Here is a 72,089-nt window from a genome sequence, read left to right as displayed (position 1 = left end):
GGTGGGAAAAGCATATGCTATATCCTTTTAAAGTGCTGTGGAAGGAGGCACACTTAGTCCATATGTTCCCGTGGATAGAGTGTCTGCCAGACGCAGTCAATAAGCTCTCTAGTCAATGCCCCCAGTAAGCCACAATTTATCTGAATGTGAAAGGATTATTTTTGTATTAAATATTAGATACATCTTCGGATGCTCTAAGTTGCAGATGTTGTAACAAAAGGAGTATTTTAAAATGTTTTTTATTTTTTAAAACAGGGAAAAGGAATTTATTTCACTTTAGAGAGCAAAATGTTCTCCACATGGCTTGTGCATTTGGCAATTTGGTGTTTGGTACAAGCAGTAACAGGTGAGTGTTTGATTTCTAAACAGAAACTTCGCTTAGAAAATCTTGAACAGTTTAATTTGTTTCTCCTTCAGTCTTTGAGTGCTTTGTTGGAAAATACCTTCCTTATATCTTAGTTCCAGAGGGTCACACTACTATAACTTCGATGCCTGGCTGGGTTGTTTTCTTGTAAAAAAATTCATTTTCAGGTAATTGGATAACGCTGTTAAGAGTAGTGGATGTGATTCTCTGCTGCCTTCCGCCTTGTCACTTACACCTGGTCATAGAGGATGTATGACACTACTATTCTGATTTGGCAGCATTTTACACCCACGGTGCACAACTATAAACAACCCTACAAAGTGCAAGGCGTTGGAGGATCAGGCCTGGTGTTTATTGAATGTACTTTTCAGAACCAAATGGTGCACAAGATAAGAACCAATACATGCAATCATTGGCGACTCACTTTCATTTGTTTATACTGCATATAATCAAAGTTTCACTTCTGTTTGATGTGTGAATTCAAGGCTACTACAGGAAATAACTGCTTGTAAGTTATTTATTTAAAGTTAGAGGTTTGCTGTTGGTTACCTGAGAGGCACATCTTGCATACAATCCATTTCCAAATAGGCCGAGCTGACTACGTTAACAAATAAATAGCAATTCTGCTCCATCATTTTCCACTGCCCATATCAGTTTTTTATAAAATATTTAGTTTCCTTTCTCTTTTAGATTTGTATTGATTCAAAGGGTAGCCTGAAGGGCCACTGAGCAACATCAAATGTATATGCACATCTGTTTGAATTGGGTGTTACACCTTCCTATCCTTACATCTACACAGGAATTATGAAAAGGAAAATAAGGGATATCTCCCATGGAATTCAGAGGGAGGTTTACCATTCACCTCAATAGGGGCATGATTGCTGCTATTTCACCAATATGCATAGTGTTTTTTGTTAAAAGAGAAGATAAATAAAGTTCGGCTATCAGGTGGCTCCTTGGATTGTACTTTTTTCAGTAAGAAAGTAGGTTGGCTTTCATTCATGATGTCCCTTAAATCAATGAAAATTTAGTGCCATGCACAAATCATGAACTGGATTATGGTGGAGGATTCTCCTTCGCTTTGTAAAATACCCTATACTTAAGGCCCTTCTTTTTCAGTTTATAACTGATTTTTTTCCAAAAATTCTGAAGTTTTAGAAAAGCTATTACTTGGGTTGGTTTGTTTGTTTTGAAAAACAACTTTTACACAAATTTTAGACCACTTTACATGAAAATACTGATTATGGTAAAAAAAAAGTCCAATACATTACATTAGATAGATGTGTAAATTATAAATGTATAAATTAGTCTAAGTATAAATGTGATGCTGTCTGTTAAAATAAAGCAATGTAGTGAAGGATGCACGTGCATACAAATGCATCCCAAGTCCTTAAAAAGAAAAGTGACAGAATTCCCTGGACCCAGCTCCCCACTGTGGAAAGAGAGATGGCAGCTCAGTAATCTGTTGCTATTTTTCCCCCTGTCCCCCAGTATTAACCCTGATATTTACCCAAAAAACTGAAGTTAATTTTTTGCACTGATTTTCACCCCTTTTATAAATTTTTGCAATAAATACTGATACATTTCTAGGAAATTTCAAACAAAAGGCTTTTCACACTCTTAAGGGATCATGTGAGTATTTATACTGTTTGTTTTTCCCATTGTATTGTAGAAAATTGCAAAAGAGGAGACATGATCGCTAGCACAGATTCTGTAGTCCTTCCTGGATCAAACATTACCCTCTCATGCCAGCTAAAACAGGGTGAACAATGCAAGGAGCTAATTTTCAATAAGTCTGAAATAGTCCTTGCATATGGAAGACACACATTTAGTTGCAAATGTAAATCGAATGGAAAAATCATCTGTGGAATTGACATCTATGTTGGAAGTAAGGAGAAGCCATTTCCTATTTCTTATTGTAACACTTCTTAGGATATCAGCTGTGATGTACCTCTGAGAAGCACATCACAAAGTGGTAGTGGATAACTACTTTAGTGAGTCCATTGGGTGATGGATAGGTTATTATAGTCAGAGTTAGTTAATTATTTAATCTGGGCCAGATTGTGCCTCGGGGTCCTCCATACACTGATCTCCCCCCATGCATGTGTGGGCATTCACCATTGTAATATAATATGCTTTACTTTGGGAAGGGGTTGGACATATGTATCACCAGCCTACTGTATACACATTGACCCTTCCCCCTTTGTAAAATACTACATGAGGCTTTATTAATGTTTGTGCCTCTCCCACCCTCCTCAGTGGAATGCCCCTTTTAGTGTGATGGGGACAAAAGATTCCAAGGCAGTGGTAGATGGAAAAATCCCCAACAGATTCCTCCATTGGAGGGTGCAGGGTTCCCCAAAATGCAGACATAGGGTCTCGGCATTGATGGATCCAGTGGATCCCCAAGATTTGTGATTCAGGGCACAAACTCCCAGTAGTTCCCTTATGAATCCTGTTGTGAATAAGAAACTGTGAATTGGGAATCCCACAGAGTTTCTAGTAGCCTATGGGAGCTAATACTCCTGAAGTGGGTTGGGGTTGCATCTCTTTTGTCTCATGGGGAAAGAAAGCTTTTGAAGAGCAGTTGTCAGTTGCTGTAGGCAGGCTTTTGGGCCCCAGTCCTATCCAGGCTGTGCAAATTGAGGCCCCTGCGTCTATGTGGAATCCCATCGTCTTCACTGGGGCTCCGCACAGTGGTCAGCCCATGCAAAACAGCTTGTAGAAATCAAGGCTTTAATTTGTTCTTCTAAGTAAGTAAAAAGCCAGTCTCCCATAAAAGAGCGAGGTAAAAAGACAGCCTGAACCCCAAATTCTTTGTTTTTAAAAACAAAGGCAACAAAACAAAACTCAAGACTGTGTAGAAGAGGGTTTCTTATTACCTCTGTTACCAGTGTTTACCTCAAATATTGACAAGAGTGTCTGTTCAGATCCTCCAGACCAGCCAGGAAATGTATCCTGTATTCTGTATGGAAGAGATGGGAACCTTACTTGCACTTGGGATAAAGGAAGACTTACTCACATAGAAACTACCTATGTGGTACAGTAAGTAACTGATGGACAAGGTTCTTTTAAACCTACAGTTGAATAATAGCTTGAAAGCTTACTATTTCTGGCAGGCCTATTTCTTTTTATTAAGGCCCCAAAAAAGTCAGTTGTCTTATGTTTAAACCATTTGGGGAAAAGCACAACGGAGACAGTATATGACTCAAGTTCATGAAAGTGAGTCTAGTTGCATAAGGAGCCTATTCAGCTCACATTTTTCCTGCAGATGCAGCACCACATTACCTCAGCACCTTCTGGGCTAGGCAAGTGCAGGAACTATACCCCATTTCTAGACATGCTTCCCCCTTGAAACTGGATGTTTAATACCGGAACTGGTATTAAACAGCTGCTTAAGCTTGCCCTTTCCTAGGGAACATTCTCAAACTGTCCAGTGTCCTAATATATGTCCAGGGCAGGTTCTTCTCTGCTCGGTTATGGCATGAGCTGAAGTACTTTTACTAAGAGACCTATAGCTTGTATCTCTGCCATGGAACTCTGCTAGGGAAATGGAAAGTGGCCATTGCTCTGAAATATATTCCCCAAACTTGCTGCTCAAACACAGGAACCGGGGAGAACTCTCTCCTCTGATCCTATTGAGGACCCATGACTGACTCCGAGGGAGGGATATAGGTTTCCCTGTATCCTGCTATGGAGACCTAGGGAGCTTGTTCTCGGCCCACACAGGCTACCTTGGTATGTGAAAGGAAGAGAACTAAATCGTTTAGGGAGTCAAAATGCACGGGAGGTGGGAAACTCCTTAACAGAAACTCTCCTCCCACCCAAGTGGCTGTACCAAATCTGCCATGGAGTTGGGATGTATTCTTATCATCCTTTACAGCCCAGCTGGACAGGCTCAGCTGCTGCCCAACCAGGCTTTGGACACCAACAAGGCATTTTGTCCTCCTAGAGCACCTATCATGCTGTGCTCTTTGCCATAATAGCAATGGTGCTTGTATAAGTAATGGAAACCTGCTTTCAAGTCTCTAATCTATAAGAGGGTATACAAGTAGATTATAGACTAGGAGGAAAGCGTGTATCTCACTGTGTAAAGAAATACGATGTAGGTTGCTATCCCCATCGTTACAAGAGTAACCTATCCTGCATTCCTTCTAAGCTGCAAGAAATGTATAGTTTTTGAAATAATTTTGTTTTAAAAGTACACCATGGGCCCTGTGCTATCATCTTGGTATAATTTTGTTTACTTTAAAACCTTCCATTGCTTTGATGATATTTTAGGCATTTTAGAAGCTACAGATAAATGCTACATCATGTACAGATCGTGCCATCTGTTTTCAAGCAGAACTGCCCGACAATTGAACAGTACAACCCCATATTAATAATATTTTGTTGTTCGAAAAAGAACTTTAGGGCCAGATTCTCAGCTGACGTAATCCAGTATGACTCAGTTGAAACAATATACATCATCTGAGGATTTGGCCCATAGAGTGTGTGTTGAAGATTTTAATCACAGGTTTATCTTTTGTTCTAGGCTAACAAATGAGACAGAATGCTTAAGTTTTGCAGAAGAAAGTATGAATCCTAAATACGGCTCACTGAATCTGACCAAGTTGAATTTTGAATCCAATTATACAGCTGTGGTTGCTGCCTCAAATAGACTAGGAAATGCTTCTTCCCTACCCTTTACATTCATGTTGATAGACATAGGTAAGTGTTACTTGTCTCTTAAATGAGCAGATCTAGGGAGCTGGTAAGAAGAGGTTGAATATACCAATATATGCCTTAGTGAATCAATTTCAAAAGGTTGCCAAAGGCACCCAGAGCTTTGGATGGGGGCTCTTATTGTAAAGTAGCAGCAATCTAAATAAATGAATAAGCAAGCAAGCGACCCAGTGTAAATTTACTGGAAATTTATATTCCATCATATCTTACACAACTAATGCAACGTGATTAGAAAATCTAACTGGCTTTTTTCTTTTTTTGGGGGGTCTTTGTTATTAGTGAAACCTCATTCTCCAACAGATATTTTAGTGAAATTTGACAACGTTTCTGAAACAAATTGCACTGTCTTGTGGCAGGATCAACAACAGACACAAAGCTTTCGACTAAGATATCGACCGGTTAACAGTCACTCCTGGAATATGGTAATAATTCTTTCAAGAAAGAAAAAAAAAAAAAGAAGTTGCTGGTCATTGATGTTTGGTTTTGTTTAATTATTTTTACCAGGTTTTATTTCTTCAAATTTGCATCTCTTCATGTTGGCACCATATTTAGGATAATGCAATAATTCATATCAGAAATTATTAACTTTAATTTAAACATCCATCATAAACACCATCTTTGGTCTGAAGTTTTCTGCATGTGAGGCCCTAATCCTGCAAGAGCGTATTCATGTACTTAATTTTATGCATATGAATAGCCCCAGTGAAGTCAAATATTCATTTGTGTCTTTTCAGGATCAGGGCCCTCATGTCTGACATAGCCCTGTGTTCAGACATATATTAAGTAACTTGCTACACCTCAGCAAAAGTCAGAATTTTTTTATTATGCTTTCAGAGTTACAAGAGATAAACTACAACCCTTGTTAAGCTGAAGAAGGGCTTTATCCAACTCCTATTGAAGTCAATAGAAGTTTTTCCTTTTACTTTAACAGGATCCAAGTTGGACCTCAAATAAACATTAGGGTTTTTTAAAAAAGTAGAAATCATATAAAGTATTGAGAACAGAATTTGTGAACAATGGAAGAGTTTGTTATCTTCAGGTTATTAACTATAGAATTTTGTAGGAAAACTGTAAACCAAAATATTCATTACACTTTTCCTTTTTGAAAAGGTTATTCAGGGTTGCACTGAATTAGTTTGCCATTGGTTTTAAGCATTGTATTTTTTTTTATTTTTTTTTTTTGCTACCTGAGGATAGCTGTAACTCCCAAATTCATATTTCAGTGAGTAACCCCAGAACTTGACAGTACTGCAGTAATGAGCAGTTTGCTAAAACTAGAAAATTAGTGAGCCATCAGGAGTTACTATGGTGACACACTAGGAGTCACTATGAGTTATGTGCTTGGTAATATGCCTTGGAGCAGTTCAAGGAAACTTGTCTTCAGGCAAGGAGCTGACACCTAAACTCCCAATCAGACGGAAGAAGGACTCCCGGAAGCCTGACTGGTGATCACTCAGAACCATCTCAGACTTTGGGTAACTGGGCTTGGAGTACTCGGAACAGTATGTATTAAGACCTAATTTAAAAAAAAAAAAAAAAAAAAGGTAGTTTTAGGTAAAAGCACTCTTGTTTGTACCAATTACTTATCAAACGAAGGAGCTGTCCCCATTGATTTATTCCTGACACCACCTAAAAAAGACCATTAAGTTACCACTACTTTGGGTTCTGAAAACCCTGGGTAACAGTACAGGCTTCAGGCAGAATATAAATTATCCATAATTCATAGCATTACTTCATTCAACCTTTATTTCCTCTTAAGTTTTAACATTACATATGCTTTACATTTAATGCCATTAAAGGTTGAAACTTTAAATTCTACAAGATACAATCTACATGATCTGAAGCCACATACAGAGTATGAATTTCAGGTTTGCTGCAAATTTCACCCTAACAGAGGAATATGGAGTGACTGGAGCACATTTCGAATACAGACTCCAGAAGCAGGTAATAAAATATGCAGTTTGCCATGTTAATCCATTGTTTAACATGTATTTAGAAATTGTTTGAAAACAGTTTAATATTAACAAATGCAAAGTGTGGGGCAGATTCTACCGTCTGTTACGGCCATGTAAATTCAAAAGTAGAGCTAGTCGGAAACTGGAATTCCTGTTCATTGGGAAATTCCAAAATGTCAGAAAAAATAATTCATTTGGAAATGGAACAAAAATTACATTTCTGAAGTTTCCTGCAAAACAGGAATTCCCAAAATGTTGTTTATTATCAAAATGAAATAAAACTTCAGCTTTTCTTTTTGAAATGTTTCCAAGGCTCCTGAAGCCCAGGAGCCCGCAGGCAGGGAGCCCAGGAGCCAGGACTCCTAAGAATGCTGAGGAGCTGAGAACCTGGAAGCCCTGGTTCTGGGGCTGTCTGCCTGACATACTGCCCTGAAGCTGGGGACCCTTGGAGCCCGGTCTGCCAATGAGCCACAAGCCTGAGAGCAGAGGTTGCCAAGGAGCTGCACCCCTGAAAGCCAGGACTTTCAAGCTCTCAGCTACCGATCAGCCTACCAGGTGGGCTCCAAGAGGCCAAGAATGGTGGCAGGAAATCCAGACAGGCTTCCATTAGAAACCTGCCTGGTTCCTGTTGTCAGTTTCAACTAACTTGACATATTTCTGTGGAACATTTTGATTGAACCAAATTGGCATTTTCTGTTGGAAAATTTCTCAACAGCTCTATCCAGAAGTCAATGGAGTCGCTTCAGACTTACACTATTGTAAGAGAGCATAATCTTGACTGTGTTCTGACAGTCAAACAAACACACAGTAAAGTATGAGGTGAACAGGAGATGTTGCCGCTATTCCATATTGTAGGAATAGGTGACAGTTTCCAGGAACACATAGTAAGACCATAAAGAGAATTAGTATTAATCAGTTTGTGCCAGCTCTAATATAAGATGTGTGATGCTCACTATCAGGTCATATGTTTGCTTGCTTGACTTCAAATTACCCCCTATGAAATTCACATAGTACAGGATTTTCAGTTCTTCTTAAAGAAGACGACTTCTCAGAAGTTTGTCTCCCAAAGTTGTGTTAATTTGGCACCAACTCCTTTGATATATTTGAAAGTTACTATAAAACCTACTAGATCTTACTGTGACTCATGCAATTTACCACCATTGACAGCATCAGTTTCTATATGAGGCATTGACTGATGCAAGAGAGAAGTGTGAACTTTTCTCCCCACTAACAATTTCCTTCTTGTAACCCTTTGTACGCACATTGGGTTGCTATAGTATTTCAGTTAAATGTTAGGATTTCAGTTAGGGCGGGGAGAAGCATTTTGTCTTTTTCCCAGCTAAATGTGAAATAAGAATCTCAAACTAATCAACAAGTATGCTCTAGCCTCATTACAACTGATCTCAATGGGAGTAGTGAATGAGAAGTCATAGGTACAAAATGGCTACATTACTACCTAAGGTAACTAATGTGCAGAATTCAAAGCTCTGCTTTTAATATAATAATGCATTTTTTAAAAAGCTACTTATTTTCAGGTCTCTACAGGGTCTGGTCCTGCCATGGGACATGTTACATTTAAGCACCATTCTGAAATTTCTGTTCATTCAAGTACCTTGTATAGGATGTATGTGAAAATAGCCTTGAAGGAGGAATATTTGAGTTTGATAAATTCATTTTTGATTCTCTGAAGAAAAAAAAAAAAAAAACAACCTCTCTCACTGTCTAATAATGCTTAGAATTGGGAGAACTAAATCCTACCTTTTTCCCTCCTTTAGCTAAGATTAATAAGGTTGTGGGAGATTTACAGGTGATCACGGGCAACAGTTCTTAGCATTGCTTATATTGAGAATTTATCTCCTCCTTGCATGCAGTCCCAATCACATTCCAGTCAGATTTGTCCAAGAGCTCCTTGCTTTTGTTTTATGGTTATTAGAAACAATTTGTTTTTCTTATTTGAGTTGTGATGTTTTTCTTTAAGCATACATTAGTGAAATCAGTTTTGAAGAACCAATCTGTAGTATCTTTTGTTTTACTAGTTTTCTTCTATCTTGCTACTTTTCTGATTTTGAACTACCTGAGCACATAGGCCAAAAGTTGGTGGACATTCTCCACACTCAGTTTGCTTGATTTTTGCTACTGTGGGCTTGTTAAAAACTTTAGCCAAAGCTTATCAGATATCTTATTTCTGCTAAATCTTAAAAGGTCTTTCATGAACATTTTTCTTCTTTGAGCTAACTGCAACTTTTGATACCACTAATTATTATGAACATTTATTATTTTCAGTAACGTAATAAGAAACAGTGTATTCCCATTAAGCTTAGAACAAGTGCTCTTTCTACCAAGAAAGAAAGTCACAAATAGATATAAATCGTACAAGAAAAACCCTACCAGAATGTTATCTATGGAGCTGTTGATCTGTCTTGAGTGGCCACAGAAAAGTTTGCAGACGTTGCGCCAGTAAGAATGAAAAACCATCCAGTGCTTGAGTGCTGTGGCATAACCACAGGTTTAATTGGTTTATTGCTGAAACGGTATACTCTCTCCAAGTGTTATGCAACTGTTAGCAGCTGATCTTGTTCGCACTTTATTATAAATCGAGTGATGGCAGGATGTAGCCTTAAGAATGTATCTGAGTTTTATGGTTTGGGTGGATGCCCTAGAATCTTGGGTTTTTTGTACTTAATCACACCACTAACATAACCTACCTGTCGTAGTACTTATATTGCCATTCATCTAGAAACATTTCTAAATTGCCTCTCACCCGAGACTCTAAGTACCATACATAGATGAAAAATTCAAAAGGGTCCCTTCAGGGATTCCAGGCTGCATGGTTTTGTGCAATTTAAAAAACATTTCTGTTTCAGTTTAGTTTTGTTTTCTCTCATACCTTGATACAAATCTGCAAAATGTTGAAAAGTGCAGTCAAACTCTACACATTTTTTCTCCCCCAACCAGTGCCAAGTGCGTTGTTAGATGTCTGGTACAGAAGGCAGGATATGGACTCCCAAACACAGAAGATCACGCTCTTTTGGAAGGTAAGATTTTACTAGTCTAAGTGAATTTAAAGGCGTATAGTTAAGTTTGAAGCAGGGACTGTGTCTTACCATGTGTTTGAAGAGAAAGGTCTTAGAGCAAGGAAAAACACAGCTGCTCTTCCCCTGCTAAGAGCAGAGAGAGAGAGCTATCTCCTTGCCTCTCTTAAGGGAACTGACCAAGAAGGAGAGGAAATCCAGCTACCTGTGAGTTTTCTTCTCTTCTTTGATCAGTGCAGCAAAGACTCACCAGGCAGGGGAATGTGAAAAGGGAGGAGGAAGAGGAGCCAGTTCCTGGCTGAAGAGTTTTTGGGGTTCCAGCATTTCCTGCCAGTGGATGGAGTACGAGTAGCAGTACCTGATCAGGGGAGTAAAAGTGTCCCAGCTAGGGTTTCCCACCCCTTTCCTTTAAAAGGAATGCTCTTCATCACTACTTCCCTCTTCCTTCCACGGAGATAGGAGAGACAATACCCATGTTCTCATCCCCCTCCCCAACATTTCAACTCTCATCCCTGCTGTGGGGAGACATACTTTGAAATATCTTTTGTGGTGTTATTTATATCATCTTAGTCTGAGGATCTTCTAAAATGCAGAAAGTTTCATGGGGCATTTCAAAATTTAAGAACATCAGAATGGCCACACTGGGTCAGACCAGTGGTCCATCTAGCCCAGTATGCAGTCTTCCGACAGTAGCCAATGCCAGGTGCTTCAGAGGGAATGAACAGAACAGACAATCATCAAATGTTCCATTCCATCATCCACTCCCAGCTTCTGGCAATCAGAGGCTAGGACACTCAGAGCGTGGGGTTGCAGCCCTGACTATTAGCTATTAGCCAAGATGGACCTGTCCTCCATGAGTTTATCTAGTTCTTTTTTGAATCCTGTTATAGTTTTGGCCTTCACAACTTACCCTAGTAACAAGTTCCACAGGTTGAGTGTGCGCTGTGTGAAGACATACTTCCTTCTGTTTGTTTTTAACCTGCTGCCTATTAATTCCATTGGGTGACTCCCAGGTCCTTGTGTTATATTAAGTAGTAACACTTCCTTTGTATCTGGTAAGTTATTGACACAGTAGCTGCTACTTCTAGTCACAACAAATATGCTTCTGCTAATTAAAAGCAATATATTCAGGCCTTCTCCAACATGAAGTGCCACCGCTGACCAGCTAATTTCTGATAATGAGTTACAGTTAACCAGTCTCAATAAGCTTTCAAATAATGCCTAGGGTGTTACTGTACTTCCTTCCTACCTCTATTCCAGAAACTGGAGGAAGTGAAAATTTGTTACTAAAGGACAGTTGTTGATACGAGTGTCATTTTCTAGCAAAGAGGACTATTACTATAAATAGCTGTCTGAATCAGAAAAACGTTACCTCACCTTGAAATGGGTATTGGAAGGAACAGTGGCTGAGTTACTTAAAATAGGCAGCTTGAGCTTCTGAAGCAAGATGTGGAAGATGTGAAAAGCACTGAACAAACAGATAGTTTGTCATTCAGATTAGTGACAGACCACAGTAGTGACGATTGGTAGGCACAGCAGCTGTTCTTGAAGTCATTCCGATTTCCTGAGTTTGTTTTCCAATTCTTTATTCTCATAAGGAATACACGCACATCAGACTATACCCCTTCCTGGAAAGGAGGAAAGATGTGCTGGTATATTTTTTCCAGGAAATGACAGCTCTCCCAGCTGCCATCAGAGGAGATGCTGAATTAGGGCCTGATTCAAAGCTTGTATGGAAAGACTACATGGAGGACAGTGGGCTTGAAATTGAGCCTTTAATGGACAAGCGAAAGCCCATGCGTAGTATGTTCATATTATAAAAACTTACAACAGGGAGATTGTATATGAGGAGGCACAAGAATCCATTTTCTTTCATTGTATTAGGCAGACAGACAGATCTAGGAATTACTATTTCTGTTGTTCTAATCAGTGCTTCCAGAACTGTCACAGATCCCAAGATGGTGTTCATTAGTAATTTTCCACAGCAGGGGGAGCACAGGTAGAATATCTTTTTGCAGGTATTACATGAGCAGCGATTTTTCTTCTTTATATTTCTCAGTGACAGGACTTCCACCTCCCTCTCTCCTTGTCCCTGGATAGCAGCATCTAACTAATCGTTTTCTAAAAAAAAAAAAAAAAAAAGATCCTTTCAGCACTGAAGTGAAGCTAAGGTAGCAGCCAATGGCACAACTTTGCAATGGGGATTCTCAAAGGAGGAGAAGTTAGGTGACCAATTCCCGGTGAACTGATCTGATTGAATGGGATTTAGGTGCCTAACTACCTTAAACTCCTTTGAAAATCCTAGCCATAAGTGTTACTTTAATTACGTGTAGCTACCTGGTAGAAGATGCATTTGAGCAGAAGCAGAAACACAGTGGGTTATTTTAGATGCACACAAAGCTATCTAGCAAATAATTGCATTGTTTTTCTGGGTTTTTGAATGGAGTCAGGTAACATTGCTGATCTCAGGTTTGTTAGCTTACGGACACAGCTCTGGGAAACAAAGTGCGTTAACCTCCATGGAACCACCATCCAGAACATAAGCCATTGTTTTACCACAGGTCCCACAAATACCAGCTTTCCATCCCTCTCCTCTACAGAGAGGGAAAGCTGGATTAAAGTTTTATATATTTGTTTCCCTTAAGGAAAAGTAATTTAACAATTATTATAACAATTTACCTTTCTGTGTAATTTGAAACCAACCTATAAAATCCTGTAGCAGGGAGAAGACCTATAGTGGTTTGTACAGCCTTACTGAGTTGCCTAGGACGTTTCCTTAAAGGTATAATTACACCTCAAATAGTTCATTTATGAGCTAAAAGTTTTGCAAAGCTGTAGAAATCATAGACAAGTAGAAAGATTGCTCTGTGATTACTATATAATTAAGGTTCTCTGCCATAGAATTAGTATTTATCTTGGCAAAGATTTTAAGGCCAGAAGGAACCATTAGATGATCATTTAGCCTGACCTCCTGTAGAACACAGGCCATAGAACTTCAGCCCACATCTCTTTGCTGTATATTTTGTTGTATAAATTGCAACGGGCTTATGAACAATAATAAAAATGAGGTAACTAGAGAATGTTGTCAGATTGTAATTTGGTATCTAAGCTACAGAGTAGTGTCCCTTTGATCGCTCTAGTGTCTGCATATAAATTAAAAAAAAAAACAAACCCAAGATATGCCTATGCCATCTAAATGGATTCTTTAAAAAACTGAAGATAGCAGGTTCATAACAAAAGTTGAAGTCTCAGTTTTTGATGCAAAGGCAAAAATACAAAAACAAAAATTGTAAGCCTGATGCTACTTTGGGAGGATTCTGTGTCAGTGTAGCACTCTCCATCAGTAGATGGGGCTTTCACCAGCACACTTCCCTTCAACAGTAGGGGTTTTCATAGATATTAAGGTCAGAAGGGACCATTATGATCATCTAGTCTGACCTCCTGCACAATGCAGGCCACAGAATCTCACCCACCTACTCCTGCAATAAACCTCTCACCTATCCTGAGCTATTGAAGTCCTCAGATCATGATTTAAAGACTTCAAGGAGCAGAGAATCCTCCAGCAAGTGACCCGTGTCCCATGCTACAGAGGAAGGCGAAAAACCTCCAGGGCCTCTTCCAATCTGCCCTGGAGGAAAATTCCTTCCCGACCCCAAATATGGCTATCAGCTGAACCCTGAGCATGTGGGCAAGATTCACCAGCCAGATACCCAGGAAAGAATTGTCTGTAGTAACTCAGATCCCACCCCATCTAACATCCCATCGGGCCTACTTACCATGAATATTTAAAAGATCAATTAATTGCCAAAGTCATATTATCCCATCATACCATCTCCTCCATAAACTTATCGAGTTTAATCTTAAAGCCAGATAGGTCTTTTCCCCCCCTGCTTCCCTTGGAAGGCTATTCCAAAACTTCACTCCTCTGATGGTTAGAAACCTTCGTCTAATTTCAAGTCTAAACTTCCTGATGACCAGTTTATATCCATTTGTTCTTGTGTCCACATTGGTACCGAGCTTAAATAATTCCTCTCCCTCCCCGGTATTTATCCCTCTGATATATTTATAGAGAGCAATCATATCTCCCCTCAACCTTCTTTTGGTTAGGCTAAACAAGCCAAGCTCCTTGAGTCTTTCATAAGACAGGTTTTCCATTCATTGGATCATCCTAGTAGCCCTTCTCTGTACCTGTTCCAGTTTGAATTCATCCTTCTTAAACGTGGGAGACCAGAACTGCACACAGTATTCCAGGTGTGGTCTCACCAGTTCCTTGTATAACTAAAACCTCCTTATCTCTACTGGAAATACCTCGCCTAATGCATCCCAAGACCGCATTAGCTTTTTTCACGGCCATATCACATTGGCGGCTCATAGTCATCCTGTGATCAACCAATACTCCGAGGTTCTTCTCCTCCTGTTACTTCTAATTGATGCATCCCCAGCTTGTAACTAAAATTCTTGTTATTAATCCCTAAATGCATGACCTTACACTTCTCACTATTAAATTTCATCCTATTACTATTACTCCAGTTTACAAGGTCATCCAGGGTTGTTGTATCTCATTCTGTTTGTCTCTGCTGGAAGAGTTCATTGCTGTTTTTGATAGAGTGGAAATGGCAGGATCCTCGTAAACTTTCTCCAGTCTTCATAATATCTTTTCTAACATCCAATGCTGATTCTTTAATAGCTGCTGCATTTGTTTCATAATTACAGAATTCTCAGAAACAGAATGTTACTGTGTAGAAGGCTTTGGTACATCTTGAATATGAAAAGCCTTTATGTATATAAAAACAAAAACACACCCCAATTATATTCCAAATATTTGATCTGAATTCATGTATTTTTCTAGACATGATTCCTCATCAGTTATTACAGCCTCTTCTGCTGGCATGTATGTTTATGCTAATTTTTTTAGGCATTGTACCTTTTACTGTTGAGTTAATTATTACTATATTGACCTTTATACTGTACTTGCATTATTCACAGGCTATTGTAAAGGCACCAGACGCTCCTGTGAACTGCTAGCCATAGCTTTTGGTAAGATGTGTAGTTCTCAGACAGCTAACAACATCTTTATCCAAGAGCAGATGTGAAAACTTTGCAAAGCCTCTTGAAGCACTTCAGTTAACTAATTTCAGTTGAACAGTGCTAGTGCAAGGTGCTCTTAACAGTTTTGGCAAATTCCTGTTTTTGAATATTTGTGATCTTGCCAGGAAAATAATGGGGAAAAGTAATACAGTATATTTCTTCGTAGGTTATGAGCAAGTCAGAAGCAAGAGGAAAGATCCTGCATTACATACTGGACTTTCAAGCACTAAACCAGACGAGTCCTAGAACAAACGTGACCATTACCACACAAACCCACTACACAAGAGTCCTCCCCAAGGTGGATTATAATATAATGGTCTATGCTCATAATTCAAAAGGAAACTCACCTCCAACATCCATCATTACTGATCTGAGTATTTTAGGTAACACCTTTACTGCTTGAGTTACGAGAAATATTGGCTCTTGCTTTTGAACAGAGCAGAACTCTGCATTCTGAAGTATTCAGCTTTTGTGCTACAGCAGCCTAAACTAGAAGGTCATTCAAAGCCCTGTTACCTCTTTATACAGTTAAGATTAGTGCTTATGAAGCTTGCTGTCTATGCTATAATTTGTCAGAGCTTGTAATTAATGAGCAATATGATTGGCTCTAAGCACATTGTGTCCACGTATCATGGTTAATATTCAGCAGCTGGACTCAGCTAGCCAGGTTTCATCCTTCTCTGCAGCCTAGGCTGGCACATTGTTGCCTTCTTGTAGCCCAGGAGTAATGCTTATTTTTAAGCTATTGATAGGATCCCCTACTGGGCCCTGTCCTAACTTTGCAGTAGGATATTCACAGGGTGCATTACTCCACGTGTTGCTTTTTCTGCCCTGCATTACTGTTTCTAGACACTCTCTCCCCAGCTGAGACAGTATGGCATATCTGCTGAGAATGTGTTGATATAGGCCCTCTTTATTTAGGCTGCCTGAGATGGCTAGAGACAGTTGATACATGGCTGTATTGTGAAAAAAGCGGCTGCGTGGACACACCTCAACCATGTTTGTTGTACCAAGGTCAGATCTGTGGCATGGTCATACTTCAGTGGTAGACAGAAACTTCCTAACCCACCTTCGTCACCAGCTTCCCTCCCACAGCTTTTCCCTGCAGAAGAGAGTAATGTGGCCCTGTGTCTGAAAGCAAAATTTTACTATTATGTGGATCACACATGTTCCAGACTCTTGGTGGAAGCATGGGCATTATTAGAGTGGTTGGTAGGTAGAAGCCATGTGAAGACCATGGGGATTAAGGTGTAAAGCTAGCACTGCTCCGGTTCCTGTACCATGATACAAGATAGCAATAAAAACAGCCAAACGAACAAACCCCATTGTTTTAGCAGCTTAGTTGTAATCAGACTAGCACAAAGAGCTTTTCCCTCTGATGAAGGATTCTGTACACCATGTAGCACTAAGATGAAGAAAGGCAGCAACTGCAGTAGATTGGATATGTGTCCTCTCACAAGTCAAAATACAACAGACCATGAGTAACAGATTCAAATAAGTCATATTGTTTAAGGGAGTGTAACAGGCAACTTGTGTGGTTTTTTTTCCTCCTTTTTAAGATTTACCTCCTCCACAAAGCATCTCTGTTAAACCAATGGGGAATAACAGCATCTTTGTCAGTTGGGAGCCTCCCGTTGAATCCGCAGCCTTCCTCAATGGATATATAGTGGAATGGGCAGAGACACATAGCCCTGAACCCCATCTGAACTGGATAAAAATTCCAGCATCCAATTTGTCAACAACAATATCAGGTAATTGTACAGTTTAGAAGTGGATTCTCCTTCCAATTAGAAAGCTCTTTGTTAGGAACCATCTGATTCACTGTTAATTTCTACTAGACCAAGATGAACAGTTACAGTATTTAAGGCATTTAAAAAATATTTAGTGGCTGCTATATAATAGTCTAACCTAGCGCAACTAAGATTGTCAGTGACTCCCTGTATGTTTGTAACTGGTAAATGGACTGTTCTGTGTCAGTTCTCTCGCATTCCATAAGTAGTAGTCCTTCCAGATGATTTAAGAACAGTGCTACACAAAGTCTGAACACAAACAGATTAACAAGGCAACTTTATCATTAATCCCACCAGTACCATAGAATCAGTACAAAGTATGCTGAAGGACCATCTAGGTATTAGTACTTTGCTTTTTACAGCTATAAATAAATAGTCTTTCTAATATACTGTATTAGGACTGTACCTTGTTGGCTGGGCCTTTCAGGAGTAAGGACTGTGCTGTCTCTGAAGTAGATCAGAAAACAACAAGCAAGCTCATGCTACTGCTATCTTGTACTCTCCAGGAGCAGAGTGAGTTACTAGCAGCATCTCACAACCCCCGGAGACCCTTTTAGTGGGAAGGTGCTCATATTCCATGGTTATGAATGTGGGATAGGAGGCCATCACTGGCACTGCTTCCAATCTGCTTTGCTACAGCAGCCATCTATCATATATATTAAAGCTGTGAACCGTGTAACAGCTTGTTTCCTCCTCTGCTTTCCCATTACTCAAAAATGGTTGAAGAGATTTTCCTCAGACTTTTGATTTTTCTTTCACTGTGGTGGCCTGTGCTGTACCCACTCCATGGCTATATAAAGGACTTCGGTCTTCAGGACTGTTAGCTTGACGTCTTTCACAAACATTAAAGCTACTTACACAAACAGAGAGATGATGCAAAGCTGCCAGAGAGGAGAACATAAAGAGCCTCTTGCTCAATTTGAAGAATACATGCAATAAAATTGAAGCCTGGTCTCCACTTTAGATGGTTAGTTGGGTTAATAATATTTCAATTGACCACATATCCAATCTCTCTCGTTTCAGAGAACATAAAGCATGATGTGTGCTATGACATCAACGTATTTGCACTTTATAGGAACAGAACTGGGCAAGTGGCTTCAGCTAGAGGATACTCGAAACAGGAAGGCAAGCTCTGGCTATTCAGTCTGAGACGTTTTGTTTAAACTAGCCTAAACATTTGTCCTTAAAAGAAAATCTTGTGTTTTGCAGCACCATCAGCTGGCCCCCAGGTTTATACAGCAGTAAAAGGAGATGGTGTTTGGGTTTCATGGGAAGAAATTCCAGGCCACCAGCAAATGGGCTGTATCACTAGCTACAAAATATACTTGAGGAAGAAAAACTCAGAGGAAGGCCCTAAAGTTTATGGTAGGTATCTGGCAAAAAGTAAGTAGAACATAAACCCTGTTCTTGTACAGGACATTTGAAAATATGAACCCCATTGTTCTAGGTAAGAGAAAAAACGCATTCAGAAAGATACATGTGGGCCCAAAAGCCACAAGGCTTGGCTCCAGAGCTGAACTTCCCCAGAGTTTGGAGCCAGCAGATTCCAGGTTTTGGTTTGGGCCCCTCTCTACTAAAAAATATCTGCAGAAGGGACTGGAGAGTCAGTTTTTAAAAAATGTGTCACTTGTACTAACAAGACAAAAGTAGAATAAACTAATGCAATTTGATATCTGTGCAAACTGCTACTCTTGAATTATCTACTTAAAGTTATTTAAACAGTAATTGATGTAGTCCTTTTTAGTCATAGATTGGATAAGGTAACAGATTTACGCAGAAATCATGCAGGAGATACACATACCAATGAAGTTTTTAAGCAGTACATATACACACACACCACTTTCTTATTGTGCAAATCATCTATTGTCCCATGAACACTGTAATTCCTATATCCACCACCCTCTCTCAGAAGAGACAAACCCATATACATTCCTTTCTCAATTGTATCCAGGCACTGCAACAACAGAGTTCTTAAAACACAAATATGCCTTTCAAAATGTCACCTCACAAACATCTTTTGAGGCAAGGGTGATCTTTCACCACTAACCAGTGATATGCAGAGGATAAAAATATCCAGTCATCAGGCAATATCTAGTAATCATTGTACTGCAGGATAATACAAGTCTTACTACACCCACAATAGTGTTAAATCTTCTGTATGCTTTCTAGGTTCTCAAGATTAATGCAAAAAAACTTACCTCGTTGCAGCCACACATGCCCCTCTGTTCTCCTTACTCCTACTTGCATCACTTCAACTGCAAGGTCCTTTACTGTTTTAGAAAACTGGGTCTCTCAAGTATCTTCTCCCCAGTCACACATCTTTGTCTTTACATAGCTACTTTTCATTATTGATTCTGTTTTCCGCTATAAACCATATATAGACTCACCTTTTACACTGTAACCAAACAAAACAAACCCTGAATCCCACTTTTTTGTCTGCTCTCAAGTTTCTTATTGACAGCACCTGTGGGTAAGATTAGGTCAATTAATCACTGTGGGAAGGCCACAAATCTCAGCCTGTAGTATCTCCATGATGCTGGGGTGGGTCTTCTGCTCATTAAGTATGTGTGAAGATGGCCTAGAAGACATGTTTCTTTTGACTTTCTTTAAATGAAATTCAGGTCTTATCTACCCAGGTATTTTGGGTGACCAGAGAACTAGTAAGTTTATGACATCAGAGATACCAAGGAAGTGAAACCTAATTGAGACCTTGATGCTGCTTGTGCATGTGTTTAACTTTATTATTGTGAGTAGTTCCACTGAAATCAATGGGACAGTACATAGTAGTGAAGTTAAGAGTGTAAGTGTTTGCAGAATTGGAACCTGAGAGAGGAAGCAGTTTATAGTCACTGCTTAAAACTATGGGTTTTTTTCTTTTTTAACAACACCCCTTTTAACTAAAGAATTGGAGAAAACTTCTTGGATAAGGATTTGGCCAGCTGGCTCTTACATTATGGAATGAGAACCCTCCCAGCTCACCTTTCTGGGGCAGCCAAGAATTCTGCCAACAGACAGAGAGACGATTTATTGTTTCTAAGAAAGAGAGAGGAAAAAAAAAAAAGCAAAAACCACTTCCACGCTTAAAAAACAAACAAAAGCAATCCCCCCCCCCCCGGCCCCCTTACTCCCAACAGCCTCCTGAGAAAATGCATTCAGGCCCTTTTTTAAAAATATATTAGAAAGAAGCCCAAAAAAAAAAAAAAAACCCACACACTCTCATTCACCTTTAAAGTAATTTTATAGGAGCCAGTTTAGTTTTTAATTTTGTCCTCTGTGCTTTATCCAGTTGGTTTTCTTCCTTATGTAAATGCAGTTTATTTCTACACAAATAGCTAACACAGAGAAGGACAGCGGTTGGGGCACTAGCTGAGGACTTGAGACATGTAGGTTCAGTTGCCTGCTCTGACAGAATTCCTGTATGACCTTGAGCAAGTCAGTTAGCCTCTCTGTGCCTCAACATCCTGTCAATTAAAAAAAAAAAAAAAAAGCCAGTATTACTCCCCTCCCTCACCAGGTGTTGAAAGAATATATACATTAAAAGATTATGAGGTGTTCATGTACTACTGTAACGGGGCAGTACAAGATAGCTATTGTCTAGAACAGCAGTTCCCAAAACTTGTTCCGTCGCTTGTGCAGGGAAAGCCCCTGGCGGGCCGGGCCGGTTTGTTTACCTGCCGCGTCCGCAGGTTCGGCCGATCGCGGCTCCCAGTGGCCACGGTTCGCTGCTCCAGGCCAATGGGAGCTGCTGGAAGTGGCAGCCAGTTCGTCCCTCGGCCCGCGCCTCTTCCCGCAGCCCCTATTGGCCTGGGGCAGCGAACCGCGGCCACTAGGAGCCACGATCGGCCGAACCTGAGGATGCGGCAGGTAAACAAACCAGCCCATCCCGCCAGGGGCTTTCCCTGCACAAGCAGCAGAACAAGTTTGAGAACCACTGGGCTAGAAGAAAACATGCCACCGTCTGCACTGATTTACATCCAAGATCACAGTTTGAGGAATAGTTTTGCTACCACAGGGATTTTGATGAGATTTAATAAAATAATAAAAGCTTAGATATAGGACACTCACTATGGATCTATTCAATGAGCAACTATTAGCTAGCTCCTAATCCTGTGAACAGACTAGTTTTTGATCTGGGGGCTTCTGATCCATTTGGAGCTACAGGCAGGGATTTTTTACATTCAGAAAAACTAGTAATGAATCATCGGTAAGGCTAAGATTTTGTCACAGTATTTTTAGTAAGTGTTGATAGCCGAAAATACTATCAAACTGCAGAAAATGCTGCAAGAACTCAACACAAAAAGCAGCCAAGTCAGACTGAAAATTAACTGCTCCAAAACTAAATTTATGCAGTCTGATACCTTCCCAAAAACCCAGATAACAAATCAAGGGAGAACAAATAGAAGTTGAGCAATATGTCTATTTGGGCCAAGAAATTAACATGCGCCACAATCAGGAAGGTGAACTCTTGCGAAGAAAGAAAGCAGGCTGGTGCACATTCAGTTCTATCGAGGATGTTCTCTAAGGAAAAAAATCAACAAGGCAACACTCGCCAGCCTCTTCAATTCAACAGTACTGCTAGCAAGGTTGTATGGCAGTGAAACATGGACACTGATGAAGTCAGAGGAGCAGCAACTGTCTGTCACGGAGAGGGCGATGAAGAATTCTGGGAATTTCAGTCCGCGACCGAGTTCCCAAAGAAGTGATCAGACAGCAGAGTGAAGTGCAAGACGTTGTTATTGAGAGCAGGCATAGTAAAACGCAATGGGCCAGGCATATAGTGAGGCTCACTGACAATCGATGGACTGCAGCTGTTGCTGAGTGGTACCCATGGGAACTGAAATGACCACTCGGCCGACCTCCAAAGAGATGGGAAGATTTTATTGTGAAAAGACATGGCCGTACATGGAGAAGGGAGGCCAGGATATGAGAAGAATGGCAGATGTGTTGTGATCGGTGCAAACTATACAAAGGCTGAAGGACTGATTGAGCAAGGTGATCTTTAGTAAAAGTCACAGACAGGTCACAGACAATAAACAAAAATTTATGGAAGCCCACAACCTGTCCATGACTTTTACTAAAAATACCTAGGAGAGGAGGAGGGACAGAGTGCTGCTGGGACTTGCAGCTGCTCTAGCCCCACCACTGTTCCTGCAGCAGGGAGCTGACCACTGCTGCTCCAGCCCCAGGGGACTGCTGCTCCAGAGGCTCTGGGGCTGAGCCCTTGGTCAGTTGGTCCAGTGGCCCTGGAGCTGCCTGCCGGTCAGCTGTTCAGTGGCTTGGGGCTGGCTGCTGTCAGTCAGCTGTTCAGTGGCTTGGGGCTGGCCCTGGGGCTGACAGCTGCTCCAGCCCTGCCCCCAAAGAAGTCCCAGAAAGTCACAGAATCCATGACCTCCATGGCAGAATCATAGCCTTAATCATTGGGGTAGAAAATGAAAGCACATTTATATAATTTGTAAACCTGCCCCACCGCCGTCCTATTACAAATGCTGCATAAGCAGACCCCTGTGACCACATGGAGCTGCACTGACTTGAAGTAGGGCTCCAAATGGGAATTTGAGTCCATCCTTCTTGGAGCTCATTGCAGGAGCAGCCGATAGAAAGTAAAAGTAGCTGCTCAAATATGAACACTACTAATCTATGCTTAGTGTTCCTTTGCAATTTAGGAATCACACCAGTTAAAGTAGGGCAGAAAATGGTACTGTTAAATTCTTTATGTACAGGACATGGTTATTTACAAAGTCCTTTAAGCATACTTAGTGCTTATCAAACATAGCAATCATAGTCCCTACCCTGAGCAGCATATGATCTAATTCAGACAAATAGGATAACAAGACAATGGCTCAGATTCAAAAGGGCAAAGGGGACAGAGATCTGGGTTGAAAAAGCTTCATGAAAGAAGCTGCACAGAGATTTAGAGGAGAAAGCAGGGCACTTGGTGAAGGAGGAGCCTGTTCAGAGCACAGGTCATAAAGAAAAATAAAGATGGGTAGCCAAGAGTAGGAGAAAGTAGTGAAGACAAGATTTGGAGAACAAGGAGAGGGAGGGAGCAAGAAGTGAGACGGAGAATTGATGGTTCAGTTCTTTAGAATTAAACAAGAGAACTAAAAACACTGCATTCTTTGTTGATTTCTCTTTTTTTCCCCCCTCTTTTCAGTCATCCATAAAGAGACTTCCAGAAATTCATTTTTAATGAAAAACCTGCAGCATGGTGTGAACTACGTTTTGTGGATGACAGCTTCAACCATGGCTGGAGAAAGCCCTATGGGGAACGAGGAACTGGTTTACCTAGAAAGTAACAAATAGCTTCATCTTAAGATCTTTGTGTGAGGAGCCAGCAGAAAGACACCTTAGCCTATCCCTTGCCCCAGCCCTTTCACACAGATTTGGATTGTACCTATTCCCGTTAATCCTTACAGAGAGTAAATAATCAGATATTTTCAGCTGGTTATAAAATTGTGCATGTGTTTTTTTTTCTTCCAATTGCCCACTTTCCCCCAAGACATCTGTAGAGACAAATAGGATATGCAAGTAGTAATTTGAGGCCAGTGGGACTGTTCACATGAGTAAGGCAAGTTTGACCTCACTGAAGGTAATAGGAGTTTTGGCACAGACTTCAATGTAAACAGTCCCATTGGCCTCAAATTACTACTTACATATTTAAGCTAGGGATAAAGTAGGGCCTGATTATGCTCACATTGAAGAGAATGGCAAAATTCCCACTGACTCCAGTAAATAAATAAAATAAAATAGTATTATTTCTGAATTCCTGTAATTCTCAGCTATTTCAGATGTTTCCTATATTCAGAAGTTTCTCTCTTTGTGTGTGTATTCCACACAATTATGCCTGTAATGCCAGTTACAAAGTCAGACCCCTTTCTACATTTTTTGACTAGAGCTGGTAGAATCAGACTTTCCAACCCCTGGGAAATTCCCATAGTTTGAAATTTGTTTTCATCCCAAATTGGGACAGAAAGTCAAAGAACAAAATTTTACACATATAACAGAAAGTTCAGAAAAATTGTGATTAGTAAATATCAAAAAGTTTCATTTTGGTTTGTCAGCTCTCCTACAATGTACAGTGATTATGTGACTCCCATCATGCACCACAGCAGTTCAGAGGAGAGGCCATGGTGCATCATGGGAGATGTCCAGGTAGGGAGCCTGGCCTGTAGCGAATGGGGGCATGAGGCACCCCAGGTACAGTTCCCGTGAGGCACTGTGGCAGCTGAGGCAGACACAGATTCATGTTGAACTGACCTTAAATGAAATATTTTGATTCAGTTCGACAAACTGAAGTATTCAGATTTGAGTCGATCGAGACCAAAATATTTCATTTCAGTTTCCCTAACAAAAAAATTAAAAACTTCAGCAAAATCAAAATGTTCCCCCAATGAATTTTGATTTTGCAAAAAGTGAATTTTCTGTCAGAAAAATTCCTGACCAGCTCTAATTTTGATTTTCACAGATACAGCATAGTATATTTACTGTTTAAAAGCTTTTCTGCCTAGCTTAGCGCTCGCTACCACAGTCCCTCTTACTGACTCTAGGTTTATTTGCTGCATATGTCGATGTTAAGTGCAGTGGCCCAAGACAAAGATTAAAGGGCTGCATATATTAGTCTTGGGTGAAATTTCCAGATGGAGAGCCCCATGTTACAAAGTACTCTTTTCTTAGCATTTCAGCAGTGCCAAATTCCAGTTCTTAAATGTACTCAGTTCTTTTTAGTTTATGAGCAAGAGAGCATACCCCAGGACTATCATAGTTAAACCATCCACACAGTTGAGTCAGCATATTTAAAACCTGATTGTTGCTGTTTATCAACATGGATTTGCTGGATTTGCAGGTGCTTCTGAATGGATTATTGTTTCAGCTGCTTGCATCTTCTTCGGCATTTCAACCTGCATTTGCTTTGTGCAATCTGTTCAAAAAGCGTAAGTGAATTCTTTTTGATCATATCTGAACTCCAAAAATAAAGTAGAGTTTTCTTTAGAATGTATAATCATGTCTTTTTACAACTTGTTCTAAAAGTCTTTGAAATTTTACCTGAAATTTATAAGATGCCAAACAAAATGCATAAATAATAGTAAATAAAAACAGAGCACAAAGTTAGGTATTTGTACATGTAAATAGATGCAGGTTCAGAAATGCACCAATTGAGAATGCGCACACACCCCCTATATATAATTTTTTTTTTCAAGTTTAACCCTTAGGACCTAATCCTTCTCCCATTGAAATGAATGACAAGACTCCTGTTAACTTCACTGAGAACACAATCCAGCCCTTAGACTGAAAACTCTTAGGAGGAGGAATTTGTCTTCATAAAGCAACACACACCAAGGAAATCATAGATGTCTAGAGACCAGAACAAAATATAGGTCATAGAACAGAAGAGCTCTCTAATTATCTGAGGTTACAGAACAATTTTGATGCCACAAGGATTTCCCTATATCAGCTACCTTCCAAATTTAATTCATTTCAAAACTTGAAGGGTCCATTTTTTTTTTTAAGATATACTTAAAGTTAAAAGGCAAAGTAGATTATATACTAGCTTGTTGACTCAATGACTCTGCAGTTGGGGCAGAGCACAGGTGTAAGAGTGCTCCTGTTTATCGGGACAGGTCAAGCAGCTGCATTCCAGACTAGCTTCTTCAAGGTCAACTCAAGGCAGAGGTTTCTGCAATAGTCAAGCTTTGAGGTAAACAGATGTGCGGTCCACATCAGAGAGGAAAAAGTGCATGTCTTGGCCAGATGAAAACTGAATAAGAGATTTCTTGTCACTGTTGCCATCTGGAGAATCCAGGAACAGCAATAAATAGCAAGACCCTGAGTTTGCAAACCATCTGAGTGTAGGTTGGCAGGTGCCCTCAGCTGAGAGAGCAGCCACAGATGTTAACAAAGCGAAGAATTTGAGAACCTACCAGTCAACATCACAACAGTTTTATCCAGATTGATCTTAAACTAAATTGCTTTAATACAGATTCCAACAAAGTAAATTGCAAATTACCAAATACTGGCAGGCTGGAATTTCTACTGGTCCAGACTAAAGCAGTCTAAACTGAGCAAAATACTGATTATTTGGTATCTCGGCATTGTGTGGTGTCCCAATTTAATACGTCAGATTTAAACATGAGGGTGTATGCAATATAGTTTGAAGCCATTACATTTGCAGGAATTAGCAATTGTGATTGTAATGCCAACATGTTCAATTTGTTTGTAGATTATGCTCACTCCTTTCTGTCCTTGTACCTCAGTGGTACAGAAAAGCCATTCCAGACCCAGCTAACTCTACGTGGGCTAAAAAGTACTCCTCTGTAGAGGTAAGTCACCTTTCAAAATTATTTTTATACTAAGCTTGTCAAGCTCACCTTAAAAATGATTTTGGCCATACATGTCCATTATCTCTCGGTACAAAAAAAGTGTGAATTTATTATCAGTGGGCTGATTGCAGGAAATTACTTTGTGAATCTTATGGCCTGTTAAGATTATCACATATCAGCCTGATACAAGGACAATGCAGAAACTTATTTTTAGGAGTAGCAGTATTAGAAAGGATGTTGTGTGGAAGCTATTTGCATTTTGACAGGGTGGAAGATACGATCTGAATAATTAATATTTTTCCTCACCCATCAGGATGAGCTGAACTTAGATTCCAATCAGTTCCTAAGCTACTTCAGCAGTTTTGAAGAGACTGAAACTATAGAAGTAGAGGAAGTCTTCATAAAAAGGGAACCAATGGCTTTCAAGGACATACCCACCTTCAACAACTTTAAAAACAGTGAAGGTCATGATTGGCAAACAATAGAAAACAGCTTCGAGAAGCAGGAATCCACTGAAAAGAACTCTGAGTACAAACCTTTGGCCCCCAGCTCACCAGATGATGGAGACAATTATAAGTGTCACCTGCCTTACTTGTACAAAAAAGTAGTACTGGAGGAAACAGAGCAAATTCAAACGGTTTCTGAGTACCTTACCAATCCACTTACAGACATGACTGTGAACTATTTGCCTTCAAACATATTGTCTCCCATTATGGACACAAATGAAGAAAGCAATGAATTTGAATGCAAATCCTTCTCCATTTTCCCAGCAACTTCTGTTCTGATGCCAATGTTTTCTTGTGGAGGGAAACTTACTTTGGATGCAGTAAAAATTGACTGCAATTCTTTCACAGACTAAGCAGTCCAGCTTGTATGTCTGTTTTTGGGTATTCTGGCCAGGTTCTGTGCACTTTAGTCAAATACACAAATCACAAAATTGTATTTAGTTTGATAGTACCAACTCATCCACTTCATGAAATTTAAAGGAAAGGTGTAAAATCTAAACATACAAATGGTTCGAGTTGTGTTTTGTGTCTTACTTTGTGAGATAGTACATGTTTTACATCTCTTTCTTGTGTGGATCTTATGAGAACCTGCTTTTGAGGTAGGTGACATGTTCATACAGATAAGAAGTTGAGAGTTCTTACAGCAGAGCATACTTATATATTAACTGCCAAAAGTTCCATTTTAATGTAGAGCAGAGGTTCTCTAACTGGGTGAGGGAGGGAAATGGCACTGAATGTATTCTGGGTGTGTATGAGAAGCTTTAGGGGGAAAAAACCCTTACTGTGCACATTGTACCCACAGCTATGAATAACTCTTGAGGTTTGAGGGAGACAGGGCATCCATCTTACACCCTAGCAGCTGTTCAATATGCCACTCGTTTGCACTGCTGCTGGTGGTGACACTGCCTTCAGAGCTGAAGGAAGGTGGTAAGGTGGAAGTCCCTTAAACTTAAATGGCTCTGTTTGAATCAGTGCCTTACTGTTTTTAATATTTAGTGAGAGTTGCATGTTTTTTTTTTTAATTGGTATATGTGCTAGTGGGGGGACTACTACAAACACAAAGCAGAGTGGGGGAGGAGGGGGTGCGATCAAATAAATTGAAGAAACACTGATGTAGGGTAAAGGCTGCCCATCCCTGCCTTGTACCTGTGCAGAATATGGCTACACTGAAACCTTTGAAAACGAAGAAATACTGAGGGCAGATCCACACAACCCTCTCTCATCAACTTTAGACAGCGCACCCCGCCCGCATCTTTGAGGTCTCAGATTATTTTTGTGGAGGGAGACCATGATCGAAAGCATCCCTGTATTCACACCCTACGCATTACTGTAATAATCTTTGTACAAATTATGCCTTGTGAGGTGTCTTTTGAAAATTAGTAACTCGCTGGTCAAAATATGGTGAAATATATGTAGCAACATTATATATTATGTAAAGTTATGAATTCCCCCTGTCTGATATTAGCACATGTTCCAAAACCAGCTGGCTCTGCCTAGGCAAAAGTGGTTAAACAAGCCTGTTCTAAGTAAAGAACTGTGAGTTTACCTCAGTTTACATATAAGATGTAAACAGGGCCTTCAAGACAGTAGGGGGAGAAGATGGCAGGAAACAAAACAATTTGGATTTCAGCAAACACAAGTAGGGGAAGAAAGCATGGAGCCTCCTTCACCACCAGACTCCATGTCACCTTCTTTGCTGATTGAATGAACTTTACTTTGAAGAGTGACCCTCAGAAGAATCCACTTCAAAGGTTCATCAGACTGTAAAAGAACGGGGCAGAGATGCCCAAGCTATATCTTTCACCTAAGACAACAAAGGCACCAGCAATTTTGGGCCTCTAGGAGAGATCCTAACCAAGGAAAGGGTCAGTCACCCTGGTGCTGGAAGACTGGGGGTGAGAAAGGCCATCTTAAAACAAAGCCTTCAACCAAAATTTGCTAGTTTAAGTTTTAGACACATGGTTTCACTTTTATTTGCTTGTAACAATCTCACTTTATTTCATACTTGAAGTCACTTAAAATCTTTTTTACTAATAAACTTGTTTTATTTTTAATCTAAACCAATCCAGTGCTGTGTGTGACCTGAACTGTTTGGTAACACCAATTAAATTAACAAATGGTAAAATATTGACTCTTTACAGGAGCAATAAACCATAACGTCTGAACTGTCCAGGAGAGGGTTGGACATTGCAGAACACATGTTTTTGCAGAAGTCCAGGACTGGGCATGCATTGGGGTCATCCTGCAGGTTGTAACTAAGTCTGGTGGAAGCCAGAGTGTGACTGGAGTGTTGCTGACAGGTTGCTGGTGTCAAAGCTGTTGGACCAGCCACAGCCATGCCCAGATACTCAGGGTGTGACCTCCATGGTGGTAGTGGCCCAGGTTGGGAGTGACAGCAGCAAGGTGTTGTGAGGTAGCCTACAGGAGGTGACACAACCCCTCACTGGCCTGGATTGCACCTGAGTGCGACAGAGGGAGTGTCAGGGGAAGGGGCTCTAGGTTCTGACTCATCTCTGCTCCTGCTGCCCCAGAAGTGTCCCTGGTGGGACAGCTCCTCCCTCACCCTTAGCACGCCTCTTCTCCAAAATTTGCATAAGAGATCATCACCAAAGGGGCTGCTTCTCTGATGGGGCAGAGCCATAAGGAGAGGAGGAGAAACCACCCCCACCAGGGTGATGTTAAATAAATAAATAAATAATTGATTTCTTTTGGGGGGGAACCCCAACCACCTGGTTTTTATTTCAATTGGATTTTTTATTTAAATATTTTAGATAAACAGGTTTTTTTTAAAAAAAAAACCTGTTTAAAATGAAATCTGAATCCAATACTAATTATGTTAAAGCCTAAATTTATGATAATCTCTTAAAACATTTTAAATAAATATGCTGAATCCATGGTGGAGCCTCTACCTAAAACTTAAAGGCTGTTTTGCTAGATGAAGGATATTTCCCCCCCGATTCTAACTTTTGAGGTCAAGTTTTATAAATATGGCACAAATAGGTCCTGTACAGTATTAAGGACTTATCCTGTGGAGGACCCCAGGCGCTGTGCTCCTGGCTGCAAGACCCTGGCAAAGTCATCACAGGCATTGGGACTTGGCCTCTGACTCCAGGAGACACCATTATGTATCATCTCATCAGGATCATACAGTGAGCCACTGGGTGGTCTCATACTCCTATCTTATAGCTTCTCTCCCCGAGTGCCGATTGGTTCAGTTCTCCAATTGTGACTCCATCTACCATGGAAACTTACTCTCCAGCCCATGGGGAAACACTGATCTGCTCAGAAACGAGCAGCCCTTGCTTCTAGCTGGTTCTGAGCACTTGTCTACTTGCACCTGTACCTTGACAGAGATACAAAGAAATCCATTTCTCAGCTGCCCTCTCCATCTCTAAACCAGTGGTTCTCTACCTGAGGCCCAATCAGCACACAGCTGCGGCCCATGTGACATCCTCAGGAGTATATATATAGCGTGGATGCAGCCCACATAAGAATATAGAGAGCTGTATATGCAGCCCACAATGGTAAATAGGTTGAAAATCACTGCTTTAAACAAAATGCTACCATGCAAACGGCATGTGGGTTCATCAGCAGAAGTCCTGGATTGTTAGTTCTTTTGTTTTTTCTGGGGGTATGGGTGGGAGTGGGGCAGGGGAGCTGCATAACAAGGGAGAAGCAGCAAGTATGCAACCAGAAAGGAGCAACATTGGTGTCAAAATCGGACATGGGGAAGAAGAGACAAAAGTCTTGAGAGTGCAGCCTCTAGCGTTGAGTTCAACACCTGGGAACTGCAGGGGAAAAAACTGCCAAGGCTGGTAAGTCATAAAAAAAAAAAGACCTTATTTGGGAATGTTTTCAAGAAATTCCCAGACCTCTGGCTAAAAAAAGGAACACATACCACACGTAAACAAACAAGATGCAAGACCTGATTGTCAGAATGAAACATGAAAAATGCTCTTCAGAAGGAATGGCTTTGACTCTGATTACATGGACATCTCTGAACAATCTGGATCAGCTGGTTAGTAAACTTAATTTTTGCGCTATTCTTATGGACTGCTACCATGTTTTACTGCTGAGGATTGTCATAAATTTGTGTTTTGTGTGGATTACACATTTGAAGTTCAAAATATAATTGTCACGTTAGTTTGTTGTGGGAATTACCTTTTTACTGTTACTGGTGGACTTCTGAAATGAATTTTATTGCTCAGTACAAATAAATCTCAAGTGAAGATTTCCTGTTTGAAAGTAAAGTCTTATTAGAAAAGGAGTACTTGTGGCACCTTAGAGACTAACCAATTTATTTGAGCATGAGCTTTCGTGAGCTACAGCATCCGATGAAGTGAGCTGTAGCTCACAAAAGCTCATGCTCAAATAAATTGGTTAGTCTCTAAGGTGCCACAAGTACTCCTTTTCTTTTTGCGAATACAGACTAACACGGCTGTTACTCTGAAAGTCTTATTAGGTTTTTATGAATTTTAACGATTTTTTTCCCCCAAGCAGTTTGGTGTGTTGCTAGAGATAAGGGTTTAAATAGATTTTGATAGTCCTTACAATTTATTATTTTCCCTATAAAACTGGGCTTAGAATAAGTTATATCACCTAGACAGTGGTACAGACAGCTGCAGTAGGAGGAATCTTTCATTTACAATCTTTTTTTAAAAAGCAGCGTACTTAAGTAATAGAGTGAGAATGACTTTTGTTGCCATTTTGTTTCGGAGGGTTATGAATGTCCATCACCTGCAATATCTAACTTCAGAGTCAGCTGCTGTTACTGCCAGCAGTGCTATAAAGTAAACATACAAGACACAGACAGTAAATTACCTCTATTTTATTTATATACACAGACACACACGACTTTCATCATCTAGTAAAGCCATGGATGAGTTCATCATCAAGACCAGCAGGAATGGCTGGGAACCACAGACCTCAGAGCCCTGCAACCCTCAGCTTCCCCCTCTGTGCCCCATCAGGTTTGGGGGTGAGGGCAGGGACAGAAGGGCCTCTGGTAGTTGAGAGGCTGTGAACAACCCAGCTTCTCCTGCCACAGACAGGAGCTGCACCACTGAGGACTGGGGCAGAGCTGGGCTCCCAGGAGCACTACAGCCCTAGCGCTGCCCCTCGCACTGTTTGGAGGCCAGAGCTGACAACGATGCAGGTCCCACTTTAACTCAGCTGCAGACAGGGCCGGGTAGGGAGTTGTACTCCTCAGAGCTCATCATTTTGAAAAATGAGGCTGTTTAAGCTCTCACTGCCGGAGCCCTTCAACTGCATTTACCATTTGAGTACAGGCGGAATAGTCATGTGCAAAGGGGAGGACGTGAACTCACAGTACATGGGTGTTGCTCAGGTTCAAGGGCTACAGCCTGGTTCCTCTGATGGCAGGAGCCTGCTAACAGTCTGAATCCCTGTCCTGCTGCACATGCACAAAATGACTTCCTTTGGCACATCAACTTGGCTGGTGCCACCTGCAGATCCAACTTTCACCCTGCATAACTTTTTAACTATTGCTTCTCCAAAGGGGCAGAGGGATGCCTGACATGAGCGGAGTCCAGGCTGAGTGTGTGAATCAGAATCACCATTTTGAGCCCCAAGTATGAGCAAAAAAACCCACTGTAAAACTGAGGTCACATGGTCTTTATATTTTTAAGGACACTAGAGCGCCACGCTCAAACTCCAGCCTTAGACCACACCCGGAGCCTTGCTGAAGCACACTTCACTGCAAGGCACCGGAAATATGCACAATTTTAGAGCACTTCACTGATTTTTTCTTTTGCCCTGGTTAAGCAGTACACTAGTCTCAACTTTAAGTATAGTGGTGCCATTGCCCACTGTATTACAGAGGTGTACCTGGGTAACTGGAGAAAGGGCTTCCTACTACATTTTTGCAGCAGGTTATATGAATCACTAAGCAAAAGTGATCTTGCTTTTTTGGGTGAACCAATGGCAGTTAGAAGGAATAGTTTCCAGGAATGAACAAACAGGCAACAAGAATCTGCCAACAGCAAAATCTTTGACTGTTTATTAAAATATTCTAGATACAGATTTTAAAATATTTTCTATACATTCTGTGATTTTATTCACTTAAAATCTTGGAAATCTGAAAACTAAGTTGCTTTGTTCACATAATCTTCTTTTCCATTGGATACTGACTTGTTAGCTGCCGTATGACTGATCACACGTTCTGGGCTACAGCCACAGATTGTGTTTTTAATATGAGGTTTTTTAAAAGGTAGACATTTCAAACAGATCTGAAGTAGTTCAGATTTTTGACTTACCTTTAATGTGTTCCTTTGACCTTCTTTACTCACAATTTATAACAGCAGTTCCCCTTTCAAGGCAGGTAAAGCAAGTGCTTCAACAAATGGATTAAGATTTTAGCTTGTTCCATTGCAACTATTTCAATACTATTCCAAACTGCTACTGTTGAAATGCTATTTTCTAATTTTCTGATGAAACAATCCTCAGTGAATCTGCAGAGATCTATACTCCCAAAGCAATGATACAAAAGGAGAATTTCCCATACTCCTCCCTTTCCCCCCCGTAGTAGAAATGCACTATTATTGCAAAAGACTGCTGCGTTTGAAGCATAGCTTTTTCCACTGAGACCAACATAGCATCCATACTCAGAAGTGAAGGACCTAAACTCAAGTAACTCTTGCAGGTCAGGGAGGAAGCCCTTTATTTGTCTGCACAGTTCCAAAAGACTTTTTATTCCAACTATTGCCTCTTTGTCAACATAGAAACTTACCCTTGTGGAACCTAGCACATCTGTCCTCAACATCAAAAGATCTGTCATGACATTCCTGTGGATTTTGCATGAAATACAATCACACACATTTCCCTGTAGTCATTGCACTTGGTCTGTAGTCAAGCATCAAAACAATCAAAGATAATTAGCAACAACAAAATACTATCTTATGGTCTTATACATCAGTCTAATAGTTTGATATTGCTTGTACATAGGGATTCATTTTATTAAATTAGAGGTTGTGCATGTGAAATAACTTACATATTGAAAAATAGCTTATTTAGCTTTTTTTTTTTTTTTAATTGGAAAGAAGAGATGTGAAGGTTCTCAGGTGGAGCACCCGTCCGGTTGCTGTACAGATTAGCAGCAGAATGAGGCTCCAATGCCCGCAAGATTTCTTTTAAAGCAAATTTTAGTCTTAGAATTAAAATAGCCAAATTATGATCACCTCTGAAATGGTTCCCGCAGGGTTTCAAATACATTTTGCTTTTAACAAGCCCTTCCGAAAAATTGTCATCTTGTTCCTCTTTATTCCTGGGCTGAGAAGACGACTCAGTTAAGAGCCTTACATCAAATTCCCTCTCTGTCATACGATTAGACATATGCATGTGTTACCTTCATACAACCAATCATGGCATCTTAACGAACAAGAATATAACTTAGGCTTATGAAAATAGGTTACATACAAATAAAGTAAATCTAGCCAGTTGTCATCGATATACTTCTACAGTCTTGAAGAAAGTTTATTTCCATCATATTTATTAGTCTTTTTTTTAAAAAACACCACCTACTTTTAAATTTGGGTAGCAAAACTGATACATTAAAAAAGTGCTTTGGTATAAATCAACAAGTAAGCCTGAGGGACGACTAAAACTGACAAATGTACATGAACTGCTATAGTACATCTTGTTCCAGATGAATGCCATAACAACAGAAGCTGCAGCATTTGGCCTCAGGTCTATACTCTAACTAAAGTACAAGTGTCTGCACAAGGGAGTTGCCCCAATTTAACTAAATCAGTAATTTCCTTGTGTAGACAAGGCTTAATGTGACCAACCCGACTACCTCAACAATTGCTCCTCCTTGGCCTTCTGGTTAACATCAGGCATAGTGTCTGTTTAATGTTTTATCCTATCTATAACCTACCTTTGCAGTGGGTGGCCTGAAAGATTCCAACTGATGCTTTCCATCTCTAAATTGTATAGTAGTCTGATCGCAAGTAACCAATGGCTTCTCAAACATTACTATTTCAATGCTACACATTTCTGCTAGTCTGCAATAGGTCACTGAACTTCAAAATTAGAATTGGTAATTTATTCTTCCCCCACCATTGAAAGGTCCTTTATAGGTAGAAAAGATTACAATCACTTTTAAAAACATTTGAGCTAAGGTTTTAATATCTGATCAATGAATGACAACTGAATCCAATATACCACAAAGCTTGTCTAGCAGCGCTAAAGTTTATTTTTGAACATCTGCCAATTGCCACTGAGGCAAAAATAAGTAACCTTGTCCTCATGGTCTCTCTTCTACACCTAATTCGGGCTTGAACTAACGTTCAGGAGATCTGGAGTCTGCTGGCCTTTAAGAGGTAGGATTATATGTAATTTGGAGAGGCAGTTTCTCAGAGCTGGAAGGAAATCTGGGAACAGGAAAATGGATTACACAAAATTAGAAGCTCCAGAAACTTTTCAGCAAAATAACTGTACCACAAAAAGGCACACTGGAATAGCATGAAGTTCTATAAAGGAAAAATGGGGACAGCAGTTTTAAAGAACTCTTCCAGTCCGCTTTTTAATTTGGAAATTAGTGATGTGCTTTATTGCTGGGGAAATCTTCACAAAGCTTTGTAATGGCTCCCTTGCCACCGCTCCAATACAAAAAAAGACCATGCTCATTTGCAATCACAAGCCTTAGCAGAGGAACTACACAACTTGACATTCATTGTGTCAAGGGCTTCACAGAGTTTCAATCTGTTATGACTGGAACTTAATATAAAGCCCAGTACCAGCAGTTAGGAGACAAGTTCAATCCCCAACTCGCTGTGCCACCCCGGCCAAGTCCCTTAGCCTGTTTCTGCATGGTAAAATTGGAATATTTCTACTCTTCACAGCTGTTGTAAAGGCTATTTATTAGTGCTGTAAAGTGTACTGTGCTCCCTTGACAACAGATGCTACTTATGCTTATTGTCAAAACACTTCACACTGTAATTGTCATCAAACATGTTGTAGAAATTATCCACAATATATAGACTAAGGAAAGGCAGAAAGCAAGCTTCCCTCCCATGCCAATGTACGTGCATAATCACTACTAGCCCACCACTTGTGTTTGGGGTGTATACTCCCACTGACATGCAAGGTATTTATGCCCCAAACCCATTAGCCCTGATCAGAATATTCCCTCTAATCCCCACACATATCAGTGGGAGGAACCTAGATCTCCCCCTCCCCCAAACCATTTGATCCTGGGAGTCAGGATGAACAAGTGTTTTAAGATCACTAGGATCACTTTCAATATTCATTTTATTGTTGCAGTTAGGATGGCCAAACCATAGCTAAGGATGGAGACAGTCATAGCAATTGAAAATGAATGCAGCAATAAATTGGTCGTTTCATTCCCAAAGAATTTGCTTGCTCAGTGGTTTCACAAAAATTTGCAATGAGAGAGAATATCACCATCACGTTTGTGCTGCTACTGACAAAGCATATTTTCTCTCGAGTACAACATAAAGGTATTTGAACTCTAGAACATATTTGTATTATCACCTAGGAAACCAGGTCATGGACCAGAAGCCCATTCTAATATACAAACAGAACAAAAAGATGGTGACTTGTAGTGATATTACAAGGGGTTTGAAGGGGAAATTTTTTTTTATAAAAAAACCCCAAACCTGGACGTTTATTTTATACTATCACCAGCAACTGACAATTCAGTCTCTTTTCACCTTAATAGTCTTAAATATCTATGGTTAGAAAGTTAATTTTCTATGTAGCAATGCAAGTCTCAGTGCTACCATTTTGCTGAAGGAACAGGATTGCTCATTGCCATTTTATCTTGTGATTCCAGTATTTCATTTTGGATTTAATCAGACTTTAAAAACTGAGCAACTGTTGCCTTGTGATCACAGAGAGAACAGTGAAGTCTTCATTTTTGTTCCGTGTTCTGTATAAAAAGTGAATTACAACAGACAATGTGAACTCTCTGAAGTGCACATCTTAAAGGTTGCTTAATATACTGATCACGTGTTAATTAACTCAACTGCAATATCCTGTGACCAATCCCATGTCACTTGTATACTCTCCCCACCATTAAACACTGGGAAAATTCAGTGTTTCTGAGAGTGCTAACATTGGCAAGAGTAAAGCCACCCACACTTGGCACTATTAAGCAGCATGGTGGTTTTGTCTAAGACTAAACATTTGAAATAAGTTTGGCCGTTACAGAATTGGTGCATAGACAAATTTTCTCAGACACAGCAGTGGTTTTATGTCATTACATCCAATAAAGAATGGCCTTAAACTGTTCACACACGCGTAACAGGTATACTGTATGTCCAGCACTGTTTTGCCGCAGAGCTGAAAAAAATGAAAAACGTTTAGTATTTGTAGTCACTGCTAAATTCATTTTAAAAAGACAAGTATATATGAGGCTACATAGCATATTAAAATGGTTTCTTTTCAGCTCAAAAAGCACAGCAGCCAGCAAACAATACTTTGATCTTTGAATAGAAGTGGTCATATAATGACCTAGCTGCCTGAAACCCTGGTAGACTATAACCCTCGAATTTGATGCCAGAATTCTACTTGGGTCCCTAAAATGCATGTCAGAGATGCTGAACACCTGCAGTTTCCACTGAATTTCCAGCCAGCAGTGGGAATGTTGATAGAGAGTGCTGACTTCTCATGTGCAAGTGCGAGGCTACAGCTAGTCGAAGTGGAACCGCTGCTTTTTTGGGTCCTTAGGCTAAACCAAGTAGTGCAGGTGTGTGGTATCCTGCAAGCCTCTTCTGACTGCTACTGCATCTTACCCTGGACGAGCTCTAACAGCCCCAGGACTCTGAGCAGACGGCCGGTTATCAGAGCAGTGCGCACTACGACTACTTCACTAGTGACAAGAACAGAAATGACTGCTCTTTTACTCTTATTCTAGGTAAAATTGAAAGCTTGCTGAAGGCCAAATGAAAATAGCTTTATGTCAGGACAAAGATTTGTTCTGAAGGAAGAGCAATCTTTACAATGGAAGTGAAAATTCACCTGTGAACAAAGTACACTTAAATCATCACGCCACATGGGCTTCAAGCAGCCTTGCAGACAGCCAATACTACATTTGAATTTTGTCCTAGCTTTATACAGGACCACTTTCTAATGAAAGTGGTCTGCAAAACAAAAAGACACTTTTTCTCCCTAAAGAAATACTACCAGCTTTTTACCCTATCTGCTTCATTTTCAGGTCCCAGAGGTTTATTGCTCTACAGCAACACACAGCCTGGAGTACATGCAAAGGTCTTCAGTCCTGTGTGTCCAATGGTTTATCATTAGACTTAACAGTCAGACAATACAACATATTTGGCTATGACATCCAAGATCTCACCCTTTTCAAGAGCCGCATATTTCATTCGTTAATAACTTTGGTAGAAGATTCTGGTAGGGCATGTCAAAGAAAAATTAGTACCTAAGGGTAAGTACCTTATGGCATCTTCCCACAACCAAATTAGATGCCTGTATTATAAATCATTTGAGAATGGGAGTCTAAAAACAGCTATTTTATTTGACAAACATTCTCCTAGCACTCAACCACTTAGGCTTTACATACTGCTGCACATCACTTCAAGTACAGCTAGCTGATTCTAGAAGTTCAGCATCAATAACTGTAACTAAGCAGTTAATATATTCTTTGCTATTATAGAATTTAAGATCTATGAAGTCTGTTGACCCAGTAGTCAGTTTCAATGTGAAACTTGCTTAAAAGCCTCATTTCAAGCTTGAAAGATTGGCATCAATCATAAAATCCATTCAGACCCAGAGATAAAGTACTTAAACTCCATAGTCTGTATAAATGCTCGTGAGTGAGAATAAAACATTTCTTTCCCCAACTTTTCTTTATTTCACTACCAAGAATGTTACTTTACTGTTTTTATTGCAAAGCCAACACAGCTGCCTGGGTGCATGGATCAGTGAACCAGGATCATAAGAGATCAGCAGGAATCTGTGCATCCGTTAGTGCTGTTGTAGAGCATTATGCAGACTTGCATTGTGTGTTAATCACATCACACAGAAGTGGTAGCTTTTAACTTTACAACTAGCAATTTTTCAAGTGTAAATAAATGCAGTCGTGGGAGGGATACTGATGCTAAATGAGGCTGACGCTATCCCTATAATCAATCATAAAATAGGTTAGAAAACGCTTGGAAGTGCCAGTCCTAAGCAGATGTACTGCATTTATTAAGGGACATGGGTATACAAATCAATGTCACTGGGCAAAAGGTATTGGGTCAAATGACAGTAAATCTTTTCTCTTTGAAAGTAACAGGTGCAAACACCATATCCACAAAAAAGGCTTTTTATCCTTGTTTAATTTTCCTTCAAATAGTTTATGCCCTTTTCCATGAGGCCAACACTTGTATTTATCTATCAATCTTAATATTTTCTACCAGGATCAATGGTATTCAGGTTATAAGATGAACTTTCATGCTCAAGCCTTTGAATTAGTACAATCATAAGCCAATTTGTACTGTGATTCTATCCATTTCCCTCCACAAACATTGAGTGAACTTTTCTGTTCTGACCCAGCTTTTTTAAATATGAACAAGCTCTAGTCATAGCATGGCAGCATGATGAGCAAGCAAGAGGACAAGACAAGTTACTGAAGATAAGCTCATCAATAGCAAATATTGGAACTACTCAATGGAGGGACATTTACCCAAAGTCCACCGCTGGCAATGGATATGCCAAGGCACCACCACCGTAAGATTTAGAACACTTGGGACAAACTAGAAGAGACGCCTGAACCTAAATGGATTCTTATATCTGTTTTCAGGACATTTTTAAAAAGAGCATGAAAATAAACCTTTACGTCAGTTAACACCCACTAATATTAGAGAGAGATAACTTCACAGTTTTAGTTCTTGACATAAATGGACTAAAAGAGGCAAATTTACATCTATCAGAAGAACAGCAGATGGACCAACTTTATGTACAAGCTGTCTTTAAAAGGTGTATTATATCTGACATGTTATTCAAGGTATTGCTCTATACTCTGATATGCAAAGAGGCAGACAACTTCTGTGACAAAGTCATGGTAGCAAGGCTCAAAATGCTCGACTGGCACAGGAGTAGTCTGGATAAAGAGTTAAGATTCGTGGTAAAGAGCGCAAATATATAGTTTGGGTGGAAGGGGTTCTTTTACAGCAAAAGCTTTCCAATTAAGCTTGATTTCCAGAATCACCTATTTGCACAGTTGTATTATCAGTTGTATTCCTAATTGACAGATGCCATTATAACCTTCAACACATTCCATGGTGTGGAATGTGCAATTGCAAAGGAAGCAAAAGTAATTAATGAAGGTTTACCTCTTGGTGCCAGGAACTGGAATACACCAATACTAAGCACCTGTGTAAAACTGGTTTAGTGTCAGAAGATCTGACCCAGGAACAAAAAATGTTACCATCCACTGTTTGGAAAAATTTACTCCTTCACACAGCCTACTATTTTAAACTGATAAGTGAGTGCACTACAAGAGTCTAATCCAATGGTATTAACATTTGTTTAAATCAGCACAAATGTGTATTGGGGTTTTTTGGGTAGAAAATAGTTTAGATAAAGCAAGCCAGCTAAACAGCAAAAGTTTCATATCCAAAGGCTTCCAATATTTTTTGCCTGTCCTATACAGCTTTTAAAAAAATAGGGCATTACCATTTGTTTTCTATCTACCTGGTTAAGAAACTACAAATATTTTATAAACTGCTCTAAGAATAAAACATTAAATAAAATGAGCAACCTGTTTCTAGTCTCCTAACAAATGCTGCAGACAAAAGAAAAAACCTAAGAAATCTTTTTTTTTTTATTAGTCATTCTCTCAAGTCCTTTCATATTTGGAAAGTGGTAATGTTCCTGTTCACAGGGATTAAATTAACCTAGAAGGAATTTCTACAAGGCGTAGCGGGTCTTCTTACAATCACCCTCTGAAAAACATTTATTTGTCAGCGAGTAATCAGAGACCAAAGGGTGAAGAAATGGAACAAAAATTCAGAACAAAATTTAGAGCAAAAGGTAAGGTTTTTTTGGTTTGTATCCCATGTAGACCACAGATGTCTCCTTTCGAAGGGATTTGTTCTCAGACTTAAATGAGTCAAATATTCTCCTCCCAGACCTAGATGGTGTCGTTTTCCTCTTCAGAATAAGAATTGCAGCTAATGGAACAGTGCGTAAATACGTCAGATAGTGATGTATTTATATAAACAGACTGCACTGCCAAAATTCCATATTCCAAATGGAATTTAAATAGACTGTATTAGAAATAGACGATGCTCTCTTTCCCACCTCCCAGTCCTGTAGAACAGAAAAGAATTACCCCAGTCTAGAGGATACTTTCTCAAAGAATAATATTCAGTAGGATAAACAACTTTTATCAATAAAGTATCTAGTTCTGTTGAAAGGAGAAAGGAATAAAGGAAAAAAGGGTGAGTGAAAGGTGTAATATAATTTTAAAAAACTTTTTAGACCAATCATCTGCACATCACTGCTGGATCGATATGCAGGTATTTGACTATAAACCAATGTGCTTTGACTATTTTTCAAGTATTTGATATCAACTTTGTATAAAGATTCTGCAAACACAACGAACTACCAAAGATAGATGAAAAATGACTGTTTTTCCAAGTCTGAAATTAAGTATTAAAAACTAAATTAAACTATTCCAGAATAGTATTCCACATGGTACTAACAATTTGCCAAATTAAATTCTACATATCCCAACTGACCATGGGTTGATAAAAATCTGCTAAGTAGGTACTAAAGGAAACAGAAATAATGTGCAATATTTAAAAAACAGTTTGTAGTTTGGGGAAAACGTCTAAAATCCCGAATTAAAAAACACAAATGAAGTGAAAGCTTTAACTGGTACACACTGTTCACACCTATATTTCAAGTTTGGAAACGCATATTTTCAAGCAGCAATACAAAAAAGTATCCATGAAGAATGCATAATCTCTGAAAAAATTATGAAAACATCCCTGCTACCATTACATTTCTAAATACAAAACTGACTACCATATTGTTGCTTCTGTGTAGCGAGAGAAGTTCATTTTCAAAACAGATAAAATTCAGTCTTTAGGTGTGAATGGTATGAATGACAGTCTCATTTTTTAAATTTCTTAGTTGTTTAGGATCCTTAAGCATGCAAGCCTCGTAGAGGAGGGCCCAGCGAGGGGGCAGAGTTGGCTTATGACATCCAGTTTAGGACAGAGCTGGGAAAGCCTCTGGGTCATCTACATCAGGAGCAGAAGCACTTGACTGAAAGAAAAACATATTATAGAAATTAACTGGAGAACCGCAAAGTTTTTAATCTTTACACTTTTCATCTTTTTTAATGTTATGCATAATGATACACTTGTGTCTAGCAAGTTGGAAGCTTAAAATTAAGAAAAGTGGCTGAAAACCCATTGTTTGGCATTTTAAAGTAGTATATAAAACAGTCAAAATAAAATTACTGAAATTTCCTACGATTTTTTCCACAGTAAATCACACTGAGACTTAGGCTAAGTACTGTCAGATCTCTCACTAACATTTTACTGCTGCTACTCCACTATTCAGTTATCCATTCTGGGCATCTATTAACCATGTTCATGCCTCATTATTAGTGTGACCAGACAGCAAGTGTGAAAAAACAGGACAAAGGGTGCGGGGTAACAGGAGACTATATAAGGAAAAAGCCCCAAATATCGGGACTGTCCTATAAAATCGGGACATCTGGTCAACCTACTCACTATAGTTATAGAACATCTCTCTCATAGTGCCATGTGTTTTTCAAAAGGTATAAAACAACTATCTCTGTGTCTGAAGTACCTTACAGATGGCTGATCCCATTCTATTAGAAGTACAACCTTAGACACAAACAAAGTGACAACCTGTGATGTGGCTATATATTGACACAAATTCTAAGTCTTGTCATGGCATGAAGGGATGGGTCACAACTGTTTTGTTGATTGTATAGTTTTTATTCATAGATAAAAATATAAATATTTTTTCACTTTAAAATATGTAACTATTCATGCCAATACAGAGATATACAATAGAACTGGGAAAAATAAGTTTCTTGGGAATTCACAGAATTTTAAGAAAGATTAGTTTTTCAGGAACAGAATTCTGTTAAATGCAAGTCTGAGTTCAAGTGGAAACCTGTGCTAACATATACTAGAGTTGAAATACACCAAGCAACAATTGGCAATCTAAAGCTGAACTTTTAATAATAAAAAAAATGGTCCCTTAAGCACATCTTCAACCATCTTTTATGAAGAAGGTTGCTAGGCTGAACCTGAATAAGGATGTAATGACTAAATTAGGAATTAAGAGGCTTCTAACCCCTTGATATTGAAGGGGATGGAAAGGGTGCGGGAGGTGGGGAGAAGAAGAGAAAGGGGCATACTCATTCACCAGGAGCAAAGAGGTTTAGTTATAGCACTACAGTATAGGTTACCATTTATTTATTATTACTCAACCCAAAAATCCAAACTGCAATTGCAAGCAAGAAGGAATTTCAAACAAACAGAGGGGACAGAAATGCCAAAAAGCAAATATAAGACTGAGGCAAGAAAGTAGTCCCCTATTCCATACACACATATACATTGCTGGACATCAGTAGGGCAAGGATCTGCTATGACAGGTCTCTAGCCCTCCCCTTTTTCCATTCCATCAAAACTAAAAGATAAGCCATAAAAGCCAATCCACGCAGAAACCAATTGTCTCCACAATAGGCTAGCCTAATTCAAAGGTAAAATAAACAAAACACTATCATTGTAAATCACCAACCTGACTGGGTGTGTGGATCACGTCAAACTCCTTCACCAACTGGAAGGAAACACACAAAGTCAACACAAAATAGCTGCAAGACCTGAAAGCCTTTAAGAATGCCATCACAAAAACAGTCAAAGAAACTAGATGTCATACTGGAGTACCAAGTTAGAACAAGAAATACCTGGATTTTGGGCATGCTTCTAAGGAAAGAAAACCCAATTCAACTGCATTTGTAGAACCATTTCCCAACTACTAACTCTAAACATCCAAGATGAGCTAATGCAGAAGAGAAAAGAAAACCACATTTCTGTGAGTGGTGCAAGTGAGCAAGGTATTTTGAATAAGGCGTGACTACAAGCCAGCCTACATTTGAAAAACTGCACCAGGGCTGCAACTAAATAAATTTAAAGGTGAAAACCTCCAGCACAGATGCACTTAAACTGGTTAAATGACCAACTAAACTTGCTCGTACTGTACCTATAGTAGGGATGATTTGCTTTAGGGTTACACTGTTCTTCCAGTGCAGACAAGCCCTAGGTGCTTTTGCTTTCTAGTGAGAGAGAATTATTGCAGAAACCAGGAAAACAGAAACTACTAAAACAGTAATGACAGAAGTCTACCAAGGAAAAGAAAAGGTAGAGGGAACTAAGAAGTATTTTAGGTGAAAACATGAAGACCCGATTTCTACAGTCTGCTAACTTTACATACTTTTCTAGAGGAAAATTTACATCTTCTGGAACATGCCTGAGTCAATGGAGAAAATGCAACCATAAACTGGGAGTTTTGTGTCAGGGATAATATAGACAATTAGAGATGACAAAGCATTCCTAGGCACTGTGTAACCTGTCATGAAACCTGAAAGAATCCCTGTAGAGAGAGACTAACATTTTAGAGTCAATTTTGCCAATAATGAAAACATTACCAAGTTGCATCCTTAAGTTCTAGTAGAAAGCTAGTTTACCTGAAACTTAAAGGGATAAACTGCACAATTAGCGTGTAAGTACCATAGAAGTGCTGATTATGGTTTCCTAGCTGTGACAGGCTCTCTCTCCACTCCAGCAGGAGGAAAAAGGATGGACTACTAAAACAATGATCTCTATAAAAAGAATACACATAAATCACGGATTCCAAGGCCAGAATGGACGACTGTGATCATCTAGTCTGGCCTCCCGTACAACACAGGCCACAGAACTTCCCAAAAATAATTCCTAGAAAATATTTTTTAGAAAAACATCCAATCTTGATTTAAAAATTGTCAGTGATGGAAAACCACCACACCCCTTGGTAAACTGTTACACTTGTTAACTACTCTCATGGTAAAAATAATGGCTTCTCTAAAAATGGCAAAGATTTCTGGAAAAGCTTTATTTATTTATTAACCCAATTTGCCGGAAAAGAGACTGTTAAAAAGAAAATAATTTGTGGATCTAAGCACAGATTACTTACTTTGTCAGTTCTGCTTCCACGCCCGGGCCTTCCACCACGTCCCCGGCCACCTCTACCACCTCTGCCACCACGTCCGGGGCGACCAAGGTCTCCAAAATTGATCTCCAGCTGGGACGTAATATCATTTGCTGGTTTACGGAAGTGATGATCCATTACAGAGTCTTCAGCATGAGCCTAAAATTAAAATGAGAGCATCCACCACCACTTAATTTTTTTTTTTTTTTTTCCAATTTAAAGCCCTACTCTTACAATCACTTATCTATAAGCTTAGCTTTAAGCAAGTAGTACAAAAGTATGCTAGGTTCAGAGTCTAAGGATCAAGAAACCAGCAGGTTCTTCTCCTTGTGAGAAATATATCAACTTTGTTTGAATAATACAGGAACTCCACTAACATACTAGCTAGCATACAGCAAAGGAAACATTTACCAAAAGAACTTTAAATGAAACACACTGGGCTATTCCTAGATCTTTCTTGTATTCCATTAAAGGAACAAGAGCTGATTTAGCTTTTCTGAAAACAGAACTGAAAGAATTTATTTAACATCCGTATCTTTCTCACTAAAAACAATAAAAAGTCCTCTTCCAGGACTCCTGCTAGTTCTATATTTCAATTGTTATTCATTCAGTGTCAATAACCTTTGCATATTTAACATGACTGCTTTTTAACTTTCTCCATTTGTATATCCCGCTGTACTATCTAAAGCCAGGAAAAAATGTTTTATAATACTTCATTCACCATACAATCCATCTGCCCCAATGGCCAATGGATGAGATGTATGCACAATATACTGCAACCATGATGGCAGCTAACATACCATGCTTAAATAAAGAACAAATTGGTATCATGAGCTATAGTGAAAATTACACAAGAGCCCCAACCTTGTGCCATATTAGCATATACTTAAAAAAAAAAAAAAAAAAAGTCTTCTGGAGCTAGTTGATCCCTCAGGTATTCACCATTTATTGTGTTGAGGAATCCTAAATTCCAGTACCAAAATATATATTGGCAAGTCAGTAAGGTTGGGGGTGTTATTAACAAACACATACATAATACAATTAATCATTAAAAAAAACGAAAAAAAAAAAAAAAAAAACAACAGTGAGAAGTCAAGAAAACTGTATCAACATTAAAAAGCCATTTACACGCATCTTTTTTGAGCTGGCTTCCTGAAATGTGCTTACTGTAACTGAAAACTTAATGGCCCACCAGAAGAATGAGTTTTAATAAAACAGTTAGCTTACTCAAAAACAGATTTTATCAGAATAAAGAGCCATAAACAGCAATTGTCAGTTAGCAATACTTAACATTAAATAATTTAATTTAATTTCAAAGAGAACATAATCTCCCCTTTTTCGCTGACAAAATAAATGTTTGTCAACTTCAGACTAATCATTTTCTACTATGCTTTTTTTGGGTGGGATTCAACTATTGCAATAAATACACATTATGGCTTGAACAACCACAGGCTGCATAACACATCAAAAAGTGAATCTATTTTAGTAAACTGCGGTAGCACATAAAAGCCCCACTGAGGATCAAGGAGGCTTCATTGTGCTAGGCTCTATACAAACATATCTGAAGATATTGTCCCTGCTCAAAAGAACTTACAATCTAATTTAAGACAAACTAACAAAAGAGTAAAAAAACAGGAGAGGGATGAGGGTAATAGTAATAAGAACATATGATTACACAGGCACACTATATGCTTGATGTTTCCACCTCATTTTGAAAGCTATTCTAAGTACGAACAAACATCAGCCATTCTCTCTGGCACTATCTCGCCATTATCAGCTGATGGTTTCCTGTAGGCATCGCGGCAGAATTGGGTCCTGAGGTGGGTTGTGAAAAAGAACTTTATGGGCTGTCTCAGAGCAGTGGCTTCTGTGTATAAGGTATTGGATGAAAAAAGTAAGAGGAACTTATGAAAGAAGCAGACAAGTAGACACTTAGGAAGCAAACATGCTAGTTATGAAACGGTCATACATGATACACAGCAAGGCACCGGGCATGGACAGAAGAGTTGTATACCATATATTTATATACTCTATTGTTATTAATTTCCTTACATATAAATGTTTTCATCTAATGATTAGCTGATTAGTGATATTTATGTTTTGATGTGACCTCCTTAATTACAGATATAAAGGATCAGGTACCTCATTTGACTCCAGCGGACTCCCCGGCATTTCTGTCATCCCCTTCGTCTGATGTAAGTTGTGTGTCCACACCCAAGATATAAAAACGAAAGGAAGAAATGAGACCCCATTACATACAGAAATACCAGGCACTAAGGTTAAGTGAAACCACTGAATACATATGCCACTGAGTACACGAAACAACAAAAGGCTACACAAGTACCCACAAAGACGACTTATGGAGTGAAGTATCTTGATTCAACAGCGATCAAATTTAAAATACGACAACTGCAAACCCTGTGAGGAAACCAAGATGCAAATTCACATCTCAGGTTCTCAGCCACCACAGTGAGTGGTACAGTGTAAGAACCTAGGTTGGTAGGTTAAAGTATTGCTCATCCGGTAAAAAAAAATCTACACACAGTTTGGATTTGTGTGTCACTGTTCCAACTGTAAGGCCGATATAAGCCTTCAATGTAAGAAATCTTGTGTTTTTCCCACAAAGGGTCATAAAAAAACCAAAGAAAAAGTTTTCAAAGACGACTTACTATTTTCTGAATTTTCAAAGATATCAGGTATTTTCCAACAAACAATTTAAAGCTTTTTCAGGTACCTCCCACCACACTACATCTCTCACTATGAAAATTAGGAGAGGCAAGAAAGCTTGGAAGCATAGCAAACATGTCTGATATAGACTGATTTTCCAGCAAGCAAGTCTTTCACCAGTAAAACTATTTACACCTGAAACTTTAAATGCTTTTCACAATGCCATTTACATTTTGATTTTTCAGCTATGTCAACAGAATTTGTGTATTTGACTCAGTAAAGCAAATCTGAAGGGAAACATCTGAGATTTGTTTTATGTCACACAATGCAATGTAATGTGTATGTGCAAAGGGTTTTACTGGATTTGGATCAAGATTCCCAAAATTCAACAGATCTCATCTTAAATCTAACAATGAGAAACACTTGAGTGAATTTTACTAGACATCCACTGGTTTTTTACTGTTTCATGGAAAACGTGAAAAGGATAAAACAGCTAGATAAATGCTTGGCTGTAACTCCTTGAAATAGCAAAAAAGAAAATTGAGGTTGATATGGGGGACAATTCTCACAACTTTAAGGCAGATGGTGAACACTGGACACTTTAGTCCTCTATCCTTAAAAAGGCTCGGGGTGGCACTTGCCCACCAATTACCTCAAAACGTAGCTGAAAACTGTTCCATCACCAAGCCCATTCAATCCCTGATTACTCTGTTAAGACTATCAATTGAGGCACATTGTGATCATCTGTATTGTCCACAACAGTCCAGAAGGACCTGGACTGAAACCTCAGACCTATATATAAGTCAAACCACTGTTGCATGGTAAGTTTTGATTGCTATCGACCAGAGCAAGGTTTGCACAAGTGGCCTAAATGTGAATTATTCCATATCACATCATCAGTTTTCATGGTTGATCAGGTGGTATGAGAGAAGGAAGAATGGAAATAGCAGGAAATAATCGATTTCTGGATTTTGTTTGACCACTTTTGGATTATTGTACTCCTCAATCTGTTGGTAGAGAGCTCATGCAACTGCTATTCTGGACTTTTGTGTTATCAAAAGCTCCCCTTCTATATTTTGCTAACAAAAATTTATCTCCCTTCTTTGACTCAACGACAGATCAATATGGGTGGGGAGAGATGTTTGTTGGGCTGAAATACTGAGAGTCTTCATAAACATTTTTAAATACTGAAAACTGCAACTCCAGAAAACAAAATAGTTACTAATTAAGATAAAAGATATAGTATGTATGTACCTTTGCATGTTCTGCTAAGATGACTACAGTATTGCTGCAGTATTTCACCCTTATTTTATATTTTAGCGGAGACAATAAAATTCAAGTCTCCCTGGCCAGATACCAAACCAATCTGGTTTAAAGAAAGATTCCAGCCTGTCTGCATGACTTCAAGAGCTGCTAAACTTCCAAAACCATATTAGATTGCCTTAACGCACAAACATATAGGTAAATAAAAATCAATCTATCATTGGAAAATTCTCTCTCTCTCTCTCTCTGCCACTAGCTCTAAAGGGATTAGATGGTCTATATGCCTTGGAAGTCAGCTTTTCTTAGTATAATCTCAGGTCATTCACCACTTAGCCTTTCTAGCAAGGCTGGGTCTTATTACAGAAACAAATTAACCCAGGAAATTATTTTTTGTGTGTTACTGTAGCATCTAGGAGCCCTACTGATGGATCAGAACCCCACTGTGCTAGGCTGTGTATAAACACAGAATAAAAAGATAGTCACTGCCCCCCAGCTTACAACTTATTTTCCCCATAAAATATGGACTCCCAATGATGTCATTAGAAAAGGCTTTTCAAAAGAGTGAATTCATTTATTTTCTATAATGTGAGGTAAAATTTAAACTAAATTATAAAAACCTGTATTTTCTACTGATGCCAAACACATTCAAGTGTTTTTATTGACAAATTTTAAATATTCTTTAGTTTAACTAAAATGGAAAGTATTGAGTGTATAACAGCGCACAGATCTAAGCACTTATATAGCCACAATCACAGTATTATCCAAGTACTGCCTAGTCTCAGAATGTATTCTTCAACAAGAGGCTAATATTAGTACCCTCATTTTATAGACAACGAACTGGGGCTAGAGTGCTCATCTATCCATACATGTAGTTTAAATTCTATGAAAAATAAACTAGGTATGTATACTTAACAAGAGTGACAGATGTAAAAAGTTGAGAGCAGCAATTTATCCAATTAGAAAAACTAAGGAGAGTAATGACAATATACTGGCTTAGTGGAGTCAGTGCAAACTACGGAACAAAAGTCTAGATCCTTGGCTTGTCACAGACCAGGTCATTCATCCTTTTTTGAAGCTAATATTTAAAACAAAGACCAACTAAAAAAAAACCCTTAACAGCTGTTTTAAACCACTGGCTAGACTGCATTAGAAAATGATGCAGTTTGAATTTGCTTCCTCTCCTGAAACTTAAAGGAATTTGCATCTGTGACGCTTCTAAAATCGGTGTGCAAGGTCCAATAATCCACTAGATATTGTGGGAACTGGATACTGTGATTCTTCACAACAAAGGACTTCCCTGCTTCTGATTCATAAAACATTACAGAAAAATAGCAAGTACTCCGTGGTTTCTTGAATTTAATATTCTTTACAGGCACTCCAGGTAGTCATGCAGTTATACTGCAAAACATCAAGATACCAACATTATGAAATTAGATGTTCTATTAGATTTTAAGATGTTTCAGACAGGGCCCATATGTTCAGACACGTTTGTACAGAACCTACTACAACGAGCTCATATCCTGACTGAGACCTTTGGCCATGATAGTAACAATAAAAAATTACTGAATGTATTATTTGATACTTGATCAAATGCCTTTCAAAGTTTAAGATATAATTTGTTTAAATGCACTTACATATTGACAAGGTAAGGTTTTATTTTAAATGCTCAAAAAGAGCTTCCTTATGAACCTATCAAAACTGCATTACCTCTCCAGAGTTTAACACATTACTTTTATGGATAAAAATATAATACCCACTAAGCTAAAAAGAGACAGCCCAGTAGCGGAAACTGACTGCACTAAACATTGTTTTATTTATGCTGCTTAAAAATTTTAGTAGCAAACCACCCTACTCCTGCTTTTAAACAGCAATTTTATTGCCATAATCTTCACATGTCAAGAAGTAAAATCTGCAAGTCAAACAGTAAATATATTTTAACAGCATGAGATCTAGGTACTTTGGAATACCATTAAGTTTTACTTTACCTCCTCACTCTTTGACTTATGGAGAACAAATCCTTTTTTCCATTGCCCATCAGCACCCTCATTTGGTTTACGGATGTTGAATTCAACTTTTGCACGATCCTTATTCTGAATAGCTTTCCATTCATCCAGGGTCATTTCTTTTGGGCCTTCTTCCTTAACCTCTTCCACCTCATTCTCTCTGAATGAAATTCATTTTTATTATGATTACTTAATTTCTATTCATTAATATTTTAAATAACTATGCATAGCAAATCCAAAAACAGTGCATCAGTGTCAGAATACATGGGAATTCATTAGGTCAAAGATTTAGTAGTAATTATTAGGATACAGAGTAGAAAATCTTCAGAACTCTGCCGTACAGAAAGGGTGTATTGCTTTTCAAAAGTAAGATGGGATGTCCACCGCAACCAACCAATAAACATTGAGCAACAGCAGAGCAAGGTGCCTCTGAACAACAAAATGGGAGTACAGCACAGTAAACAGTTTCAAGTTAGTGGTGGCCCAAGGTATCCCTATACACATTAACGTTATTTTTCACTGCAAATGAGATTTTTATCTTTTGCCATGGAATCAGTTTTTCAGATGTCCCATAGTAGATGATGAAAATAAGACTGGTAAGCAAATTAAGTGAGGGACACTGTCACATGCTGTTCTCAGTCTTAGCAATTTTTCAAATACGTATTTTAATAATTTTGTTTCTTCATTCAATTTCCCATCTTAAAATGCGCAAAATGGTTTACACCTCCACCAGCTGATCACAGTTATAGTTTCACCTGGCTTGAAACAGTAATTGTAAACAACTTAAGATCTGATTCCTAAGTTTTGCAGTTTCACTAAGTGTCTCTGATCCCAACCAAAAAAACTATTTTGTAACTTAAATACATACTCGATCACTGTGTTCAGTAACAGATTGTGCTCTAGTTATCCATACTGAGAACACTAAAACTCTACCTATTTCACCTAGTATGTTTATATGGGGCAAATGATACCGCTTACATTCAGTATTTACATTTCATTGGACTTTTTGGGAGAATGGTATACACAGGCATATGTAAGATACTATAAAAGCATCAACTAAATGAGAAAGTTGCTTGTTATTTAGTAATCTTAATTTTTGGTGTGATAATGGAAAGGTATTTTTTCTATGTTAAATGAAGACTCAGACTTAAGTACTCAGCTGAAATGGTTCAGCTGTTTCAAAGAACATGGTTATTGAAAAATATGTTTGGACATGTTAAAAAAATTGTTTTCAGCTACTCTGCTGAGAAGCTCTACTATTCCATGCTTTGGAGGAAGGATCTGAAATTTGGCGAGGAGGATGACCCAGGTTTCAGGAATGTGCCTTTTGCCATCTCTGTGAAAATTTGCACAGATGTAGAAAGATAAGCCTCCAAAAATATCTCAGTTTGCACATGTTCAGCAGAGACTTGTTACAGTTTGGCAGCTAAATTCTCCAAACACTCTGTATGCACTCAGCATGCTCCATTTCCTCAGCACAGCACAGCTCCTGAGATCAGACTGCATGTGCTATCCCTAGGGGCACTGGATATAAAAACAGGAATGCCTGTCTTGCACCCTCAATACTACCCGCTCCTGGTGCCCATGGAGCATGGATGGAAAATGAAGAAACTCAAATGCAGAAGAGGATGATAGAGGAAGTGATGCTGGGCAGACAGGAAAAAAGCATGGGGAAGAAGATTAGAGGCAACAAGGAGTAGCGGCAGAGGGGACAGGAGCAGAAGTGGCAGGGATCAAGGGCAAAAGGGTCTGTAACCACTAAAGCACATTCTCTTAGGACATGCTTACATCAACTTAACTATGTAAACGTACACACTACAGTGTTCCTCCTGCCACAGTAACTTGCCTGCTACACCAACCTAGTAAATCCACCTCAACAAGAGGCATACAGCTTAGGTTGATGTAGTTTGGGTGACGCAGCATCTGTATACTGTCTGCCGCATGGAGTGGGGAGCGGAGAGCCCCGGTAGTACCCGACCTCCAACTGGGAGCTCCCTGGGGAGTTGAGAACCTGGGTAGCAGCCAAGCTTCCGGCTTGACCGAGGTGCCAAGCTGAGAGCCCGGGCTCTCAGCCCCCCACACCGCCCCCTTCAGTCAGTGCAAGCCCTCCTAGTGAGGAGACACAGCACCCACAGAAGGACAGCAGTGTGGACATGAAAAACCGCAGTAATTACTGCTGTGCTGTAAGTAGACCTAACATAGGTCTACTTAACTTTGTAGTGTAGATGTGCCTTTAGAGAACCTAGAATTGATTTCATGATTCCTGAGTGAACTTTCTGTTACTGTCTAGCAAACAGCTGTGAAACCCATTAGCAAAGTGTCTCCCCATCTCCTTCTAATGGCAGGTACACACAGATACACAACCTTCTTCTGTTACCACAGTTACTCTATTAGCTCAAGCAGTAGAGGACTACTGTGAATTTAAAGATCCCAACCTGCTGATGACCCCTGGGCAGGGTTGTCAATATAGTTCCAAGTGATTTTTTAATTTCAAGTTTTAAGCTTTAAAAAAAAAATAAAAAACCTTAGGAAATTGCATCCAGAAATCATGTTAAAAGAACATTAACATTGCTAAGTCAAGCACTCAAAAGTTAGGAAATTCCAAAATTAAGTTTGCTTGTACAGCATTAGCCCCTCTGGTACATATGCATTATGATCTTGTCTTTAATTACATGATCACATATTATTTTCCCCCATATGACCCAGCCTCATTCAACACAGGATGGACAGCACTCACTAACAAGGAAGCTATTCAATATTTCTTTTTATCTTCATCCAAACCCGTGCTGAAAACAGTATCATTAATTTCTTCTGGGCCCTTTCTATAGCGCTTATGACAATATACTGGTTTACAAACATGAAGGTAAAATGATTCATAACACGCATGTGAAGCGAAGTAGCATCATATCCACTGAGACAGAGATTTAAAGCCAAAATTAAATTTGGGATACAGCGCCGCAACCGCGCTATATGCGAATCCGCACTCTAGCGAGGGTCTGCTGTAGTACCTCATTTACATTTAGGGCCTGTTTTTTCATATTACTTAGCTTTTTATAGCACTTTATACATTCAAACGAGAGCCCCCATTTACAACAGTTGCAGTTCTGAGCGCTCCCAACCGCTGCAACTCAGACCCTGGATGTCTCACAGGGTAACCAGAAAATGAGAAACCTAGAACTACCTATGAAAATTTTTGTTTACATGACTTTCCCAGAATCCTATAACTCCTCTCTGGCAGAGGCAGGGATAGAATCCAACTTTCAAGGGTGGCTTTCAACTATATTAACCACATTCTTTCTCTACCTGCAATTCCCTGCCTCATTCACTGTACATCTTCCAACTTCCACTACAAACGAGGTCGGGGTCCCTACAGACAACTACAAAACCCTGATTCACCCCCCAGGGCACAGACCTGTGCATGAAGCAAGGGTCATGTGCTCTTGTAGTTAAGGACTGTTTCACAATGCATACACACAAGAGCGCCAAATTAAGGTTCCACAGGCACCCTTAATTCTGGCATTTTCTAATTTTGAGTACTTGATTTTGCAACCTTAATGTTCTTTTAGTGTAGGTTTTTTGGATGGAATACATGCTGCCATTGAATCAGACAGCTTTACGCCTCATAAATCAAATACACATCCAGGAGATTTGTCTCTTTCTCCAGCACTGGAAAATTCTCTATCAATACAAAAAGCTACAGTAAGTCACTGCACTGGCCCTTTCTAACAAATACCAGTAGGTCATGATGTGCCTAAAGAAGGACTTTATAAGTTATTAGCGCTCAAACCAGGGTTTTCTCAATTCAAGTATATTCCTCTCCTGTTAGTTCATGCCACCCTGAAGTCATCAGTTGTGGCAATCAATTCCTTAATATCATATGGCCATAGTGGCTTCAATATGAGATCAATCAGGAGAAAACTGAATTCAAAAGTCTTTACTTACAACGAAAGAAATAATAAAAAAAAAATTAGTGGCAAAGTAGTTTGGATTTGTTTATAGTTTTCCCTCCCTCATCTCCATTTCCAACAAGAAGTTTACCAAATACCTCATTATAAAATTTTAAAAACCTCAGAGAGCTTTCTGTTAATCTATAAACCTGTCTCACTAACAAGGGGTAAATAATTTTAATTTGATCGTTTAAAGAACATTTTTAAGGAAAAAAATGTTGAAATGTATGATCATGCTTCCAGAGTGTTGAATAAACATTTAAAATAAATCTAACGTAAATAAAATGAGTTCAGTGTAAACTCCAAGATATATAAAAGGATCTGTACAAACAGAAGCCCCATTTACATGTGAACACAACATCAGTACCCACTTACCCACATCATTTCCATTTTCATCCAGACAGACATCTCTTATGCTCGCACTCAAGCCTGTTTGACCAACCACCTCTTATCTTCTTTGCATAATTTCCAGTTTCCATGCTACTTTCTATGCTGTCTCAGGTGGTGGGGGCAGCTTCCCAATGGATAATTTCCCTTCCATCTGGTCCATGAAGCTTATGTAGACTAACACATCCACAGTTAACTTTACTGACCAGTGCCCCGTGTCCAAGTTACCTTCTACCTATTTGTCCCTATTTGGCTAAGGACATCCCTTCTGTTGGCATTCTGCATATTTTACTAACGGAAAGTGTCCTACATGCTATTTAAACAGATTACAAATTGCTATTCCAATTTACGGTGAAATTCTATGTAAACCACCCCATGGTTCAATATAAACACATCCTAATTCAATAAGAACACTAATAAACTTACGTACTGCTCTTTGAAGATGTACAGCAGTGTGTGAGCTTGCAAACTTCCTTTCTTATTTTCTATCCCACCCATCTTTTACCTGAACTTGACCAAAATAAAAATGACTAGACTTCTTTCTCCTACTTTAGCATTCTATACTCCAGATCTGCTTCAAAGGTACCTAAGCTACTCCATGCTGCAGGGGAAACCTGATTTTCATTAAATGCAGCTCACCTGAGATTCACACTAGTATGCTACTCAGATGCATGCTGGAATAGGATATTACTCCAATAACTTCCAGGAGAAGCAAAAAATTGTTTGATCAACTATTAAACATATTTAATATTAGTAACATTAGTCTGTTTTGGTTTGAAACACTTGATTTTTAACACAAGCTTTAATAATGACAAACTGTAAGCTTCTAACATGTCCAGCAAAATATGCTTAACATTACGGCTACAGAAATTAGTGGTTTTAATTTAACAATTGTTTTCCTATAAAGTATATATTGAATGCACTTCTGGGAGGCAAATGCAAGACTTCCATGTGATTCACACTTTAAAAATGATTTTCAACATGAACCAAACTGTCTAAACAGCTGTAACAAGTAGTAATGGACTCCGTTCCAAAACTTCAATTATGTCAATGTAATTATTTTAAATAATCTAATCAGTAATATATTTATCATACTACTGCTCTCAAAGCTGATTAAAAAAAAAAACAAAAAACCCTGTTCTTACTAGTTGGGCATTTTGGGTGATGTCAGGAGCTACATTTGGGTAAAGAACAAAATGTTAACATTCAAGCATACAGTTTCATTCATTCATCCACCCAACTTCACATCAAGTGTTTCGGAGATAATCTGTTTTAAAGAACATTTTTATATTAAGAACTGATTTATCATTTTGGGTAGTGGGAATCTAGTGCATCATAACCACATTTTCCACAGTGCAGCAGAATTGAGTATATCTGTAAACCCTCCCTGTTGAGTGGATCCCTACTCTAACCTTGAGTAAGTCTCCCTTCCACAGCAGATTTTTGTGTTACTGTTTGTTGTTTTAGGGGCCAAATCTCAAACACCAGCGTGCAGCAAGTGGTTAGACTGAGCCAGAAATCCCTGAAAATGCATCACATACACTTGCCTCAGGCTCTGGAGGACCAATCAAGATGTTCCGCATCCTGAGCACTTCCCCACCAACCCTAGTGCACGGGAAATCTGCTGGTGGATCCACTGACCCCACTTCTGCTCACCTACACACTAGAAGGTGGGGATCTTCACCACAACAGAGATGCATGGGACATGGGGCAAACTGCACTTCTGCTGTACCAGTCTTCCACAGCCTTGGAGGGGCAAAAACTGGCCTTTAATATTCAATCTAGGAATGGACAAGGACAAGGAATGGATCATGGGGGACAAGGAATGGATCACTTGATGAGAACCTGTTCTGTTCATTCACTCTGGGGCACCTGACCACTATCAGAAGACAGGATACTGGGCTAGATGGACCTTTGGTCTGACGATTCTCACGTTCTTATCTAATTTCCCTCACTGAACAATAACTTTGCCCTCCTCTTTATGACTATTCACAAAGTCATTAATGAGAAAACTGACTGGTACTACGTCCCTTATTAGAATTTTCTTAGAATAATGTATACTCTGAGATGCCCTCTAATCCAGTTGTCATTTTCTTTTGACATTGTCACATGAAACCGTATCACATGCCATACTAAAATTGACAAACTACATTTCATTCATCTGCTACATTTATCACCTTATCAAAGTTTCACATTACGTTTTCATGAACCCCATGTCCCACTACTGATTATCTTGTTTCCTATAGCCACTTGCTTTTATTTTAACCAATCCAACAGGTGTTAAAATCACTGATTCCCAATTCTCTGGTTCCCTCTTTCTTTGAGGGTCAAGTTAAATTAAATTAAAAGTAGTCAAGTTAATCTGCAAATCATACAAACACACAACAACAGAACTGGGGAGACATGCAATATTTTCCTCAAAAGTTTGGCCATCATCAATACAACTACTTTGGAAACCCAGAAGTAAAAACGTGCTGCCTACCAACTATCTCCTCCTGCATAGTTACTCCGCTCAGATCTGGCTGGGTAGCTTTCAAGTTTTTCTGTTTTGATTTGAAGATCTTATTTTGGAAGCATATTAAAACTATCATTTAACTGATTACTAGCAAAATAAATCTAAAGGCGGCCTAGCAGTTGATGAACCAATAACATGTAACCATCTAGAAATAAAGATAGTTTAGAACATGCCTCTCTTCTCCCCAGTCTTTCAACAGTACTATGACCATTTACATATCTGTGGAAGAAATACCAGTGGTCCCACAGGTAACAGCTCATGCCAATGGCACCACGGCCAAAGAAACCAAGAAACTAAAGCGTAAAATACACCTCTATCCCGATATAACACGGTCCTCGGGAACAAAAAAATCTTACTGTCTTATAGGTGAGACTGCGTTATATTGGGGTAGGGAGAGAAACTGCTCCCTGCCCCAGCTCGCCTCCGCCTCCTCCCCTGAGTGCGCCACCGCCGCTCCGCTTCTCCCCCCTCCCTCCCAGGCTTGCCGTGCCAAACAGCTGATTCGCGGCAAGCTGGGGGAAGAGGGAGGGGAAGAAGCAGAGTGACGGTGGCACACTCAGGTGAGGAGGAGCGGAGGTGAGCTGGTGCGGGGGGGGGCCACAGCAAGTGGGGGGGAGGGGCGCAGAGGAACCGCTTGCGGTAACACAAATTCGGATATACCGAGGTAAAGCAGCCCCGCTCCCCAAAGCGCTGCTTTACCACGTTATATCCGAATTTGCGTTGTATCGGACTGCATTATATTGGGGTAGAGGTGTAGTTCAAAAATGGTATGTGAAGCAATTGAAGAAAGTTGTAAAAAGAAGAGTACTCACTTATTCTCAGAATCAGCAGGTGGATGTTCCTCTCCTTCTGGTGTTTCCTCGGTCACGTTTGACTGATCCAAATCACTGCAATTAAGAGATTTTTCTCCAAACCAGCACCTAACTGTTTAAAACTACTAAGATGTTACTGAATCTCTAACTCAGATTCACTTAACTGTCATGAGTAAGGCTACACTTTAGTCACAGGTATTTTTAGTAAGTCATGGACAGGTCACGGGCAATAAACAAAAATTCATGGCCTGGGACTTGTCCATGACTTTTACTATATACCCCTCAGTAAAACTTTGTTGGGGGGGGGGGAGGGGGTGTGGTGGTGTGCAACTCGGGATGGCGGCCCTGGGGGCACCGCGGGTCACAGCCTGGGTGCTCGGGAGAGGGTGGGGGAAAGGGTGCTGATTCCCCCCTATCCTGCTTCTGGGAAGCAGGGACCCCAGCTCCTAGCTCCACCTGCTGCCTCCACTCCGCCCCAAGCCCCGATTCTGCAGCTCCTATTGGCTGGGAGCCGTGGCCAGTGACTGCAGGACCTGAGCGAAGGGAGTTGCTGTCGCCCGTCTGGGAAGCGCCGCCCCCCCCGCCCCGGGTAAGCACTGCCCCCCACCCCAATCCCCAGCCCTGAGACCCCACACACCCCCAAACTCCTGCTGCTGGGGAACGGGGGGCCCGAGACTGCCTCAGCAGCAGCTGGCCCACCTGGCCCAGAGGCTGCCTGCACTGCTCAGGCAGCCCCCGGGCCAACCGCTGCAGAAGTCACAGAGGTCACGGAATCTGTGTGAAACACAGAGCCTTGGTCATGAAGTTGAACTTTTCTCACTATTTCATGAAAAACGTGAGTCTCTTTATAGATTTAAGAAGGCCATTTGCTGCAATTTTCTGGGCAGTTTTCCCCAAGATTTGTATCGCTCTTAGTATCAATCCCCAATACTTCAAGTGTCCTGCCTCCTCCTCAAACGTAAAACTGACCCAGGCATTAAATTGAGGACTAGAAAGACAATGAAGCCCTTGAGAAAGTGTAGATGTAAAATGATGCAAAGTGACAATCACAGTTTTTCAAAACGTGCAACAGAAAAACATCAGTTTAAACTCAGAGTCAAAGTCCAAGTAACCTCAAATGTTACCAGCAAGCTATTAGGTAACTTTTTGCTTGGCAAGTGTTAATAAGGTTTCAAAACTGAGTTTAAGAAAACAAACTAATGCTGTTTCCACTAACACTGGAGACTTAAAAAGTCCCACAAAAAAATACATATTCCAGAAAGGCAAGTACATTTTTTATATTTTATAAACAGTGGAAACAGGGGGACCTGTTTAAACTTTTCTAATTTTAAAAATTTCAAGAAATTACAAATTACTAACGTTAGCTCATCTTTGACGGTTCCCCAGTTGTGTGATCCACTGCCACCACGTTTATCCTCATGCTTTAGGCCACTGAAATGGGAATGTGAGAGAGAACTAACAAAACTGAGTTAACATAATAGTGTCTGGATACAGAAATTCAAAGGCAAATTAAGAATTGTATTCTATTAAAGGCTAGTGAAAAACACAATAGGAGGAGTTTAAATTTAAGACTTACGATCTATCACTTCCACTATGCCTGTCAAATTCACGCTTGCCACGGGAGTCAAAGCCATCTCCTCTGCCCATTCCACGTCCACGACCACCACGTCCACCTCTTCCGCCTGGACCACCACGACCACGTATAAGTCGGTCAATAATGGGTCTATCACAGAACAGAGGCCATTAAATATTACATTTCCAAAATGTAAAGCACAGCTCACAGAGCCTTTCAATATATTTGTTTTTAAACTCTATGCTGTATATTGTTCGTCAAATATAAACATCCATTTAGGAATACTACCATCTAATTACTATCTGAAAAAAATAGCACTTTAAATGCTGCCTGAGTTCTAAAATCTTGAAACAATGCTTTAAAAAGTCAACTGCTTACCTTATTTCATCTAGTAATCAACATATTATTGCAAGTAATACAACAAATATCACAAGCACCACATTTTCTCTTTAATAATGGCCTTTCTCCCCTTAGCTTATTTCTTTATATTTTCATTGTGGCACAATTGCTTAAAAATTATAATACCTGGTAGCACTGTATTTAAAACTCACAATTCTGGAATTCACATAAAACTTAGGCTTTGTCTACACACAAATTGCATTGGTCTAACTAAAATCAGTTTGAAAACCTCTAATTAAACTGACAGAATCCCCTGTATGGACATACCTATACCGGCTTAAAACTTGATCCATAAGTTTAGCTTTTGACTATAAACTGAATGACAGAAGCTAAACTGATTTAGACCTGTAACAGCGTCCGGACAGAGTTCTGCACAAGTTCAAAAAAACACATCTTTAGTTAAATCAGTTCAACTATCTGTTTACACTAGACGTTGGGTCCACACTAATTTGAGTCAAGTATATAAACAAAGTCATGCAATAATGATAAAGATAGTTATTCTACTTTGCATGATTACACATCTTTTCTGATGAAGTTAACAAAATTAAGATACCAATGTTCTAATCCAATCAGCTCAAAGATTTTATTAATTTTGTATACCAGTAGATGGAAATAAGAGTACTGACCCAAATCACCACAAAGATTGTTTGCAAGATGAAAAAGTCTTACTTCTCCACAGAAAATTCCCCTCCTTCACCCTTCTCTTCAGCAGGTTTATCAAATCGGCGTTCACGAGGCGGTCGTCTCTCTTGTCTCCTCTCAATAGGCTTGCCTTCACCCTGAGGCTGCTGCTGATCAGGCCGTCTGCCAATTCGTCTTATACCTAAAATAGTAGACAATCTGCATCAGCAAATTATTGAGCAACCAAGAAATTGTGACTCTACCAGCACAAAAGCAAAACACAATACAGAACTGACATTTAGGTTTTACTTCCAATCTCCTGATGGCCAGAGGTTTGGGAGGATTTCCTTTTGCAAGTAATGTTTTGTCCTTTTACTACCACGATGTAGCAGCTTGTTCCCTTTTTTAAAAAAAACCAAAAAAAAAAAAAACCAAAAACCAATTGGCTCCTGGCAAGTAGGGGCAAAGGGGGGCGGCAAGGGAAGCAGTGTACAGCAGGCCCACCAGTCCCAGACTGCACGCCCAGGGGATCTAGTCACATGGAGTGTTGGGGTTCTTACGGATTGGCTTGTTTTGAAATGGGATTAGCTTGATTTTTGGCTTATTGTGAAAGTCAGGGTGCTTATTCACCACGTGAAAGTTGGCAACTGTGCTTCAGATGTCTCACTGCTTTGGTGCACATTAGAGAAAGTAAGTTAGCATCTGCATCAGATGCACTGGAGCTCTGCTCTGAGATGTGGATGAATGAAAGTGCCTTCACATCACATTTCTGCTGCATCCTCACTCATCCTAGGAACGAGTAAAGTGGCTGGCAATTGCCAGGGCCCCATGTGCTCTAACCAAGCATCCTCCTACCCCAGATATTATTGTTTGTTATTTGTATTACTGTGGTGCCTAGGAGCCCTAGTCATAGACAGAGACCCCACTGTGATATGCACCGGATAAACTTTTCCCTCTGCCCACCAAATGGTGTAGAACTATTCTGGCTCTGTGACAGCGAAAGATTCACCCAAACTTTTATAAGCTTTAGGAACACTTTGTGCCACCAGCTGTAAGTTTATTTTCTTCCTGCAGGAGCTCACTTTCCCCACTCCCATTTGCAGGTCACTTTTAAAGGGCCATTACCAGTTTTTCACTGTGGGATGTCTGGAGGACTCAAATAGACAATTGTATGGTACTGTTCTTTTAGAAAAAGTTAGCTTACTGCTCTTTAGAATGAAAACAGTCAGGTCACCAGAACAAATTTGTTTTAAGCTTGTTTTCCACTCTGCCATTATCTTCCATAACAAACCACATCATTTCAAAGCAACAGAAACACCCTGATTTCTAGGATTCTCTCCTAAACACATTCTAGTTAGAGAATTTTAGATATTTCATTTCCCTGTTTTATGCTACTAAGGTTATTTTCATGAAAAAGGGACCTTTGTTTATTGGTATTAATATCCTCATGCTGTTCGCTCCTCATGTGGAAAGAAATTAATTGATATCTTCAAAATTAGATTATGTCAAAAAGACCATTATGACTTCATAAGTTATGATCAGAAGGGACAAAAGAACTCAAGGAAGAAGCGACCCTGCTTTTACGAAAATTTCTTTTGTATTGTATTGCAAAGTTCAGAATGCTAAAAATATACAAAAGCTGGTTTTTTTTAAAAACAACACATTTTCATGAGACATCAGCTGCTTTAACATAAAATCAAAACAAGCAGGAAAACAATGTATATCAGCATTAGAAAAAAGCAACACAACCACAGAAACTGTCATGTTTTAAACTTTTTTTTAAAACTACAATTCAGCTATGAAAACAGTCATATTCCCCATTAACCTACTGTACTGTTTTATGAATAAGAGCCTACAAGAGTCAGGCCATGTTGTCTTTGATCCCAACATTTAAAACTGCCAAATTTCAATCTTTATAAGCCAGCTGAACAAACGCCTAAAGAACAAGCAATGCCATATTTGGGTGGAGATATAAGAACTAGCACATTTGTAATGATATCCAAGCCAAACACACACAAATGAACAATAACTTGCTTACCCTACAAACATGTTTTCAAGACCCAAAACTCTTGATAAATAATCCTTTTCCATATGAAAAGATAGAAGTTAAACTCACAGAGATTTACTCTAATAAAATTCTTTGGAGGAAAAGAAGTATTAGCTCAATTTTCCCTTCACCTGTGCATCTGTAAGAGAAATTAAGTGACTAGCCTCAGGCCGTACAGGACATATGCGGCAGAACCTGGAATTTAATTTAGATCTCAAAAGTACAAGTCCGGTGCTTTCACCACAAAAATTCTCATTTCTAGCAGCCTTTTTTATGAGTTCCTGAAGGTGCAGTTCATCAGCTCTTATATTTTGAGACTAATATATTGGGGATGCAGTTTAGACAATGTCATGACTATTCATCACTGGCGATTGTATTTACACATGTACCAATATACAAATTTACTTGGAATATAAAATTAAGCATGTCGTTAAAAGTGAAATAAAACAATTGTGTTCTATAGAAAATCAGGCATGCTTACGAGTGAATTTTCCCTTAATACAATATGCCAAGTTTAAAACTCCCTCTACCTTTATTATTCCAGTGAATGGATTTGCCCTTGTCTAATAGATTTCTACTATAAATCCCCAAAATACTGAGTTATTTCTTTCCATATAGATACTGTTCATTTTTTGAGACAATTTTTAGAACTGGTAGACACCCATGTTGGTCAGGAAGAAACAAAAGTAAGTCAGGCCCTTATAATATGTTAGTTGTCTTAAGGGTCAAAATCTTACTGTTCTGTAGCTTTATTCAGGAATATTACCCACATTTAAAAATCTATTTCATGAGGGAAGACAGAGCAAGTTTATGATACCTGGTCTTTCAAAAAAGCTACCAGGTTAATAAATGTCAGCTGGTATTTTCTGAACCTTTTATTCCAGTGCTCAGAAAAAAAATCCAACTACCAGACTTTGATGCGCAAGATTTACATTACTGTGCCTATGGACAACACACATTTTTGATTTTTATTTCCTATTTGTCCTTCACAAAAAATGCTTTACTTAGTATTTCCTTGGTTAAAGTGACATATTTTGTTAAAGATAATTTCGCTCTTACCAAAGTTCAAAAAAAGCACCCGGAGACAATACTGCAATGTATTTTTTCTTTAAAAGAAATGCAATGTGTTAATCTTTAGTACTGTAATTATTTCTACTCTTCTGGGGAGTAAGATTTTTAAGAGATCATTTAGTGTTGGTTAAGTAATAATTATCTTATTAGTTTGCCAAATAGTTCTTTATCCAAATATTACCAAGCACTTTCAATGCACTCAAAAATTATGATGAGCATTACAAATTTAGGCCACAATCTTTCAATCATGCATGTGCCGAAGTTTATGTACATAAAAAGCCCTCTATCACTGTCCTGCTAGGGGACCTTTGACAAGTATCTTCCCTCCCTATGCCTCAGTTTCGACATCTGTAAAACAGGGAAAATGATACTGATTTTCTCCTTAAAGTGCTTCGAGATCTAGTGTGCCACATTATCTGCCAATGAACTATACACATGCTTAAAATTAAGTATAATTTTTGCAGGATCAACCCATAAAAAAGTAAATCAAAGACATTAATTTTAATGTCACTATATTTTCGTATTCCTTCAGTTAATCATAAATTAAACTTTGTTACAGTCCATAAAAATGTTTACCAAACATTTATATATGAGTGTAACTTCAGTAATAATGTATCTGAAAGACAATGTACTTTTATTACTAATCTCAATCCAAATTATCCTTAGTAAACCAACAGTATTTCAGAATGAAACTATTAAATGGGCCATGTCCTTAGAGATGCACTTTAGGCTTAACAGCCGATTATTAATCAGTCTCTAATTCATATTCCCAAATATGTTTCCGTACTCATGCCTCTCTTGCCAGATCGGTGAGTACCCCACTTCAACAATGAAAATTTTATCATAACTGGGTCCAAACATACAAAAATAAAGACATCAAATGCACCACAAATTAAACGGCTCCATTTTGAGCTTCCCAGGCGGTGGAAGGTGGCGGCAGATAGCTTCGGCTACTGCGTTAAGGAAAAGGGATCGACAACACACTGAAAACGCACGTGGCTCAGGTATAATTAGCACAGCTGCACTAACACGAACATGCGGCTACCGTGCTTTAAAAAGTGATGCAACTCCCATTGGAAAAACAGAGTCTGCGGACAGTTTTTCGCCCTCACACGCGGGCTGCCATCCCACCCAGACTCTTATCGTCAGCAGGGTCATCCAGCCTCCACAAGTCTGTCGGTGCAATGCTCCGGGGCCACAGTACTGGGTAACATACAAGCACCAGCAGACCTTACTAAATCCTCCTTCCTAACCCTGCATAATTGGGTCATCCCGAGCCTCCTCCACCCATCCCCGGCCACTAACACTGTTAAAACCCCTTCCGCCCACCCCTTCGCCCCCACTTGGATGCAGCCCCTTCTTTCCCAACAAGCGTGTGCGACAGGCCTCGCTTCCCCCCACGTGGGTAGAGAAGCAGCGGCCCCGGCCTGCGACTACTCCACCCCGCCACCCCAAGGAGCAGGTGGTGTCTCTGAGGGGATCTAGCAGGAGCTGGCCCACCTGGGGCTTTCACGAAGTTCAGCCTGCGCTGCCAGGCCGCGTGTGGAGGGGACGGGCTGTCACCCAGGGGCGGCAGCTCTCCCTCACCAGGCCAGGAGGGGGATGCGCCGCTTCTCTGCAGGCCCAAGGGGGCTTAAAGAGTCTGAACCCTGCTCGGCTGTGCAGCCTCCCTCCCCAAGGGAAACCGGCGGGGGCTTGAGCCCAGACCCTCCAGGGCCCCACACCAGGGCAGGGAGCGCGACCGCATGTCTGGCGTCTCAAACTCCCGCCGCCCTGGCGTACTGTGCGCGGGCCGCATGGGCCGCCTCCCCGCCCGTCGTCCCCGCTCACCTTCCTTCCTCAGCGGCGCGGCGGGCTGCCCGCTGCCCTCCTCCCTGCGGTCGCCGGCGCCCCCGGGCGCGGCAGCGAAGGGGGGCAGCGGGTTCTTGCGCTCTTTCTGGGACTCCCTGCGCAGCTGCTTGGCCGCGCTGCTGCTGCCGCCGCCGCCTCCCCCAGCCTGGCCCGAGCCCCCGCTGCCGACCCCGCCAGAGGAGTTGGCCTGAGCCGCCTGCCCGCTACGGGGCCCGCCGCCGCCGCCCCCTTGGCTCCCGCCGCCGCCGCTCTCCTTCCTCCGGCTCTCGGCCGCCCGCAGCACCTCGAAGGGGTCCGACTCGTCGTCAAAGAGCTGGTCGAAGCGGTTGGTGACGACGCAGCCGAACCCTTCTTGCAGGTGTCCGGGCATGATGGGCCCCTCTCGGCGGGATCCTCCTCCGATGCTGCCCAGGCCCCAGCCCCCTGCTCGCGATACCCCACAAGATGGCCGGCCCCAAAGAGACCCGCTTCTCTTCCGGCGCCAGGAACAGCCGGGCTTTGCCGCGCGCGGAGCATCGCGGGAGCTGGAGGCGGCCTACCGCGACGGGAGACCGCGCGGGCGGTGGGGCGGGACTACAGTTCCCAGGATGCACCGCAGGACCCGCGTGGTGCGGGGGGGGGCGTGAAGAAGCGTGCGCTGTGAGGGGTGGCGAACGGAGACCAACGCGGAGCTGCACCGGGGGCCGGGCCGGACACCTGTCTCGCGCAGGCCCAGCTGCAATGGCTCCCCACGTGGGCCAGGCCTCCCCTTCCCTCAGCGCCTCGCGCGGTGCTTGTGCTGGCGGGGCAGCAAGTTGCTGCTGCGAGGGGAACAAGGCCCCGCACAAGCCCAGCCTCCCTGGCGCTGCTGCAGCCAGCGCCGTTGTTCAGAGCTGGCTCCCCATCACTTTTAAAAGGGTGTTCACAGCCTGTGCAGGAAATCTGACCAGGGAGCAGCCCCCCACCGCCTTCCCAGTGTATTACCATAAATAGTGCGTGAACACTGGTGTATTTCATCCCGCGGATCTTGGTTGCAGCTAACTCATGTCCACACTAGAGCCGAAACTCTCCTAGCCCCTGTTGTGTTTGAACACAGATGGGTCCTGCTACAGGGATACCTACAGCTTTTTTTTTAAAAAAGGCAAAAGTGATGTTTGTTTTCTATTGTTACAAGGTTACTGTGAGTGAGTGAAGGGGGGGAAATGCACGGTGTTTTACTCTTTTCAGAGTAGCAGCCGTGTTAGTCTGTATTCGCAAAAAGAAAAGGAGGACTTGTGGCACCTTAGAGACTAACCAATTTATTTGCGCATAAGCTTTCGTGAGCTACAGCTTACTCTGTGCAGGTGAGAAAACCTTGGGGTCAGTTTCACAGTGCATTTGTTTCTCCCTCGCCTATTGCGAAAGACACTTTTTAAAACAGGAAAATCTGATTGTAAACCCATACAAAGTTAAGGGGCAACTTAAATTTGGCCATGGTAAAATCATGCTTTTAGAACTGGTAGAAGAAGTTTTTTATAGGTTTGTTTTAGTGCGAGTATAAACAATTACTTTAAAACAAAACTTTAGCTGTAGTATTACTTCACCTACCTTGTCTCTCTATTTGTAAACCTGACATTTAATAGTTTATAATAGTAGAAACAAATTGGCTATGAACCAAAGTGAAACTATGCTGTTCAGACTTTTCTACTCTCAAGCCTGACAAGATTTTTAACTGGTTTTTTAAAAATTGACCACTTTTAAGACTCTATTTTACTTTTTACCATATTAATGCTTTTTTTTTTTTTTTAACTTGTCAGCCATCTCAGCATGGACAATAAAAGTCAATTTTAATATTTTTAGGTGTTAATAACTAAGGCTCCACTCCTACAATGAACTCTGCACCTGTACAGTCCCCTACTGAAACTCTCTGCAAACAGAGGTTTGCTCATATGGTTCTCTCTAAGCCTGAAATGGGCTCCACAGCAGATATATATGTAACACATTCATTAACAATATGATCTGATCTATGTCATTAACTGTACCCACCATACTGCTGGTGTGATGACAGCCATCTTCACCAACCTAAAGACTGAACCAGGGATTTCCAGAGCTGAAAGCAGGAGTCTTGGCAACTTGAACTAGGTGCTGTAGATCAGGGCTGTAACTTATTAACACCTTCTGTTACCCTCTGTGTGCCTGTGTATCTCATAACACACACTGACCAGTGGGTTACACTAGCAATAATCAGAAATGTTAACTGTTGAAATGGAAAAACTTCATGAATACAGGAATTACCTTAAAGAGATACTGTCAAGGTTGGTAAATCTACAATTAAACCTAATTTTTAAACATTTTTGCAAGTTACACCACATTTTAATGAATAAAAGCACTCATGCCTGAAAGCTATTGAGTATCTTAAATACTTTAAAACAAACAAAAAATGATTTAGTATTAACATGCCTCAATAATCACAGGCGCTACAGTAATATAAATATCAAGCAATCAGCAAAATCCAAATAGGTGTCGCTCCTCTCAACTCCTCATATCTGAATGTGATATTTTAAAAAAATATCCATGTCAGCTACCTGCCCAAAACACCTCATCACAAGCCTAGTACATACCCACAGATAAGGAGTCAATAGAGAAACACTGCATTTCAGGATTCCCCTGTGGGTGTGGAACCACTTATGAAATATTCTTCAGGTATCCTTCCGAGGACATTTAATCCTACTTTTAAAATGAGACAGAAGCCATTTCAGGGATGGCTGAATTCATATTTCATTATTTCAGGGATGACTCAATTTGGCCACTGTATATTTACAATTTTCAGGTACTTTTATATAATTATCTGTGTACAAAAACTTTTAAGAGTATGTTGATAACCCAGAGTGAAGGCAAGAATCACAGAGCTGTGACTGACTTGTATGTTCAGATAATTTTACCTGGTATTTTAAAATCTAAAATATAGGTATCAATCCATCCATGAAATCTGAGATCACTTCATTTACTTTTATTGCCCTATTGACCAGTGGGAAACATTGTTTAGATTCCCCCACTTCTCATTTTAATATTGAAAGTACTGTACTCAGTAATTGGTATTTTGTTGCAATTAAAGCTCCTAGCACAAACCTTTTGAAACATAGGGTCCTTTCTGGCTCCATGCAATGTGACAAAATGTCGCTGTTGCTCCCATATCTTCTACTGTTGTATTATTTCTGAGTTCAGATGCATCTAATAGCCACTTTCAGGACTTTCACATGTTAAGGAGGAGGAAACAATGTTAGTGCACTATGCACTGAATGGCAGAAAGATGTCAGTTACTGTTATCTCCTATTTGATTTGGAGATTGAGAGGATTCTTACATGATGATGATGATGATGATGAAGAAGAACTGTTAAATCAGTCCTAGGAGTAATGCAGATAAGGCGTGAAGATCACCTACATGTTAAATCCTGGGTGAACATTTGAAACCTCACCCCCTCTATCCCACACATAATTAGAGGATAAACATGTTCCAGCAAAGTCACTAAAGACTTGTGTACCCAGGATGTGCAAGATGCATTAACATTGGAATTGCCAGACTGGATCAGATCCAAAGTCCATCTAGTCCACTATCCTGTCTCTGACAGCAGCCAGTACCAGATGCTTCAGAGGAAAGTGTAAGAACCTTGCAGTAGGCAGATGTGGGATAATCTGCCCCTAACACAGGTCTCATTCTGGTCTCCAGTAGAGACTGGTTTAAACCCTGAAGCATGAGTTTAATATCCCCTCCAATTCTTTCATAGCGATTTATATGGCTATTAAAAATACCCAGAGTTAACGATAAATAATGTCCAATCTCTTTTTGAATCTGGTTAAATTGGTGGTTTCAGTGACTTCCTAAAGCAGTAAGTTTCACACAAACCACACCTGTGAAAAAAAAAGTCCTTTTATTAGTTTTTAATTTACCACCTTTTCATATACTTAAATGTCCCTCTACTCTTGTATTATGAGCCAGGGAGAATACTTTAGTGCTTGAGATGTGCAATCTTAGTCCTTCAGAGAATCAGAAATTTGAGAAGAAAACAGTGCTACCACCTAGTCCATCATATTTCACAGCTATTACACACCTCTAGGTCACCAAGTCAAATCCAGCTTTGATTTAATGATCAACATTAGTTATCACCTGCTTGGGTCCTCTATAAAATGTTTGGGTGATCTCATCCTAGGTATTGGTGGATGAATATTCACATCATCAGGCAAAAGCACCCATTACATCTGGTACCCGATTTACAAACTTGGCAGAAGTTCCTAGGATTAATAGACATAGGGGCTGAATTACTTGGAGTGCCTAAAGGGTCTGATTTTGGCCCCTGCACATACATTTTTAATATCCCTATTTTGGCACCAGACCACATTGCCACAGAAAGATCTACTTTTCTATGCCCCTTCCACCCATTCAGGCACCCTTTAGCTGAGTTGTTCTGGGTTCTGCACACACACCAGGAGGAGTCCCACAGCTGAGCTAACCAGTGAGAGGCTGTATGTGCTGATGCTGGAGCAACTCAGCTAAGGGGCATCTGAATAGGGGGCCATGGCCCCATCACTTACAGAAGTGGGAGTGCATTTTTTTCCTGCCTTATGGGCAAGCAATGGGGGAAGTGGGCAGAGAGGAGCAAGTGGGGGGTGGGACATGGTTCTGGTACCAATGGCCCCCCCCATTTCTAGGGACTCCTGTATGGAGGGGGAACCCCCCAAGGCTGCAATAGCAGCAGCTTCGGATAAAAACACAGATATAGTATCACCAGTATAGTCACAATGGAAAGTGAAACTTAAGATTCTGAACTCCCCCTTCCCTTGCTCCCTTTAAAGTTTTAACCAAGACATGCTTATTGACACATCTGCATCAGAGTGCTCGTGTATGGCACCACTCACAGTATCAGCCATGGTGAGTATGGCCCACCAGGGGTGAGGGAAAAGAGGAGGGAATTGCTTGGTTACATGAAACTATAAGTACAGGACACTGGCACTGAACACTGGCACCATTTTCCACAGGTAGTGGTGATTTTAGTTAATATCTCACTCCTGAGGGTAACTAGGGCACAGAGAGCACAACTTCTGCGGGCTTCTTGGAGCCGCTTGGGCCCGTATGCTGCTAGCCTGCTGCGTGCTGCAGTGGTGCCTGCTGAAGTGATTGCTGTGTGGGGAAGCATCCTACCGCAGAGAAAGAAATAAGACTGCCAACCCTAGAAACAGTGGGGAGAGGACTGCAGAGTACCGCCACATAAATTTCATTGAGATCTCTCAGGAGGATTCAAGGAACACCCCTGTGTATATAAACAAACAAACAAACAAACTGCTCTGCATGACCCATCTTGCCCAACTCTACAGGGGAATGAAAAGGAGATAACTCTTCCTCTCTTTGTTGTATTGCTACCTGTTCTAGTATGAGTAAGTTAACGAAAAGTTAATGAATTCTGTTAAGTTGGGAGCACCATCAGTCTGTCATTGCAATGGGAAATACAATTACACTTACCTGAGCTTCCTTCCCCTACATTGGGCTAACCCATGCCTGGCTGCTTGGATTGATTGGACTGTAGGAGAGTCTCAAACAGGTTCTGGCTAATGGCATAACCTGATCCCTTGGTTGTATGTCCCACATCTTCCTCCTCCATCTCCTCACGGTTCATGCCAGGGGGCTGTGGGATTCATTCTGGTCTGCAGGGTGGAGGTGCGGTCTCTGCCAAACATGGAATGCAGCCTTTTGTAAAAGCTTCAGGTCTGTGGCTCGGCACTGGATCGACTGCAGTGTTGGCCTCCCTGGCCTTCTGATATGCCTGACGCAGTTCCTTCAATTCACACATCACTGCTGCTGGTCCCTGTCATAGCCCTTCTCCATCCCCCATGCAATCTGCGGTTAGATGTTCACATTTCTATGGCTGGACTGTAGCTGTGCTTGGACAGCCTCTTCTGCCCACAGGCAGCAGAGATCCAATATCT

At 40.2% G+C, this 72,089-nt stretch overlaps 2 protein-coding genes and 1 long non-coding RNA gene across 10 annotated transcripts in view; 1 reads left to right on the top strand and 2 right to left on the bottom strand.

Moving 5' to 3' along the window:
* IL12RB2 (interleukin 12 receptor subunit beta 2) overlaps positions 1 to 28,841 on the top strand; it is a 33,835-nt gene extending 4,994 nt beyond the window's left edge. Inside the window, exons 2-16 of one of the 4 annotated variants that reach the window (XM_037907423.2) lie at positions 256 to 346; positions 2,037 to 2,252; positions 3,295 to 3,409; positions 4,899 to 5,074; positions 5,369 to 5,511; positions 6,889 to 7,033; positions 10,000 to 10,079; positions 15,331 to 15,547; positions 16,724 to 16,915; positions 17,978 to 18,079; positions 18,164 to 18,319; positions 23,109 to 23,246; positions 24,798 to 24,885; positions 26,172 to 26,271; positions 26,585 to 28,841. In XM_037907423.2, the coding sequence (XP_037763351.1) occupies positions 289 to 346; positions 2,037 to 2,252; positions 3,295 to 3,409; positions 4,899 to 5,074; positions 5,369 to 5,511; positions 6,889 to 7,033; positions 10,000 to 10,079; positions 15,331 to 15,547; positions 16,724 to 16,915; positions 17,978 to 18,079; positions 18,164 to 18,319; positions 23,109 to 23,246; positions 24,798 to 24,885; positions 26,172 to 26,271; positions 26,585 to 27,130 (2,472 nt within the window). In that variant the 5' untranslated portion in view covers positions 256 to 288 and the 3' untranslated portion in view covers positions 27,131 to 28,841. The remainder of the gene's footprint in view (positions 1 to 255; positions 347 to 2,036; positions 2,253 to 3,294; positions 3,410 to 4,898; positions 5,075 to 5,368; positions 5,512 to 6,888; positions 7,034 to 9,999; positions 10,080 to 15,330; positions 15,548 to 16,723; positions 16,916 to 17,977; positions 18,080 to 18,163; positions 18,320 to 23,108; positions 23,247 to 24,797; positions 24,886 to 26,171; positions 26,272 to 26,584) is intronic. The other 3 variants (XM_043520995.1, XM_043520993.1, XM_043520994.1) reach the window with 3 other exon arrangements.
* Positions 5,508 to 19,484, bottom strand: LOC122461426. Its single transcript, XR_006283300.1, has 3 exons — positions 19,153 to 19,484; positions 11,454 to 12,197; positions 5,508 to 6,605 (listed from the first exon to the last, which is right to left on the bottom strand). It is a non-coding gene; the product is annotated as an uncharacterized LOC122461426 (long non-coding RNA).
* A 12,793-nt stretch (positions 28,842 to 41,634) lies between the features above and the next one.
* On the bottom strand, positions 41,635 to 66,639 carry SERBP1 (SERPINE1 mRNA binding protein 1). Of its 5 annotated transcripts, none has more exons than XM_027825879.3 (10): positions 66,132 to 66,638; positions 61,232 to 61,385; positions 60,167 to 60,313; positions 59,950 to 60,045; positions 58,591 to 58,665; positions 50,912 to 51,089; positions 47,139 to 47,186; positions 44,982 to 45,155; positions 43,551 to 43,589; positions 41,635 to 42,035 (listed from the first exon to the last, which is right to left on the bottom strand). In XM_027825879.3, exons 1-10 carry the CDS (start codon positions 66,520 to 66,522, stop codon positions 41,979 to 41,981), a joined length of 1,359 nt encoding a protein of 452 aa, XP_027681680.2. In that variant the 5' UTR covers positions 66,523 to 66,638; the 3' UTR covers positions 41,635 to 41,978. The 5 variants fall into 5 exon arrangements, with proteins under 5 accessions (XP_027681680.2, XP_027681681.2, XP_037763280.1 ...); XM_027825880.3 differs by having other exon boundaries at positions 59,950 to 60,021; positions 66,132 to 66,637; XM_037907352.2 differs by lacking the exon at positions 43,551 to 43,589 and having other exon boundaries at positions 66,132 to 66,639.
* Positions 66,640 to 72,089: the final 5,450 nt, after the last annotated feature.

The sequence above is a fragment of the Chelonia mydas genome, chromosome 8, assembly GCF_015237465.2.
Source record: "Chelonia mydas isolate rCheMyd1 chromosome 8, rCheMyd1.pri.v2, whole genome shotgun sequence".
Taxonomy (NCBI): Eukaryota; Metazoa; Chordata; order Testudines; family Cheloniidae; genus Chelonia; species Chelonia mydas.
This window is presented reverse-complemented; position numbering and strand designations above follow the sequence as displayed.

Bases quoted from the DNA above. Each gene is read 5' to 3' on its own strand.
- SERBP1 (XM_027825879.3), bottom strand. From the start codon at position 66,522: ATGCCCGGACACCTGCAAGAAGGGTTCGGCTGCGTCGTCACCAACCGC. The intron at 61,386-66,131 runs GTGAGCGGGGAC...CTACTATTTTAG, and splicing joins CGCGCCGCTGAGGAAGGAAG to GTATAAGACGAATTGGCAGA. The intron at 45,156-47,138 runs GTACCTGATCCT...TTTTAATTTTAG, and splicing joins GTCCGCTGGAGTCAAATGAG to GCTCATGCTGAAGACTCTGT.